The 70,335-nt window shown below is 27.8% G+C and overlaps 2 protein-coding genes across 4 annotated transcripts; both read left to right on the forward strand.

Annotated features, from left to right (window-relative positions):
* Nucleotides 1-3,270: 3,270 nt before the first annotated feature.
* fd59A (forkhead domain 59A) lies at nt 3,271-16,841 on the forward strand. Its single transcript, XM_075310494.1, has 2 exons — nt 3,271-4,290; nt 15,271-16,841. Exons 1-2 carry the CDS (start codon nt 3,854-3,856, stop codon nt 16,409-16,411), a joined length of 1,578 nt encoding a protein of 525 aa, XP_075166609.1. The 5' UTR covers nt 3,271-3,853; the 3' UTR covers nt 16,412-16,841.
* Nucleotides 16,842-30,681: 13,840 nt separating this feature from the next.
* On the forward strand, nt 30,682-60,300 carry LOC142240757 (uncharacterized). 3 transcript variants are annotated; one of them, XM_075312476.1, is made up of 6 exons: nt 30,682-32,175; nt 41,172-41,365; nt 44,866-45,028; nt 45,125-45,233; nt 54,480-54,661; nt 59,868-60,300. In XM_075312476.1, the coding sequence occupies exons 1-6, from the start codon at nt 32,088-32,090 to the stop codon at nt 59,945-59,947; spliced, it is 816 nt and encodes a 271-aa protein (XP_075168591.1). In that variant the 5' UTR covers nt 30,682-32,087; the 3' UTR covers nt 59,948-60,300. The 3 variants fall into 3 exon arrangements, with proteins under 3 accessions (XP_075168591.1, XP_075168592.1, XP_075168590.1); XM_075312477.1 differs by having other exon boundaries at nt 30,683-32,175; nt 54,477-54,671; XM_075312475.1 differs by having other exon boundaries at nt 30,683-32,175; nt 54,477-54,661.
* The last annotated feature ends 10,035 nt before the right edge of the window (nt 60,301-70,335 follow it).

Here is a 70,335-nt window from a genome sequence, read left to right on the forward strand (position 1 = left end):
CCCTGCTGATCCAAGAATCAGAGATCTGTACACAAAATTTTTCTGATTCAATCACGAAATTAATTGATCCAATTAATTTTTTAAGTGAAATGACTTCAATCACGGAAATGATAGTATGAATTAAAAAATTAATTGAAGGTCAATCAAAAAATTAATTGATCCAATAAAAAAATTAATTGATACTATTAATTTTGTGATTAATTTTTGTTTCAATTAAAAAATTTGTTGAATCAATTAAATTTTTAATTAAATATTTTTTAAAACTCAATTAAAATTTTAATTGGACAAATTTTCGTGAAATTTTTTCTGTGTATCAAAAGATTAGTAAGATAATCGACTTGAGGCCCTACCACGGTTGCCACAGTTGATAGAATTCTACCAAAAATGGTAGATTTTTTACTGTTTGGTAGATTGGTAGAATTTATGATGATTTGGTAGATTTTTCCGAATATTCCTCTCAAACTAAGAGGTACTTAACAAATTTTCTTTAGAAATAAAATTTTGACAACATTTTCTATAAAAGTTAATTTTTGACAAAATATTCTATAGAATAGAAATAAAATTTTTACAAAATTTTCTACTGAAATGAAATTTTGACAAATTTTTTTATAGAAATAAAATTTTGACAAAATTTTCTATAAAAATAATATTTTGACAAAATTTTCTAAAAAAATAAAATGTTGACAAATTTTCTATAGAAATAAAATTTTGACAAAATTTTTTATAGAAATAATCTTTGACAAAGAAAAATTTTTTTTGACAAAATATTCTATAAAAATAATATTTTGATAAAATTTTCTATAACAATAAAATGTTGACAATTTTTTTTCTTTGACAAAGAAAAACATATTCTATAGAAATAAAATTTTGAAATTTTTTTCTATAGAAATAAAATTTTGACAAATAAAAAAATTCTATAGAAATAATATTTTGATAAAATTTTCAATAGAAATCCAATTTTGATAAAATTTTCTATAGAAATAAAATCATGGCAAAATTTTCAATAGAGATAAAATTTTGACAAAATTTTCTATAGAAATAAAATTTTGATAAATTTTTCAATAGAAATAAAATTTTGACAAAATATTCTATAGAAATAAAACTTTTGCAAAATATAATTTTTATGTTTGGTAGTTTTTTTGGTAAAATTTTCTCCAAATGATGGTAGAATATTTATGGCTCGAATGGCAACCGTGGGTCCTACTTCTCCCTAACCTTGGTGAGAATTTTCCAGCTGCCAATCATCAACATGGATTCCGTAAAGTGCATAGCACGACAATAGCTTTACATTCGGTTTCAGCATACATATATGGGGAACTCATCCAGTCCAAGCCGTGACACAGAACGGTCCATGTGGCGCTTGACCTATCGAAGGCATTCGATACGGTCCACCATTCAACGGTGAGCTTTTGTCTTCACTTTTTGGATCATTGCGGGCGTTGTTACACCAACCAGCGTTCATGATCCGAAAACTTAATGATTAAGTATTTAAAAAAACCGCTACCGTGGTTCGAACCTGGAGTGTCTGCTCCATACACACAAATATTTTTTTTCTGGTTCAATCACGAAATTAATTGATCCAATTAATTTTTTAATTGAAATGTCTTCAATGACGGAAATGATAGTATCAATTAAAAAATTATTTGATACCATTAATTTTTGTGATTGATTTTTGTTTCAATTAAAAAATTTCTTGAATCAATTAAATTTTTAATTGAATATTTTTTAAAATTCAATTACGACTTTAACCCTCTAATGTCCCAATTTTTTTGCCAACTGATTGCCACAAAAGCAAGAAAACTAAACAAGAAAAATTTATACGGTAAAATTCAGTATAAGCTGTAAAGCCTCTTTAAGAGTTTTAATTAAGTTTCCTTTTTATTTTACCCATTTTTTGTTGTTTTAAGGTGTGTTTTTCTAAAAGCTTCCTGATTTAATGAAGCCCGCCTAAAGGCGAGATTGGGTATTAGAGGGTTAATTGGAAATATTTTTTCTGTATATGCATTGCCATAAGAACGTCTAAGGAATATTTTAAGACTTTTCATGGCCAAAGAACAAACCGAAAGCCTTTCATGAAATTCTTAACGCCCGTGCATGAAATCGTGAACATATGTTATCTCTTTGATTTTTTGTGAATGTTTCCATTTCATTTTGTTAATGTCCGTTTACGATTTTAGAAGGTAATTTTTTTCTATTAGTGCACAAAACACTGTGTGCAAATCTGTTGTATTTAACCGATTTGGGATTACGCCATTTTATGTTGTTGTTTTAAATAAAATGATACATAGGAGGAAGAACAACCAACCATGCCAAATAACAACCTAACCAAACATACTAACACACCCACACAAACGCAGCCATAAGCATATACCATACAATCAAACCCTAACATCCTAGTGCAATCGTTAATACACACAAAAGCAAGAGGAAGAACAGAAAGACAACAAAAACAAACACATCCTTTGTTTGTTTATAAAGCTACAAAACAATCTCAGTAAGGATTCATCCCTTTAGGAAATTAAGCACCCACTTCTCTTCCTATGCGGCGTGATTTAAGTTGAAAAATCCCTCTGACAAGGGAGTAGAACATGACAAACATGAGGCTAGGACATATTGATGATGAGAACCATAGTATTTTCTCTTTCATTCTCCCATATATACCCAGGCATAGATTAAAGGAGAATTGTTTAATATGGTTCTCTGTCTCTCTCTCTCTCTCGCGCTGTTTTCTCTTCTCCCATATAGTAGATGCAAACAAATGAGGAAGTTTATTGTTCTATAGAGACAGAGAAAAGAATTAGGTATATAATGGGAGGCGGGTGTAAACAAAAAATGAGTGAATTTAGTTAACTTGGGTGCCCAAAACGAGTGACAACAGAGTGAGCGAGAAGGGTGGCCGGTTATTCGAAGGCTGCTCTCGCCTCAATGCTCAATGATGTTATTTTGTCATAAAACAACAACATAACAACAGTCAGCCATCCAGTGAGGATTATGCGAGAGCGGCGCTGAGGCGTCTGTAACGACAACGATAACAAAATGCGATGAAAACGACAGCGGTTACGGATAAATAAATGTTTGAGTTGTGAAGAAAAACATTTTTATTTTCCCCCCTCCCGCCCCTCTACCCATAACGGTAGGTAGAGTGAGAAAGAGATTTTCACTAATGCTGGCTGGGAGGCTGACTGGCTGGTTGGTTTCCGTTTCACAGGACTCTGTTGTGTCTACCCAGGCATTGCGCTATTGTGTTGAGTAGCTTTTGATGCTGGTGGATGTTAGGCTGATGCAAACCATCTTCTATTCTATGTCAGGCATTTGTAAAAAGAATTCCGCCGACGCCGGACAAAACGGTGAAAACGCAACACATAAGAAATATTTCAATTTTGGCGCGTTCATAGGAGAGAAAACTGGAATTACCGTTACTTTAAAGCTTAGCGCATAAAGGACAGACATTAAAAACGGAAATTAAAAACGAAAACGGAAACAAAAATGGAAAACTAAATAACCCGTAAACAAAATTATATATAAATTGTGTGCAAAAAAGAAACAAATTAATAATTTTCTTTTCAATAAAAAAACAAAAATGTAAATTTTTAACGAAAATTATTTTATCCAATAAACCTTGACAAAAAAAAAAAATATAAATTTTTAAATTTTACAAAAATAAAACAACCACAAAAAGTTCCTACAATAAAAATAAATAAAAATCTTGGCCATAAAAAGCCTCTAGAAGAAAAAATAATCCAAAGAGAAAAAAGAAAATATTTTGAAAACCAAGTGCATAGAAAAGTAAAACTATCCATGGTTCAAGTGAATAAAATTCAATTCATTTCAATTGTTATATTCTCTTAATACTATGCATACCTCTGCCGATTTAGTTGTTCTCAACTCTTGTCCTCCTACATCACACCTTAGCCATAATAGGCCTCTGTCTCCCGCACCTGTCCAGCATTTAAAACGCCGATCTTCTTCAAATTTAACAACATCATCATCATCAACGAACAATTCTGGAATATCGATGGCCAATTCAAATCAGCATCATCATCATCCTCATCATTCTTCACATCAACATAACCATCATCAACAACAGCCCTCATCAGCTCCTTCCTCGTCATCATCGTCACATGAAGAAAATACTGCGACGGCAAATAACAGTGACACAGATGCGGATAAAATTAATTCACCTTTAGTTAAGCCGCCGTATTCCTATATTGCCTTGATTACCATGGCTATACTACAATCGCCCCAAAAGAAATTAACTTTAAGCGGCATCTGTGATTTTATAATGTCAAGGTAAGTTTCACTCTCAGGGCAATATCGGTTTTCGGAACCACTTGTTGGTGTTAGCACAAATAATTTTTGTTTGGTTTTGTGAAACGAAATTTTAAAAACAGACGTTTTAGACAAACTTTCATGATTATTTTTTTTTGTGGACAAATAATATTAGTTTGATATGTGTTTTTCGTTTGGGCATGAATAAACAAATGTTTCAAGGAAGAAATACAAAAAAATGTTTATTACACTGAAATCTCTCAAATTTACCAACATTCAGAAAAGCGGACAACTCTCAAAAGTGGACAATTGTCGTGAAATATTTGCTAAATTATAACATTAATATTAACCTCTCTTAAGTGAACACCTCCCACATTTGAGAGTTTCTTCTTTCCCCATTAATTTTTTCAAGCCCGTTGACTTGGCTGTGGTTTCACTAGATAGTAGATAGGGACAGTAGGAATCTCGTTAATTATTCGCTGTAATTTGAATATCGTTAATCACTGGATTGTGGGATCGGGCTGGCGTTGTCTGTTCGTCGGTCTCTATATTTAAATCAAGGAATGATGAACATGATCATCTCAAAAGCATAATGTTAATTTTTCACTAAGAACAAAAAACATTTTCTCGGATATTATGTATATGACAATATTTTTGTGACAAAACTGATTCCCATGGTCCCTATGGAAAAGTAACATTCATTCAAATTTTTTTAAAATGTGTTACGGTTTCACATATGGTGTGACACAGCGCTCGAGTGTGGTTCGATGTGGGCTTAGCCCCTCATCCCTACCTCAGACTATTTACTGCAGTGTAGTTTTTTCGTAACAGGCTCTAGCCAGCTTGGATTCGTCTTTTTATTTTTATCTCGTTTGGAAGCAGATTCTTCAAAAATATAAGAAGTACAATATCGATGAGTGAAACGATTCTCCTTCTAGAAAGAAAGAAAGACAAAGTTTAGAAAGAAAGACAAAAATTATTAGTCCGTGATTCGATTCTTGTTTTTGGGACATATGTAAGACATATCGAAAAGCCTTTGGATTCTGCACAGAAAAAAATATTTTTTGGTATAACTCACGAAGTTAAATAATTCAATTGTTATATCCTGCGCCACACTGTGGAACAGGGTATTACAAGTTAGAGAGTAGGTAGACATCCCAGCAAAAAAATTTGGAAGTTCTTTCAAAAGCACAACTTTAAAAGCACTTCCAGAAGATGCACTTCCAATGATGTTCTTTATTTTAACTACCTAGGAAGTTATTTTAATTCAATTTTTTATAATTTTATCTTTTTTGTTTCAAATAGGTTAAAAACAAAGTAAGAATTCATAAAATGGTACAAATCATTTAAATTTTGTCGAAAAAAATCCAATCTGAAAAAATTGTGAATTTTTGAAAATATTTGAGGTCAAACGTTTCCGACAAAGTATAAAAATTATTTATTTGACAAAATATCACAGAATTTCTTAATTTACATCCAAAACATTGAATTCGGATCACACCTAAAGAAGTGATGCAAATTCAGTGCAACGGCTGTTGAAATGGAGGACTTCTGTCCTATAACAAGCTCATGTTAAATTCATCGCTTCTGCGTCAATTTTGCACCACTTCCGGATCCAAAAAGAACATATTCATTACTTTTTTGGCGACGCTTTTTTTGCTGGGATATGGTGCCTTTGGCAATATTGTTCAGGGTGGTTGCCACTCGAGCCAAAAATAATCTACCAAAAAAAAAAAACAAAAAAAAAATATTTTGCAAAATTTTTATTACTATAGAAAGTTTTTTCAAAATTTTATTCATATAAAAAATTTTGTCAAAATTTTATTCATATAGAAAATTTTCTTAAAAATTTATTTCTATAGAAAATTTTGTAAAAATTTTATTCATATAGAAAATTTTGTCAAAATTTTATTCATATAGAAAATTTTGTCAAAATTTTATTCATATAGAAAATTTTATTTCTATAGAAAATTTTGTAAAAATTTATTTCTATACAAACTTTTGTCATTTTTTTTATTCATATAGAAAATTTTGTCAAAATTTTATTTCTATAGAAATTTTTGTGAAAATTTTATTTCTATAAAAAATTTTGTCAAAATTTATTTCTATAGAAAATTTTGTAAAAATTTTATTCGTATAGAAAATTTTATCAAAATTTTATTCATATAGAAACTTTTGTCAACATTTTATTCATTTAGAAAATTTTGTCAACATTTTATTCATTTAGAAAATTTTGTCAAAATTTTATTCATATAGAAAATTTTGTGAAAATTTTATATAGATTTCTATATTTTATTAATATAGAAAATTTTGTGAAAATTTTATTTCTATAGAAAATTTTGTCAAAATTTTATTTCTATAGAAAATTTTGTGAAGATTTTTATTTCTATAGAAAATTTTGTTAAAAATTTATTTCTATAGAAAATTTATTTCTTTAGAAAATTTTGTCAAAATTTTATTTCTATAGAAAATTTTGTGAAGATTTTTATTTCTATAGAAAATTTTGTTAAAAATTATTTCTATAGAAAATTTATTTCTTTAGAAAATTTTGTAAAAATTTTATTCGTATAGAAAATTTTATTCATATAAAAAATTTTGTCAAAATTGTATTTCTATAGAAATTTTTGTCAACATTTTATACATTTAGAAAATTTTGTGAAAATTTTATTTCTATCGAAAATTTTGTCAAAATGTTATTTCTATAGAAAATTTTGTCAAAATTTTATTTCTATAGAAATTTTTGTTGAAAATTTATTTCTATAGAAAAATTTGTCAAGATTTTATTTCTATAGAAAATTTTGTCAAAAATTTATATCTATACAAAATGTTGTTAAAATTTTATTCATATAGAAAGTTTTGTCAAAACTTTATTTCTATAGAAAATTTTGTCAAGATTTTATTTCTATAGAAAATGTTGACAAAAATTTATTTCTATATAAAATTTTGTCAAAATTTTATGTATATAGAAAAGTTTCAAAAATTTCAAAATCAAAATTTTATTTCTATAGAAAATTTTGTAAAAAGTTTATTTCTATAGTAAATTTCTTACATTTTCTTCATATAGAATATTTGGTCAAAAATTTAGTTCTACAGAAAATTTTGTCAAAGTTTTATTCATATAGAAAATTTTGTCAAAAATTTATTTCTATAGAAAATTTTGTCAAGTTTTTATTTCTATAGAAAAATTCGTCAAAAATTTATTTCTGTAGAAAATTTTGTCAAAATTTTATTTCTATAGAAAATTTTGTCAAAATTTTATTTTTATAAAAAATTTTGTCAAAATGTTTTTTTTATAGAAAATTTTGTGAAGATTTTTATTTCTATAGAAAATTTGGTTAAAATTTTATTTCTATAGAAAATTTATTTCTTTAGAAAATGTTATTCATATAAAAAATTTTGTCAAAATTTTATTTCTATAGAAATTTTTGTCAAAATTTTATTCAATAGAAAATTTTGTCAAAATTTTATTTCTATAGAAAATTTTGTCAAAAATTTATTACTATAGAAAATTTTGTCAAAATTTTATTCATATAGAAATTTTTGTCAAAATTTTATTCAATAGAAAATTTTGTCAAAATTTTATATATATAGAAAAATTTGTCAAAAATTTATTCCTATAGAAAATTTTGTCAAAGTTTTATTTCTATAGAAAATTTTGTCAAAAATGCATTTCTTTAGAAAATTTTGTCAAAAATTTTATTTATAAAATTTGTACCTCTTGGTTTGAGAGGAATATTCGACAAAATATACCAAGGCATAATGAATTCTACCAATCTACCAAACAGAAAAAAATCTACCATTTTTGGTAGAATTCTACCAATTGTGGCAATCGTATCCCTAAGCGAATATAGCCATGTCAGTATGTCTGTGAACACAGGCAGACTTCAAATTTGACACAAGTTTCTGTTTTGGAGCAGAATATAACCCTATTGCTTTTTGGAAGAAATCGGTTCAGATTTAGATATTGCTCACATTTATATATATCTCTCGCCCATAGCACTTATATGGTATCAGAAGTCAGTGTTTTAGCCTAATTTACTTGAAATTTTGCACAAGAAGAACATATGATACCATAGTCAAGTATGCCAAATTTGATTGAAATCGGTTGAGATTTAGAAATAGCTCTCATATATATTTTTCGCTCGATTTAGACGAATATGACCACAGACGCCAAAGTTGTACTCTGATTTGCGTGAAATTTGGCACGGGGAGTAAAATTAACATAGAAACTACACTAATAGAAAAAGTTTCTTTATGTTAACGAAATGTGTCGTTAAAAGTCAGCCAATGAAACAAATTCATTAATAGAACGATTTTTTCGTTAATATAATGAATTTTCTGCCAATCAACGTAACGTTTCGTACTATTAACGAATATTTTCATTGTATTAATGAAAATATTTCGTTATATCAACGAAAATTTTTCGTTGGCTGATTTTTAATGAAGTTTTCTTTGTGTGTATGCATGTCAATCGGTTCAGATTTAGTTATAGCTTCCATATATAGCAATTTCCGATTTGGCCAAAAATTGCCAAAATACCCACATTTTCCTTGGAAACTCGCCACTGTCAAGTCGAAAACTTGTAAAAATGACTTAAATTTGCCTATACTTCTAATACATATCTATCGACCGATAAATCATAAATACACTTTTGCGAATTTGCCTCAGAATTTATTCAGATTTAAATGTTTCCCATATTTCTCTTACTAACATTGTGTTCCAACCCAGGGCATTAACTGACTTAAATTTAATGTCTATAAAATTTGTAGAACTCTAACAAATTTTGCCCAGATCGGATCAGATTTAAATATATGTATATGGGGATCAGAGAATGAAGCCGCCGATTTTAGCCACCGCCGATTTTAGCCGCCGACCAGTTTTTGTCTGTAGAAGCCGCCGCCGAATATGTCGACACATATCGACTCAAAATTAGCCGCCAATAAATAAAAAACATTGATTAAAATCAGAAAAAAATGTATTATTGATTGTTGTAGTTTTTGTCAAAATTTTTAACTTCCCACCCAAAATCAAACAGTATCAAGTTACTATAATAATTTTGCAAAAATTTAGTTCAAACAAGTAAGGAAAGTCTAAAGTCGGGCGGGGCCGACTATATTATACCCTGCACCACTTTGTAGATCAAATTTTTCGATACCATATCAAAACCGTCAAATGTGTTGGGAGCTATATATAAAGGTTTGACCCAAATACATACATTTAAATATCACGCGATCTGGACAGAATTTGATAGACTTCTACAAAATCTATAGACTCAAAATTTAAGTCGGCTAATACACTAGGGTGGAACACAATGTTAGTAAAAGAATATGGGAAACATTTAAATCTGAAGCAATTTTAAGGAAACTTCGCAAAAGTTTATTTATGATTTATCGCTCTATATATATATATATATAAAGGGTGATTTGTTAAGAGCTTGATAACTTTTTTTTAAAAAAAAACGCATAAAATTTGCAAAATCTCATCGGTTCTTTATTTGAAACGTTAGATTGGTCCATGACATTTACTTTTTGAAGATAATTTCATTTAAATGTTGACCGCGGCTGCGTCTTAGGTGGTCCATTCGGAAAGTCCAATTTTGGGCAACTTTTTCGAGCATTTCGGCCGGAATAGCCCGAATTTCTTCGGAAATGTTGTCTTCCAAAGCTGGAATAGTTGCTGGCTTATTTCTGTAGACTTTAGACTTGACGTAGCCCCACAAAAAATAGTCTAAAGGCGTCAAATCGCATGATCTTGGTGGCCAACTTACCGGTCCATTTCTTGAGATGAATTGTTCTCCGAAGTTTTCCCTCAAAATGGCCATAGAATCGCGAGCTGTGTGGCATGTAGCGCCATCTTGTTGAAACCACATGTCAACCAAATTCAGTTCTTCCATTTTTGGCAAAAAAAAAGTTTGTTAGCATCGAACGATAGCGATCGCCATTCACCGTAACGTTGCGTCCAACAGCATCTTTGAAAAAATACGGTCCAATGATTCCACCAGCGTACAAACCACACCAAACAGTGCATTTTTCGGGATGCATGGGCAGTTCTTGAACGGCTTCTGGTTGCTCTTCACTCCAAATGCGGCAATTTTGCTTATTTACGTAGCCATTGAACCAGAAATGAGCCTCATCGCTGAACAAAATTTGTCGATAAAAAAGCGGATTTTCTGCCACTGATTTTGGTAATAAAATTCAATGATTTGCAAGCGTTGCTCGTTAGTAAGTCTATTCATGATGAAATGTCAAAGCATACTGAGCATCTTTCTCTTTGACACCATGTCTGAAATCCCACGTGATCTGTCAAATACTAATGCATGAAAATCCTAACCTCAAAAGAATCACCCTTTATATATATATATATATATATATATATATATATATATATATATATATATATATATATATATATATATATATATATATATATATATATATATATATATATATATATATATATATATATATATATATATATATATATATATATATATATATATATATATATATATATATATATATATATATATATATATATATATATATATATATATATATATATATATATTAGAAGTTTAGGAAAATTTGAGTCATTTTTACAACTTTTCGACTAAACAGTGGCGATTTAACAAGGAAAATGTTGGTATTTTGACCATTTTTGTCCCTGTGCAAAATTTCAATTAAATCGGAGTAAAAGATTGGCCTCTGTGGTCATATGAGTGTAAATCGGGCGAAAGCTATATATGGGAGCTATATCTAAATCTGAACCGATTTGGCTGATATTTTGCAAGTTTTTCGAGACTCATAAAATATTCGGATGTACGGATTTGAGGAAGATCGGTTGATATACACGCCAATTATGACCAGATCGGTGAAAAATATATATGGCAGCTATATCTAAATCTGAACCGATTTTTTCCAAAATCAATAGGGATCGTCTTTGAGCCGAAACAGGACCCCATACCAAATTTTAGGACAATCGGACTAAAACTGCGAGCTGTACTTTGCACACAAAAATACATCAACAGACAGACGGACAGACAGACAGACAGACAGACAGACAGACAGACAGACAGACGGACATCGCTAAATCGACTCAGAATTTAATTCTAAGACGATCGGTATACTAAACGATGGGTCTCAGACTTTTCCTTCTTGGCGTTACATACAAATGCACAAACTTATTATACCCTGTACCACAGTAGTGGTGAAGGGTATAAAAATTGGAATGAAATGTAAATTTTATTGTAAGATGGGTTGTACAACTAATCTCATTACCATTCGGATAACTTTATAATGGATAATTCTCCGCCGGCGAATAGACAAATTATTATCGGTTCAGCCGTCTAGCCCGCCACCCCCGGAGCCAATAAATTATTGTCAGCTGCCGCCCCCAAAAATGTTCGTCTTCATTCTCTAGTCCAGATATTGAAACATACAAAGTCAAATTTTGTGAAAAATTGTATAATTAATAATTATAATAAATATAATAAACATGCAAATAAATTAATTAAAAATAAATAAATCGGACTTATTGTAAATCTAAGTTAACGCGGTTGGTATTTTGTATGTCCACACGTTGTAGTTAATCCCGATTTTGCCACAACAATGTTCACAGTTTCAACAATTTGAAAACGCGTTGCATTCAGACGTTTTCAACATACCTGTTTCTCGAGATTGAAAATTGCGAATTGGGTTTGAATAAAAATTTTAAAAAATACACAGCAACAAAAATCTTCGCCAAACAAGTAGTGAAAATTTTCGTTTTGGGTCCGGAAGTGGTGCAAAATTGGCACAGAAGCGAGATGATGAGACGGTTTTCAAAAACAGACAATTTTTAGGGAACTATATAGCTTTAAATATAGGGAATTTAACATGGACTTTTCATATGTACTTCCTGTGTACTTAAACTAAAGAACATCTTTGGAGGGACATTTTTGGAATTGCTTTTAAAATTGTGCCTTTAGAACAGCTTCCAAGTTTTTTGCTGGGTATATTCAACAATTCTAAAATTCTGCAATATGACGTTTTCATCTTAAGGAATTTTAAAAAACAGCTTGAAATAAAATATAATTATTCTGTAAGTATTTTCGACATCTACTACGTGTCCGTTCTATGACAAGCCCATGTAAACCTCATTGGAGATGATCCAAGTTCCGGATCACAAGTTGGGGATCCAAACTACTTTTTTGGAAGCTCTTTTTGTTTTGCTGAGCTTTTAGAAGATTTTTGTAATTAAAATAAGAAGATTGTACTTAGTTTCTTAATCGACTCGGAGCAAAAGCCAGGTCACATGGTGAATGAATTACATTTTCAGAAAAATATGGTCGTATTAAGGACATTGGTATTGATTCCGAGCCAAAGATGAGACTGTTTTCAAAAACAGACAATTTTTAGCGAACTATATAGCTTTAAATCTAGGGAATTTAAATCAGAAATTAAAATTAGTATCCCAGCAAAAAATTTGGGAGTTCTTCCAAAGGCACAACTTTAAAAGCACTTCCAAAAGATGCACTCCCAATAATGTTCTTTAACATATTGTAACTACCCAAGAAGTTCTTTTAATTCAATTTTTTATAACATGTTTTTTTCATATTTTTAATGGGTAATTTTATTTTTTGTTTCAAATAGGTTAAAAACAGAGTAAGAATTCATAAAATGGTACAAATTATTAAAATTTTGACGAAAAAAATGCTAAATCCAATCTGAAAAAATAGTGAATTTTTTAAAATATTTGAGGTCAAACGTTTCAGACAAGCGTTAGAATCCATCAAAAATTATAAAAAATTATTTATTTGACAAAATATCACAGAATTTTTTAATTTAAATACAAAACATTGATTTCGGATCACACCTAAAGAAGTGATGCAAATTCAGTGCAACGGTTGTTGAAATGGAGGACTTCCGTCCTATGATGTTAAATTAACCGCTCTGCGTCAATTTTGCGCCACTTCCGGATCCAATAAAAACATTTTCATTACTTTTTTGGCAACGTTTTTTTTTTTGCTGGGATACAAATCTCATTTATGGATTTTTTCTTCTCTTTTTGTTACAGATACTTCAATGTAAAAACTGTTTTCTTAATTCAAACAAAAAAAATTAAACCAAATTTAGGAATTCCTTAAAATAAGTCTTAGCCTATATTTGAAGTGTTTTTATCTTAAATCTAAAGATTATAAATTTCAATTATTTTAACTCCAAAATGTAAAATTTTGACAAACGTTTATATAGAAATAAATTTTTGACATAATTTTCTATAGGAATAAAATTTTCACAAAATTTTCTATGGAAATAAAATTTTCACAAAATTTCTATAGAAATAAAATTTTGACAAAATTTTGTGTAGAAATAAAATTTGTATAAAACTTTCCATCGAAATAAAATTGTGACAAAATTTTCCATAGAAATAAAATTGTGACAAAATTATGGATAAATAAAAATAAAAATTTTCGATAAAAATAAATTTTGACGAAATTTTCTATAGAGCTATAATTTTGACAAACGTTTATATAGAAATAAATTTTTGACAAAATTTTCTATGGGAATAAAATATTCAGAAAATTTTCTATAGAAATAAAATTTTCACAAACTTTTCCATAGAAATAAAATTTTCACAAAATTTCTATAGAAATAAAATTTTGACAACATTTTCTGTACAAATAAAATTTTCTATAAAAAAAAATTGTTACAAAATTTTCCATAGAATAAAATTTTGACGAAATTTTCTATAGAACTAAAGTATTGAAATAGAAATAATTTTTTACAAAATTTTCTATAAGACTAAAATATTCAAAAATTTTCTATAGAAATAAAATTTTCACGAAATTTTTTATAGAAATAAAATTTTTACAAAAATTTTTAGTAGAAATAAAATTTTCACAAAATTTCTATAGAAATAAAATTTTGACAAAATTTTTTGTAGAAATAAAGTTTTCTATAGAAAAAAAAATTACAAAATTTCCATAGAATAAAATTTTGACAAAATTTTCGATAAAAATAAAATTTTGGCAAAATTTTCGATAAAAATACATCTTGGCAGAATTTTCGATAAAAATAAAATTTTGACGAAATTTTCTATAGAACTAAAATTTTGACAAACGTTTACATAGAATTAAATTTTTCCCAAATTATAAATAAATAAAATAAAAAAATAGAAATAAAATTTTCACAAAATTTCTATAGAAATAAAATTTTCACAAAATTTTCTACAGAAATAAAATTTAAACAAAATTTCTGTAAAAAAAAATTTTGACAAACTTTTCTATAGAAATAAAATCTCACAAAAATTCTATAGAAATAAAATTTTGGCAAAATTTTCAGTAGAAATAAAATTTTTACAAAATTTTCCATAGGAATAAAATTTTAAAAAAAATTTCTGTAGAAATAACATTTTTACAAAATTTTCGATAGAAATAAAATTTTTGACGAAATTTTCGATAAAAATAAAATTTTGACAAAATTTTCTTTAAAAATAAAACATTGATGAAATTTTCTATAGAACTAAAATTTTGACAAAATTTTCGATAGAGCTTAAATTTTAACAAACGTTTATATAAATTTTTGACATAATTTTCTATAGGAATAAAATTTTTCACAAAATCTATAGAAATAAAATTTTGACAAAATTTCTTTAGAAATGCAATGTTAACAAAAATTTTTATAGAAAGAACATTTTGACAATATTTTTTATAGGAATAATATTTTCACAATTTTTTTTTATTAAATACGATTTTTGTTAGGTAGTTTTTTGGACAGATCATTTAGAAATAAGGTCAGTTTCTCAAAGCCGTGTTAGTAGTTGTGGTGTCGATACAATAAAAAATATAAATAAAAAATTTCCAATTGCAGTATGAAAAAACCGCGTTAATTTGTAATCTCAAACAAAAAATGAAACTCCTTCGGAAATCCTGACTAAATCCATATACAGCCTTTTGTCCGCAAAAAAAAATAATATTTATTTTCTTATATATCTCAATTATGTCCTTTTTTACTTTTTTTACAGATTTGCTTATTACAAAGACAAATTCCCCGCCTGGCAAAACTCAATACGACACAATCTCAGTTTGAATGACTGTTTCATAAAGGTTCCTCGAGAGCCCGGCAATCCGGGCAAAGGCAATTTCTGGACTTTAGATCCCTTGGCAGAGGATATGTTTGACAATGGCAGTTTCCTAAGAAGAAGGAAACGCTATAAACGAGCACCGGCCATACAAAGATTTCCATTCACTTCGGTTTTTGGGACATTATCACCATTTTGGATACGTAAACCAGTACCCCTGGTACCGGTACACTTTAATGTACCCAATTTCCCGGGAGCGACACGAGATTGTTTCGATATGTTACATCCGCCAGCGGCATCTGAAGTTTTCGATTCGGTGGCTCTAAGAGGAGTGGATAATAAGAAATTTAATTTTTTCGCCAATGCCGATTTGTCCATGTATCCAAGGAATGCGGCGGCAGATAAATTTGAAGCATTTGCCCGAAATTCCCAAATGATGGCTGGAGATCGTTCCATTGTGGATATGAGTACTGCAACTGGTGACTTGGACAAAATGAAATTATATAGTTTTGGTAACCTGCCGGCAGGAAGTGATGAAAATGGCTTCAGTGCAGCAGCAGCGGCGGCGGCGGCCGGGAATCATCATCTACACCACAGCACAGGACTTTACGACCGCACCCATAGTTCTCAAGATTCAAATGATTCCGATGAAGATCGCATTGATATTGAAAGTCCCGATGAACAGGATTCCCATATATCCGATTCCATAGAAAGTTTAAGTACAAACCGTTTAGATGTCCAAGGGGATTCAGATGATTGTGAAGGTGAAAGTGCGAATGGAGATGTGAAACAACAATTGAAGGATGCCTCTTCATGTATTCTCCTGTTCAACACGAACTATAACCGTCCAGATAAGCAAATCCCAGAGATTTTGCCCAAAACCCACATAACAACCACAACAACACCACCCAGAATGGAAATGGGTCCTGCGACTATAGGAGATTCACAAAATGTCTATAAATCCTCCACACTATTGTCCTACGATTATGAACAAGGACGTACCACAAAACACAATGCAGCAAGAGATTTTCGCATAGAGACTTTAATAGGAAATACCAATGGACCAGAGACACCTTGTGATTGAAGATACTTCCGACTTCAGACCGACTGAGACGACAACGATTTGTAAAATAAGCGATAGAAGCTAGAGCCCATGGGTGATGTCGTAATTTTATTAAGATTTTTTTTTTTGTTTTTTTTTTTTTCATTTATTAAAAAAAGACCAATTTGCCGTAAACGGATGTGTTATCATCGTAACTACTACCATTGTAAATGTGAATCAAATTTTTTCTCCTCTTCTAATTGTCAAATGAATGAGATGCAAATAAAAATAAAAACCAACAAAATTCGAATCGAAAACTTTTAAATAAATATTTTTAGCATAAGCAATAAATGAAAACGTATATACTAAATAAAAAACAACAACAAATATTAAACACACACACACAAATTTTATTGTATGTAAATGTAATTGTATTTATTTCATTGTCTTGACTAGTTTTTAAGGAAATCTATCCTCACCCGCCCCCTTTATGTTATATAAATTTAAAATGAAAATATTGTAAAAAAAATAGAATCAACATAAAATTTAAAATATGCATATATTTATCTTAATTATTCTTAAACAAGTAAGTAAAGTAGAAGTCGGGCGGGGCCGACTATATCATACCCTAAACCACCATTACAGAATTAGTAATCATAAGCATTTGTGAGGTAACATATAGGTCTGGGAGATAAATCGCAGTTGCATATTTAAGAAAATTAAGGGGTACATGTCTATGGGTGCTTTGTGTCAATCTGACTATAGCTCATAGTCAATGTTGCCGGGAAAATGTTCTGTTTACCCTACAAGGACAAAAAAAGTTCCCTACTTTCCCATACATTCCCAAACAATTTTTCCTACTATATTTTTCGTTAAATTTAAAAAAATTTACAAAACAAAAATGGTTCTAAGTACTTTATTATCTTAAAACATCAATATGCAACGTATATAACTTAGAATATAAATTTGTATTACCACCACGGTTGCCACAGTTAGTAGAATTCTAGCCAAATTAGTAATTTTTTTTGTTAAGTCTCTATAAAAATAAAATTTTGGAAAAAGTTTCTATAAACACATTTTTGTGAGAAATTTTTCTATTGAAATAACATTTTGACAATAAATTCTATAGAAATAAATTTTTGAGAAAAAATTCCACAGAAATAAAATTTTGAGAAAAATTTTTACAGAAATAATATTTTGAAAAAAATTTCTATAGAAATACAACTTTGACAAAATGTTCTATAGAATTAAAATATTGACAAAATTTTCTACAGGAATAAAGTTTACCACACATTGTTAAAGATCAAGCCTTGCCGGCTTCTAATTTCCTCCTCTAGAGCCACCAAAATGTAAAAATTATTACAAATTGTGTTGAGTGAAAATGTCCTACATTGTGGCCCTACGTCCCTACAAGACGCTAAATATCAGTAAAACCCTACATATGGAATTTACCCTACTTCTAGCTGTGCTGATATTGCACCAACGGAGTTAGTATGCCACTAATATTTAGCCCATTATTAAAAAAGAGAAAATCGTTAAATTAGTGTGGGTAATAAATACAAATTTGTAAAAATCGAGCAATATTCTTATGTAAGAGCTACAAGTACGTATAAGAACGATCGGCTAGTACATCAAAATTTTAAATTTGAGTAACATTGGTTAATAAATAAGAGTACTATGGCCAAATTTGGGAAAATCGAGCGATGCATATATATGGAAGCTATATCTAAATCTGAAACAATTTGCATAATATTTTGCTGGTTTCATTAATACCACAAAAGGTTACCTTGTGCAAGATTTGAGTAAGATCAGTTAAGAAATGAGGCCTGTATGGTCAAAAATAAGGTTATTAGGGCCGAATTTTTCAAAATCGGGTGATACATATATGGGAGCTATATCTACATCTGAACCGATTCGATGAAATTTTGCACATATAGTTAGTACTATAGATGACTGGATCTAGCCAACTTTTAGTAAGATCGGTTAATAAATAAGGGTTCTATGGCCAAATTTTGGGAAAATCGGGCTATACATATATATGGGAGCTATATCTAAATCTGAACCGATTTCGATGATTTTTTGCACATATAGTTAGTGCTATAGAAGACTATATTTAGCCAAATTTGAGTAAGATCGGTTGATAAATAAGGGTTTTATGGCCAAATTTAGAAAAATCGGGCGATACATATATATGAGAGCTATATCTAAATCTGAACCGATTTCGATGAAATTTTGCAGACTTGAAGGGCGATGGGAAAGATTACCTTTTGCCAAATTTGGCGACGATCCGTTTGAAAAAAAGCGCAACGTGACCCCATTTGTCGAAATCGGGCGATACATATATATGGGAGCTATATCTAAATTTGATCCGATTTCTTCCAAATGCAATAGCGTTCGTCCTTGTGCCCAAAAAACTCCCTGTACCAAATTTCATCAAAATCGGTTAATAATTGCGACCGGAATCCTGTGAACAACAAATACATGGACGGACGGACGGACACCAAGCGCTAAATCGACTCAGGAGGTGATTCTGAGTCGATCGGTATATATTTTATGGGGTCTAAAACCAATATTTCTGGTAGGCACATTTTTTGGCCGATCAAACTTATTATACCCTGACCACTATGTGGTTTAGGGTATAAAAAGGTAAGTAATATATTATTTAATTTTGTTTACAACTCACAAGCACAATGCGGACATCTCTTCTATGTTAGTTTAAATCAGGGATGGAAAATGTTATTTTTAAGAAAGTACAAAAAAGCTATTTTTTGAGCAAAAAAGTACTTTTCAACAAAAATTGCATTGGAATATTATTGTCAAGAACTGCTTTAAACTAAATTTTATTTAGTTTGTTTGTCAACTCCTCAATTTTAAATGTTTTTTGTTTGTTTTATATTTGCTTACAAAGACTACCGTAGTATTGCAAAAAGAAAATTTTGACAAAATTTTCTATAGAAATAAAATTTTGAGAAAAATTTCTATAGAAATAAAACATTGACAAATAGAAATAAAATTTTTACAACATTTTTTATAAAAATAAAATTTTGACAAAAGTTTCTATTGAAGTAAAATTTTAACAAAATTTTCTACAGAGGATTTTCTATTTTTGACAAAATTTTCTATAGAAATAAAATTTTGAGAAAAATTTCTATAGAAATAAAACTTTGAAAAAATTTTCTGTAGAAATAAAATGTTGACAACATGTTTTATAAAAATAAAATTTTGACAAAAGTTTCTATTGAAATAAAATTTTAACAAAATTTTCTACAGAAATAAAATTTTGACAAAATTTTTGAATAAAAATAAAATTTTGAAAAAAATTTTGAATAAAAATAAAATTTTGACAAAATTTTCTATAAAAATAAAATAAAAACAAGTATAAACGGCCGTAAGTTCGGCCAGGCCGAATCTTATGTGCCCTCCACCATGGGTTGTGTAGAAACTTCTACGAATGACTGTTATACACAATCGAATTACTTGGGTTGTGGTATCTTAAATCGTTTTCTATATCGTGAGTTAGTCCACACGTGGTATATATTAGACAAAAATGTATGTAAGTCTACAAATAATTACGAATCGATATGGACTTTTGCACGGTACGTAGGGAGCCAGAATTGAAATATGGGTGTCGCTTATATGGGGGCTATATACAATTATGAACTTGATATGGACCAATTTTTGTGTGATTGGGGATCAATTTATCTGAGGGCTATATATAACTATAGACCGATATGGACCTAGTTAGGCATGGTTGTTAACGGCCATATACCAGCACAATGTACCAAATTTCAACTGACTCGGATGAAATTTGCTCATCCCAGAGGTTCCAAAACCAAATCTCGGGATCGGTTTATATGGGGGCTATATATGATTATGGAGTGATATGTACCAATTCATGCATGGTTGTTGGATACCATATACTAACATCACGAACCAAATGTCAACCGAATCGGATGAATTTTGCTCTTCCAAGAGGCTCCGGAGGTCAAATCTGGGGATCGGTTTAAATGGGGGCTATATATAATTATGGACCGATTTCGACCAATTTTTGCATGGGTGTTAGAGACCATATACTAACACCATGTACCAAATTTCAGCCAGATCGGATGAAATTCTCTTCTCTTAGAGGCTCCGCAAGCCAAATATGGGGATCGGTTTATATGGGGGCTATATATAATTATGGACCGATGGGGATCAATTTCTGCATGATTGTTAGAGACCATATACTAACACCATGTACCAAATTTCAGCCGGATCGGATGAAATTTGCTTCTCTTAGAGGCTCCGCAAGCCAAATCGGGGGATCGGTTTATATGGGGTCTATATATAATTATGGACCGATGTGGACCAATTTTTGCATGGTTGTTAAAGACCATATACTAACATAATGTACCAAATTTCAGCCGGATCGGATGAAAATTGCTTCTCTTAGAGGGGGGCTATACGTAAAAGTGGAGCGATATGGCCCATTTGCAATACCATCCGACCTACGTCAATAACAACTACTTGTGCCAAGTTTCAAGTCGATAGCTTGTTTCGTTCGGAAGTGATTTCAACAGACGGACGGACGGACGGACATGCTCAGATCGACTCAGAATTTCACCACGACCCAGAATATACCCAGCGGCGGAATCGAGAAGGACCTTACAAATTCAGGCATGTTAAATGCCTTAAATTGGAAGGAGTTGTGTTTATAAGATATGCATGTGTACTGATTTTACATTCATCGTAGGCATTCTAAAATCAGACCTGTAATTAAGCATTGCATTTCATTTACTTTTTCATTTTATACACCCGGACATTCTCTTTGCCTTCTTTATAGAAGTTGTATAGCATGGGTGTTAAAATGATGTAGCAAGAGAGTTGTCTTGTGCTCTCGTTTAAAAGAGAGCTTTAAAATTGTTTACATCCCTATTCATTTATAATTAGAATGCATTTGTAATGCCTTTGGAAGTCAAGTGGTTATTTCATATTATGACAGAAAATATTTATGTCAGAAAATATTTTCATTAATTGTCTTTGCATATGTTAATAAACGATAAGAAAAGTGCATAATAATTTTGCGGACGACAATTCACGCCATTCGTTCGTTCAGTTTTGATTTTGTGAAGTACAGACGCGTTCCATGTGTTGTGTTTTTAAATTTGTGAAATTGTGAAAAGTTAAACTTACAGCATGGGTGCTAAAGTTATGCAGAAGGAGCTATTTAATTATAATTACAATACATTTTCAATGCCTTTCTAAGTCAATCGCTCGTTTTATAAAATCCCACTTACAAATATAAGTAGACAAGCATCTAACATAATTGGATTGCCTTCAATTTCCCAAAAAGGGCCATTATTTTTCTATAATTTCTTGAATTTAAATTCTTCCAGATCTCAACAACAAATGTGGCGAAAGAAGTCCTGACTTAAAAATTTCTATATTTTTTTTCTTTAATTTTATATTAATTATCTATTTATTTATCTATCTTTGAACTCGAAACTTCTTATTGTAACAATAAATCTGAATTAAAACAATAACTATGTCTGGTAATGATAAAGTCATTCTTTTGAGAACGTATAGGGAAGACCGCCCTGTACTACAGAACACCTTCTTGACGTAGCGCTGCAACATGCCTGTAATAAGAAGGAGCGAAGGTGTGGTTTTATTTTCAGTAATAATGTAGGAATTCTTATATACACCCCTGTAGAACTCCTTCTGTTTAGAGGGCTGGTGAACGCCCTTTTATGTAAGCTACAAAGAAGGCCTTGCCCTCCAATCTCACCCTATGTTAAATGGAAAGGAAGGTGTAATGTCCTAAGCAGGCCTCTGTAATGCCTAAACAGGCCTGGAAAAAGGCCTTCCAAGCACATGAACTAGGCCGCTGGGTATATACTTTATGGGGTCTTAGATCAATATTTCGATGTGTTACAAACGGAATGACAAAGTTAATATACCCCCCATCCTATGGTGGAGGGTATAAAAATTCTGTAGGAATAAAATTTTAACAAAATTTTCTATAGAAATAATATTTTGAGAAAATTTTCTATAGCAATAAAATTTTGAGAAAATTTTCTAACAAAAAAATTTTGAGAAAATTTTCTAACAAAAAAAATTTGAGAAAAATTTCTAAAGAAATAAAATTTTGAGAAAATTTTCTAAATAAAATAAAATTTTGAGAAAATTTTCTAAAAAAAATAAAATTTTGAGGAAAATTTCTATAGAAATAAAATTTTGAGAAAATTTTCTAAAGAAATAAAATTTTGAGAGGATTTTCTATAGAAATAAAATTTTGACAAAACTTTCTGAAGAAATATTATTTTTTGGTAGTTTTTGGTAAGATTTTCTGCAAACGTTGATAGGCTATTTTTGATAACTTCTTATTTAAAGAGTGTTCGCGTGGAAGCGTAATATAGAATCACATGCTTTTTCCGACCAAACAATTCTTGAAATTCAAGAAAATTCTGTTTTTGGCTCTTGCTTTTACAAAATCGAGATTTTCTTCCCGCATGAACTTGTCTGTCTTACCAAATTTGTAAAAGACCGTTAGGAAATAAGTTTGTTAAAGACTTTCTCAAAATATTAAAATATTTTGTCAAAACTATTGTACCATAAATTTGATATCGACTCATAACTGTATACATCATATAGGGGGTACTACGGTGCCGATCAGGGTGAAAAATTATTGGAAAAAGTACTATGCCTCGTTTAAATCATGCTAAGGGAAATTGCCGTGGCTAATGCTTGGTGGTTGTTTGGCTTTTGTTATGGTTGCATGGGGATAATAGTTTGAAAGCCATTGCAGGAATAGTTGTAAAAAAATTGCCGTTGTTGTTAATCGAGTCTATTTGCCTGGCATGGGGGAACACAGTGACAGTAATTTGAGAGAATATTTACAGCAAGAGAGTGAGTTCAAAAACATTAAGAATAAGAGAATTACAGTAGGTAAAGGGTATATACACATCGTCGATAAAAAAAGCTCATTTATAAGAAAGTTTGGGGAAAGACCAAAGACTTTCTAGTGTATTTTAGATAGATAATTGTTTCGTATAAAAACAAACAAGTTTATTTAAAAAAAAATTAATAAAAATAACACTTTGACTAGCACTCAATGGCAATTCTATTAAAAATACAACTCACACAAATTTTATTTCTAATTCAATCGCGAAATTAATTGATCCAATTAATTTTTTAATTGAAATGTCTTCAATCACGAAAATGATAGTATCAATCACTGTTTTAATTAGGCGTACAAAAGTACTTGATTAAAAAATTAATTGATTTCATTAGCAAATTTCAATTAATTTTTTAATTGATTCAATTAAAAATTTAATTGATGTAGGTTGTAAAACTCAATTTTTGAATTTGTAACGTGGTTTTGTTGTCGACTGAGGTAGACCAGTGGTCGTCCAGGATCAACTTTAAGGACCCACAAACCTTAAATTAAGAACACACAATTTGGTGGTATTTATACAATAATAGTAGTACGAACTTTATTTATTTGACCTTATATACGTATAATGTTTATGTTTGCACGGTATGCTGAGGGGTCGGTGATTTATTACGTAGCCTCTTAGTACTGAAGTCGGCGTTGTTGCGGTGTTCGATGACGATCGGTTGGTGATTCGGTTGATGGTTCGGTTGATGGTTCGGTTGTTGATTCGGTTGATGATTCGATTAATGGTTCGGTAGCGGTGATGGTAGTTGCTGGTCAGCCGTCGGTGGCTGGTTGTGTTGGTTTGGTCGGCTGTCGATGGTTGGCCGATGTTGATGATTCGGGTGATGCGGCGATTCAACGTTGATAGCGATGTTGACAATCCGGGTGATGTGGTGATTCGGTCTTGATTGTTGATTCGTTGTTAGGTTAGTAACAAAACTACAAACTATTTGTCGAAACTACTAGTGGAAGCAAGATAATAGCCGAAGCTATTAGTGCGGAAGCAAGCTAATCGTCGGTGAAACGATTAGTGCGGAAGCAAGCTAATAGCCGAAGCTACTAGTGCGGAAGCAAGCTAATAGCGGAGCAAGCTAATCATCGGTGAACAAATTAATCACTTATTTTTATCATATCGTCATATGCAATTAAAAATGATGGGTTCATTTCTTTTAATGTAGTAATACAAGGTAGATAACACGCAAGTGTTGCCATATTAAGATATATTCTACTTCTGTCAAACTGAAAAAGGCAGTTACTTGACAAGCATCCCACGTGATTAACGTTCGATTTTTTGTTAAAAGACGGCTTATTTGTGGTATAGTTTTCCAGTCAAATACAACTCTACCACAATACTGTGTAGCGTTGTGGGGACGGTTGCCACAGTTGGTAGAACTCTATATTCTATAGAAATATAATTTTCTATAGGAATAAAATTTTAACAACAATTTTCTATAAAAATACAATTTTGATGCAATTTCCTATAAAAATAAAATTTCGACGCAATATCCTATAGAAAAAAAATTTCACAAAATTTTCTATAGAAATAAAAATTTCACAAAATTTTCTATAGAAATAAAATTTTAACAAAAATTTCTATAGAAATAAAATGTTGGAAAAATTTTCTATAGAAATAAAATTTAACCGAAATTTTCTATAGAAATACATTTTTTACAAAATTTTCTATAGGAATAAAATTTTGACAACAATTTTCTATAAAAATACAATTTTGACGCAATTTCCTATAAAAATAAAATTTCGACGCAATTTCCTATAGAAAAAACTTTTGACAAAATTTTCTATAGAAATAAAATTTTAACAAAAATTTCTATAGAAATAAAATGTTGGAAAAATTTTCTATACAAGTAAAATTTAGACAAAATTTTCTTAGAAAAAAAATTTTGACAAAATTTTCTATAGAAATAAAATGTTGACAAAATTTTCTTAGAAATAAAATTTTGTATAGAAATAAAATTTTAACAAAATTTTCTATAGAAATAAAATTTTGACAAAATTTTCTATAGAAATAAAATTTTGTCAAAATTTTATTTTTATAGAAAATAGAAATAAAATGTTAGCAAAATTTTCTATACAAATAAAATTTTCTATAGAAATAAAATTTGGACAACATTTTCGATCAAAATAAAATTTTTACAAAATTTTTTATAGAACTAAAATTTTGACAAAATTTTCTAGAGAAATAAAACTTTCACAAAATTTTCTATAGAAAAAAATATTGACAAAATTTGCTATAGAAAAAAATGTTTACAATATTTTCTATAGGAATAAAATTTTGAAAACAATTTTCTATAAAAATAAAATTGTGACAAAATTTTCTATGGAAACATTTTGCCAACATTTTATTTCTATAGAAAATGTTGTCAAAATGTTCTATAGAAATGAAATTTAACCGAAATTTTCTATAGAAATACATTTTTTACAAAATTTTCTATAGGAATAAAATTTTGACAAAAATTTTCTATAAAAATACAATTTTGACGCAATTTCCTATAAAAATAAAATTTCGACGCAATTTCCTATAGAAAAAAATTTTGACAAAATTTTCTATAGAAATAAAATTTTAACAAAAATTTCTATAGAAATAAAATGTTGGAAAAATTTTCTATACTTTAGGCAAAATTTTCTTAGAAATAAAATGTTGACAAAATTTTCTTAGAAATAAAATTTTGACAAAATTTTCTATAGAAATAACATTTTGAGAAAATTTTCTATAGAAATAAAATTTTGTCAAAATTTTATTTTTATAGAAAATAGAAATAAAATGTTAGCAAAATTTTCTATAGAAATAAAATTTTCTATAGAAATAAAATTTTTACAAAATTTTCTATAGAAATAAAATTTTGACAAAATTTTCTAGAGAAATAAAACTTTGACACAATTTTCTATAGAAAAAAATTTTGACAAAATTTGCTATAGAAAAAAATGTTTACAATATTTTCTATAGAAATAAAATTTTGAAAACAATTTTCTATAGAAATAAAATGTTGACAAAATTTTCTATAGAAATAAAATTTTGACAAAATTTTCTATAGAAGTAAAATTTTCTACAGAAATAAAATTTTCTATAGAAATGCAATTTAGACAAAAATTTCTATAGAAATAAAATTTTTACAAAACTTTCTATAGAAATAAAATGTTGGCAATATTTTCTGTATAAATAACATTTTCTATAGAAATTAAAATTTTGACAAAATTTTTTATACTCGTAGATATGACATTTTGACAAAATTTTCTATACACCGAAAAAAAAGTTTACTATTTTTTATGAAAAATGAACTAACCCATAGTAAGAATGACCATGATTTGGCGCCAAAGATTTTTTTCATCTAGATAAGTTCATGATTTTCTTATAAATTAGTTCATGTATTACATCGTATTTTAGTTCATTATTACTATGCTGTGGGAAGAATATAGTTAAACTCATTCAAAATATTCCTGCTATCCGGAAAAATTAACAATTTTTTGGGAAACCTGTATTAAGAAATTGGTTTGAAATAAACTGTTTGTCGCTATAATTTTCAAAAAAGTAGAGAAATTGAGGAATCAAAGGTACAACAAGCCTGTATACAACTAAGAAATTTTTCGTACAAAACAAGTCAATTTTCTATAACCACCAGTATTTTATTTCAAAAAATTATTATTATATTACACAAAACTAGGGCTTATGATATACAATAAAGGAAATATTTTTATTAGTACTTTGGACGCATTTACTTGTCGGTAGTTAGTAATTGCTTCTTCAAAAGAGTAATATTCTATGTTATTAGGACTAAACTAATTAATTTAAATTTCCATGTTTTCTATCCATATGAAAGATATATGTGGCATAAGTTGCTATATTCAATTGAATTGTCCAATTTCATCGATTTTGGCTAACTTTTGTTGGGCGGATTTGGCTTATAAGCATCTGAAATTGCAAAGTTATACAAAATATAAGAAAAATATTATTAATTAATTAATTCTATCATTCATATTGATCTTTAACTTACGGTTTTCAAGAGTATTTCCTAGAGCCAATAAGGATATCAGCTTAATTACTATTAAACAGTAAGAATATTCAAAAAATTACCATTACGAGACCTGTCTACCTGCAAGTGAAAAAAAATAATTTTTAATAAATTGAAATTTTGGTTTTATTAAAAACGGACAAAATACCGTTCATAGAAAAACCACATTGAAAAATCCATCCAGTAGGTACATTATTGGAATCATATCCATGGACAAATGGGACGTTATTGAAATTATTCTCAGAATATATTTGAAATAAAAAATATTGTAAAATTAGACATAATTTCCACTTGTCAGTATAGCATTTAGTATTTAAGGTGGATATTAAGTTCGAGTTTAGCGGCTAAAATTGCAATTTCCATGATAAGTTTTCTTTAATAATCCATTATAAAAAATAATCATTATAAAAAACTTGATTTGGGCTATTCTCCATCAAGTTATATATAAATTTGTATCGAAGACGTATAATTTTATACTTTACTTAGTGATATATTTTTGATTTTAGCGGCTAAACTCGAACTTAGTAATCACCTGTAGGAATTGCTGTAACATAAAAAATATAGATTCAAAAAAATGGTTGCTTCTCAACCTGTGATCCAGATGTAGAATAAATATAAATCATCCTATTACCACTCATGTTGTATATTTTTTATGTAAATCAATTTAAAATCCGCACTAATCTTAAACTAACATATTAACAGAAATATACAATTCCTTAATCTGTTATTTGTTTTTTATCAATAAAAAGCGTTTTTGATTCCTCTAACATCACATCATTCACGTCTCAGTTTCTAAAATGTTTCGAAATAAATGTATTTTCATTAATAAACACCAATACCGCACGTACAATTTTGCAAAATTAAATCCACGTGTGCACTTCATAAATGCATCAACATAACTGAATGCAACAATAAAACTCAAAGACACAAATAGTCATAAGGGATACATACCTGCCGTAAAGAAAAACAACTCCACACACACACACGATCCCTTTCTGATCTTGCTATTGCAAAAAAACAACTCTCACCACAAAAGATACCAACAACACACAAGGAACATTCCATTGTCTCTAGAATCAAAACAACCAACAACAGCATAAATGACGCAATAACAAACACAAAAAATCATACGAGATATACACAAAATGTCTCTAAAATCTCCCTCGCATGATGCACTCACATTTTCCAGTAGCACGTTTATTGATTAGTTGGAATTCTATCTATAAGTTAAGGTAAAATATATACCAAATCTATGAGGAATCTATAAAAATTATATACACCTGTCAAGGATTATATTACCTAATTTTTATTCTATTTTAACTAAAATGTTCAATGTTAGTAAAACCACTCCAACATATAATAAAAAGGGAAATAATCTGTAGGTAGTCATCGTACGAATCGGTAATGTCGTTAAGTTAATTTTTACTACAAAAATTTTTTTCCATACAAAATTTTTTCTTAGTAAATTGTCCACATTTCGTAGTAAGATTTTTATATTGCCCATGTATTTTTATAATAGAATCAACGATGCATTAACTACTGTGTTGGAAATTTATTTAAGGAAAAATCCTTCCCATTTCGTAGTTAGTGAACTAAAAAACATTTACTGAATTTTTATAAGTTTTGCTTTAGCTAAGTTAATTTTCGTTGTGGTTACGAAAAATGAACTATATTACAGTAAATTTGTTGAACTATGTGGAAGTCAAAATGGTCCTTAAATTTACAAGACACTTTTTTTTCTGTGTAGAAATAAAATTGTTTATAGAAATGCAATTTGTACAAAATTTTGTATAGAAATAAAATTTAGACAAACTTTGCTATAGAAATAAAATTTTGACAAAAATTTCTATAGAAATAACATTTTAACAAAATGTCGCTATAGAAATAAAAATTTAACAAAATTTTCTATAGAAATAAAATTTTGACAAAATTTTCTATAGAAATAAATTTTTGACAACATTTTCTGCAGAACTAAATTTTTGACAAATTTTTGCAAAACTAAAATTTTGACAAAACTTTCTATAGAAATAAAATATTAACGCAATTTCCTATAGAAAAAATTTTTGACAAAATTTTCTATAGAAATAAAATTTTGACAAAATGTTCTATAGAAATCAAATTTCGATGCAATTTCCTATAGAAATAAAATTTTGACAAAACTTTCTATAGAAATAAAATGTTGGGAAAATTTTCTATACAAATAAAATTTTGACAACAATTTTCTATAGATATAACATTTTGACAACAATTTTCTATAAAAATAAAATTTTGACGCAATTTCCTATAAAAATAAAATTTCGACGCAATTTCCTACAGATAAAATTTTGACAAAATTTCTATAGAAATAAAATTTTGACAAAATTTTCTATAGAAATCAAATTTCGACGCAATTTCCTATAGAAATAAAATTTGGAAAGAATTTTCGCTAGAAATAAAATGTTGACAAAACTTTCAATAAAAATAAAATGTTAACAAAATTTTTTATATAGATGAAATTTTGACAAAGTTTCCTATAGAAATAAAATTTAGACAAAATTTTCTGTAGAAATGACATTTTTACAAAATTTTCTATTGAAATGAAATTTTGACGCTATTCCTATAAAAAATAAAATTTTGAAGCAATTTCCTATAGAAAAAAATGTTTGACAAAATTTTCTGTAGAAAAAAATGTTTGACAAAATTTTCTGTAGAAATAAAATTTGACAAAATTTTCTATAGAAATAAAATTTTGACGCAATTTCCTATAAAAATAAAATTTCGACGCAATTTCCTATAGAATAAAATGTTGACGCAGTTTCCTATAGAAATAAAATTTCACAAAATTTTCTTTAGAAATAAAATTTCACAAAATTTTCTATAGAAATAAAATTTTGACAAAATTTTCTATAGAAATCAAATTTTGACAAAATTGTCTATAGAACCATGGTTTTGGTACCATTTGAAGGATACTACAACGATTAGGTGAATTATGTGCGACGTGACACACTTTCACGGCTTTATTATAAATAATTTTTTTGAAGTCTCAAGTTATAATTGCATGTTATAAATTTTTAGTTTTTGTTTTAAATTTAAAATAACGGTCTCAGGACATATAACAATCGACTTGATATACCAAAACGCATCTCAAAGACATGCGCTTTATTTATATCGATAACAAAAAGCTTCGATACAACACAGGAAGAATCATAAATTACAAGTTTTTCACTTTTTTCGGGCTTAAAGCTTTTATCAAAAAAACCCTAAGCTTTTATTAGGGATTATGCGCATTGCCATATCCTGCCACATTCCAAAGCCACAGGAAAGAGACAAAGCGAACAACAATGCTAGTCAGGTGAAAGATGTCAACTCTATTAGCAAACAAACACATTCCAAAACTTCATCTTCACAGGACACAACCAACACACGGTATAGCAAACACACACGGTATTGTCCCCCTCCATCTGTGTATTACGGTCGGTGGTGGTGGTCGTCGTCGTTGTCGCGAGAGCATAGACAGAAGAAGAAGGCAAACGACAAGATTTTTCACATTAGAGAGTCACAAAATCATACACAAAAAATCAAAAGAAATCAACGGAAACGGAAGTGAAAAATTAAAACGAAATTATTTTTTAATTTGCAAAATCGACAAACAAAAACCCAAAGTGCTTCAATGTAAAAGGCCATAAACGAGAGATAAATAAATGATGAATCCACATCCAATAACCATATAAGTGAAAAGTGAAAAAAAACGGCCTCAAAATGAGTTAAAGTCAGCAAAAAATAAAACACACACACACACGCTGTGTAAGATAGCCAGGACGAAGGAGGAAAAAACTGGCGAGGAAGCAGAAAAAAACAATAGGTACACATAGCGGAATAATACATTTTCGGCCAGGCTCGAGAAGAAGAAGAAGCAGAAGAAGAGGAAGAAAAGAAGGAGGCAGGGGCAGAGCAGAGCAGAGAAATACGTTTAAGGATACGGAACAGGACCTTTTTGGGGGGGTAATAGGAAGAAGCGACCGTGTACATTAACGTCCAGCAGAGGTGGTTGCAGCGCAGTAAATACTCGTAACACACTGAAAAATCCACAGGAATCCTTTTTTGTTTGCCAAAAAAAATACGAAATACGAAATTCATAGAAAGGAACAAAAAAACATCACTACCACGTCAAAGAAGTTCGTTGTATAGTTTCGTTTTTTTTGGTCTAAAAATAGTCAATTAAACGACGAGTTTTATTTTATATTTCAAAATTATTTTGAAAGAAAAAAATACATCCCTCCCTCTTCCTTCCTTCCTTAGAATGTCGCAATTTCTAGCTTCCCCCCGTTACACTTACACACACACATGCAAAATGATTCAACGATGTTGGCATTCTTAAGCTAAAAACTAAACGAGAAGGGTAACCAAAAAACAGCAACGAAAGCAAAAAAAGAAAGCCCTCCTTCCCTCCGGAAAAAGAATCGCCATGCAGCTCTTGCTACTTAAATTAAGAATGGATGATAGCAGGAAGACAACGGTAACCTAAGTCGCCTAACCTAAGAAGTAAAAGGAACCAGTAAAAGCCAAACATAAAAAATCCAGCCAGTCAAGTCAGCCTGCCTTTCAAGCTTTGAGTGGCCCAATCCTCAAGGCTTGGAAAAGCATCGATACAGCGATTAAGACAAACGAAATCCAGCAACAGCGATAGCAGCTATTCCCACCATTCACCCATATTCTTCCCGAACACCATACAACCCAATTTTGATCCAAAGTTTAACTTTGGATTAAGAAAAAAAATAGGAAAAATAAACAACAAATGAATGCAACACTGCGTTTATATCCAATGGCGCTAAGACGATATCTAGTATGTTTTAGCATACTAACATGGCTGTCTTTACTAACAAGTAAGTTTCCCAAACAAAAAGCTAAAACGCTCACTAAATACACTTTAAAAAAGAATTATTAACAAGTTAGTCAATTTTTTTTTAAACTATGACATATTTTCCTTATCCTTTATAATTTAGAAAAATTACCCGAACTTGAGAGTACTTTAGCTGGAATTAGTGATTTGTATTCTATCCAGGGAAATTTCTTCTACGTCTTTTGTATCTTCTTTTTCAATCACAATAGTTTATTATTGTGAATTATTATTAGGCAGTTTTGGTCACTTAAATAGTTAGCCTCAAATAGTGTGCCCAAATAACCGATTTTAACAAGTATATACGGCCGTAAGTTCGGCCAGGCCGAATCTTATGTACCCTCCACCATGGATTGCGTAGAAACTTCTACGAAAGACTGTCATCCACAAATTTCAACTCACTCGGATGAAGCTCCAAAACCAAATCTCGGGATCGGTTTATATGGGGGCTATAAATGATTAAGGACTGATATGGACCACTTTTGGCATGGTTGTTAAATATCATATACTTCATCATATACTTCAACCAGATCGAATGAATTTTGCTTCTCCAAAAGGTACCAGAGGTCAAATCTGCCGATCGATTTATATGGGAGCTATATATAATTATGGACTGATAGGAACCAATTCCTGCATGGTTGTTGGATACCATATACTACTTTTGCTATTCCAAGGTGCTCCGGAGGTCAAATCTGGGGATCGGTTTATATGGGGCCTATATATAATTATGGACCGATATCGACCAATTCTTGCATGGGTTTTTGAGGCCATATATTAACATCACGTACCAAATTTCAGCCGGATCGGATGAAACCGGTAAAAATCGAAAACGTCAGTGAATATGTGTTCGCAAAAATTGCAAAGAGGTTAGATGGTCATATTGCAAATTATTTTCTGGTTTATGTTTTATGAAATTTGGCGTGAAATTACTCGTTTAAGATAAATGTCGGACTAAAACTCATCAGGGCATTCTATGAGACACACATTTTTCTGTGTGCTTTTTTTAATGTTTATCAAAGAACGTGAAATCCTCGCAAAAAAACCGGTTAACCTACGTTTAGAACCCGATTTTCGAATTAACCGAAAATGTACATTTTTCCGATACCCCGTTTCGGTTTTTGTAATGAAGTCGGGTTAATCGATGAACCGATATCGGTATAGGACACCCTAGCCTCAAAGCCTTATACTGACGAATTTTCAGCTTGGACCTTAAATGTTCGAAAAAGATTTTGCATCAACAATTACGGTGTATGGATTGCGAAGTGGTGATTACAATTGATCAACGAGATCTTGTGAGATTTAAAACAAAAATCTTTTTCAAAAAAATGTTTTTTTTTTACCAAAATAACTCCCCTTAATGCAATCAATTTTATCGTGTACAATAACGATAGAGTTATTTTCCCCTTGCTAATATGGTAGCTATGCGCCCAACCAATATTTTAGAGAATTTCATTCACTATTTGATTTATGTTCGGACTGAGAATAGTCTTCTAGTCACAGTTGTCAAATGTGTCAAATTTCAAGCACAATAGCATGCTATTGTGAATTATGAAGAGCTCGAAAAAGAGTTTGCATAAACAATTACGGTGTATGGATTGCGAAGTGGTGATTATAATTGATCACCGAGATCTTGTGAGATTTAAAACAAAAATCTTTTTGAAAAAAATGATTTTTCAAAAAACCAAAATAACTCCCCTTAATGCAATTAATTTTATCGTGTACGATAACGATAGAGTTATTTTTCCCTTGCTAAACTGGTAGCTATGTGCCCAACCAATATTTTAGAGAATTTCATTCATTTACTTGGTTTATGTTCAGACTGAAAAAAGTTTTTCTTCTAGCCACAGTTGTCAAATGTGCTATAATTTCAAGCACAATAATATGTTATTGTGAATTATGAAGACCCTATGTGTAATATTAGGTTAGGTGATGCGTTCTGGCTATAGCAATTTCCATTTTTCACCGATAAACCTGCCTTATTATAATTGAACGATTAGGTCTAAATTTCGGGAAAGTACTATAATATATTTGTGGTGTGTAAAATATTCAGTCTCAACGTTTTATACCGGCGACATTTCGGCCAGATCAGGGATGGAAAATGCAGTACTATAGTACTTTTTTCAATACCTTTTCACCCTGGTCAGTACCGTAGTACCCCCGCGAATGATTTAGTACCTTTTGTGAAGACATTTTTAAGCCTATATCAAATTTTTTAATAGCTTTGATAAAAAAAATTTATATTTTGAGAAAGTCTTTAATAAATCTGGCAAAACAGACAAGTTCATGCGAGAAGAAAATCTCGATTTTGCAAAAGCCATAGTCAAAAACACGATTTTGTTGAATTTCTAGAATGTTTTATTCGAAAAAAAACATGTGTTTCTATGTTACGCTTCCACACGAACACTTTCTAGATAAGAAGTTATCGATCGCATACTAAAATAATGCGAACCATTACAGTCACGGTCGAAATTTGAGACAAAAATAATCTACCAACATTTGGAGAAAATCTAACCAAAAAATATTATTGTGCAAAAATTTATTTCTTCCGAAAGTTTGGTCAACATTTTATTTCATCACTAAATTTTGTAATTTTTTTTTTTTTTTGGAAAATTTTGTAAAAAATTTATTTTTGGTCAACATTGTATTTCTATAGAAATTTTTGTCAAAATTTTATTCCTAAAGAAAATTTTGTCAAAATTTTAATTCTATAGAAAATTTTGTCAAAATTTTATTCCTATAGAAAATTTTGTCAAAATTTTATTTCTATAGAAAATTTTATCAATATTTTATTTTTATAGAAAATTTTGTCAAAATTTTATTTCTAAAGAAAGGAGTTTGACTCCGAAGTCTTGCCCTTGGTTCAACGACGATATACGAATGGCGATCGAGGAAAGGTATCTGGCTTACGCCAGGTGGAGACGATTCAAGACCTCTGCTTTGAAAGAGGGATTTCGGGCCGCCAGAAGAAACGCGAACTCTAAGATTAGATCAGCTATTGTTGTTTATTTTGCAAATCGGTTTAGTTCTGCTATTGAGACGAAGGCGACATGGAAAGTGATACGGGACATAGGAATCGGAAAATCCACCATTAAATCTGAGTCTTCCACTGATGTTAACGTTTTGAATAAGTCTTTTGTTAACATTCCTACGGGTGATGTCAATTATGATTTTTATAACAATGTGGGGGTCCGGTTTTGGGTTTCGGTCCATTGGAGGAGTTCGAGTTCCATTGCATTGAGAATCTAGATGTTGTTCTGACTTTTTCAGAAGTGAAGTCGAATTCTATTGGAGCTGATTGTATGGGTCCCAGGCTACTTAGAATACTTCTTCCATGCATTGTTCCGTATGTAACGCATATTTTTAATACGATACTGACAACATCTGAATTTCCTAGTGCATGGAAGCATGCAAAGATAATTCCACTTCCCAAAACGGGCACGGAATATCGACCTATCGCGATTTTACCTTTTCTTTCTAAGGTCTTTGAGAAGGTGATGTACAAACAGATGTCAAGGTATTTATCTGATTTTTCCTTGATTTCGAAGAGACAATCGGGGTTTCGTCCAGGTCATGGTTGCATCACTGCTTTAACTGACATTTGTGAAGATTTAAGAAGAGAACTAGACGATGGGAAACTTAGTTTTTTTGGTACTCTTGGATCATTCAAAGGCGTTTGATCACTCACTTTTGTGCTACAAACTAGGGAATATTTATGGCTTTTCTTCTAAAGGGTGATTCTTTTGAGGTTAGGATTTTCATGCATTAGTATTTGACAGATCACGTGGGATTTCAGACATGGTGTCAAAGAGAAAGATGCTCAGTATGCTTTGACATTTCATCATGAATAGACTTACTAACGAGCCACAACGTCGAATTTTCAGTGAATGGGCCCTAGAAAAGTTGGCAGAAAATCCGCTTTTTTATCGACAAATTTTGTTCAGCGATGAGGCTCATTTCTGGTTGAATGGCTACGTAAATAAGCAAAATTGCCGCATTTGGAGTGAAGAGCAACCAGAAGCCGTTCAAGAACTGCCCATGCATCCCGAAAAATGCACTGTTTGGTGTGGTTTGTACGCTGGTGGAATCATTGGACCGTATTTTTTCAAAGATGCTGTTGGACGCAACGTTACGGTGAATGGCGATCGCTATCGTTCGATGCTAACAAACTTTTTGTTGCCAAAAATGGAAGAACTGAACTTGGTTGACATGTGGTTTCAACAAGATGGCGCTACATGCCACACAGCTCGCGATTCTATGGCCATTTTGAGGGAAAACTTCGGAGAACAATTCATCTCAAGAAATGGACCGGTAAGTTGGCCACCAAGATCATGCGATTTGACGCCTTTAGACTATTTTTTGTGGGGCTACGTTAAGTCTAAAGTCTACAGAAATAAGCCAGCAACTATTCCAGCTTTGGAAGACAACATTTCCGAAGAAATTCGGGCTATTCCGGCCGAAATGCTCGAAAAAGTTGCCCAAAATTGGACTTTCCGAATGGACCACCTAAGACGCAGCCGCGGTCAACATTTAAATGAAATTATCTTCAAAAAGTAAATGTCATGGACCAATCTAACGTTTCAAATAAAGAACCGATGAGATTTTGCAAATTTTATGCGTTTTTTTTTTTTAAAGTTATCAAGCTCTTAACAAATCACCCTTTAGTTCTGTCCGCCTATTGCTCTCGTATCTAAATGGTCGGACACAGTATGTTCATAGTGGTGCAAGTATCTCCAATGTACTTCGTTGCTGCAAGGGAGTGCCGCAAGGATCCGTTCTTGGTCCATTGCTGTTTTCATTATACATAAATGATCTTCCTCGTTTTCTACCTGAATGTAATATCCACATGTATGCAGACGATGTCCAAATTTACCTAAGTAGTGATTTGAGGACACTTAAGGAGAATTTGGAGAGACTCAATAATAATTTGGCCATCATCCAGGGTTCCTACATAGGATTATATATACGCGACAACCACCATATCTTTATGAGAGACTGAGATTTGTAAGATCTAATCGAGGGAATAGATTGGTACCGATGCGACACTCTCTACTGGCTTCTGAGTAGCACTTCTTTATTAATTCAGTGCGTCTCTGGAATGCTCTTCCCCATGATTTACAAATAATAAGCAACGCAGAGAATTTTAAGAGCAGACTTTTTGATTTCTACCGCACATTATAAATAACAGAACATAACGTAACTTCTTTATATTTTCCATTTGTTTTATTTCTAAATATTAAATTTGTTTATAATCAAATTTTATTTATTTATTTATTCATTTTTTTTTTTTAATTTTTTAATTTCCATTATAAATTCAAATTTGTTTATTTAATCACTTTGGTTTTCACTACTTGTTTTATTCATATAATTTTGTAAACCTATGTCTAATGTATCCATAATTGTTTAATTATTTATAATATAATTAGGATTTGTATCTTGTATTATATAAATCTTGTACTGTAAATATAAGACCTAAGAATTGTTGTACAAGACCAATAAATGTTAAACAAACAAACAAAAATTTTGTCAAAATTGTATTTCTATAGAAAATTTTGTCAAAAATTTATTTCTATAGAAAATTTTGTTAAAATTTTATTTCTATAGAAAATTTTGTCAAAATTTTATTTCTATAGAAAATTTTGTCAAAATTTTATTTCTATAGAAAATTTTGTCAAAATTTTATTTCTATAGAAAATTTTGTCAAAATTTTATTTCTATAGAAAATTTTGTCAAAATTTTATTTCTATAGGAAATTATGTCAAAATTTTATATCTATAAAAAATTTTGTCAAAATTTTATTTCTATAGGAAATTTTGTCAAAATTTTATTTCTATAGAAAATTTTGTCAAAATTTTATTTCTATAGAAAATTTTGTCAAAATTTTATTTCTATAGAAAATTTTGTCAAAATTTTATTTCTATAAAAAAATTTGTCAAAAATTTATATTTTATTTATCTACAGCAATGTATGAAGTTCCATGAATTCTACCAAACAGTAAAATTCTACCAAATGTGACAACAGTGATTAAAGACTGTAATCACGTAAGCTAATATACAACAACAAAAATATTTAAAATTAAAAAATACAACAAAAAAAATATTCAAAATATTCAAAATTTTTTTTTCTTTAAAATTCAATGTAAAGGAGCTCTTGACAATAATATTCCAATGGAATTTTCTTTGAAATTTAATGAAAAGTACTTTTTCGTTCAAAAAATACCATTTTTGTAATCTCTTAAAAATTGCATTTTCCATCCCTGGGCCAGATCCACTGATTTTTATGATGTTACTGTGTGGGAATGTATTTTATAGTATTTCATTCATTATTTTATTTATAAAAACAAACAAGAAACATGTTTGTTCTAGTCACAATTGCTTTCCTCTCAATCACAATATCAAATTATTGTGAATTATGAAAATCATATGGGTGAGTTTAGATTATGGGGGTCGTGGCAGATTTCGATATGTAATTCATTTTGATACCACATTAGCAAAATTACCACATTAACCTATTATCTGCAACCATTCCAGTTTTGACCGATGAGCCCGTTTATTATGCTGGTCTTGTGAACTAACTTGGTTTTTTTGAATATCGGGATTTGGTTCGGTCGAAAATAAGATTCCGATTGCCCTGTCTAATGGCGGCTGACAACACAATGACAAAGGTTAGGTTAGGTTAGATGGCAGCCCGATGTATCAGGCTCACTTAGACTATTCAGTCCATTGTAATATCACATTGGTGAACTACTCTCTTATAACTGAGTGCTGCCCGATTCCATGTTAAGCTCAATGACAAGGGACCTCCTTTTTATAGCCGAGTCCGAACGGCGTTCCACATTGCAGTGAAACCACTTAGAGAAGGTTGTATTCCAATCATCTCAAAACACCGCCTACATGCACCATCGTCAGAGGCTCCTTCCTATCCGGCCCAGATATGCTCTCAAATTCAGGTGCCCGGTTATTATTCCCATGGCCCTCATATCTGTCGTCCTACTCTCCTTGAGCATTTCTCGAGTCTTATTTATGTCTGGGTTACCCCATTGTAGTTCCGTCGCCATTCCGACATGGTTGCCACAATTGGTAGAATTCTACCAAAAATGGTAGATTTTTTTTTATTTGGTTGGTTATATTCGTAGAATACTTGATATTATGGTAGATTTTGCAAATGGGCACTTCATAAATTTTCTATAGAAATAAAATTTTGACAAAATTTTCTAAAAAAACAAAATTTTGGTAAAATTTTCTATAGAAATACAATTTTGAAAAACTTTTCTTTAGAAATAAAATTTTAATAAAATTTTCTAAAGAAATACAATTTGACAAATCATTCTAAAGAAATACAATTTGACAAATCATTCTAAAGAAATACAATTTTGACAAAATTTTCTAAAGAAATAAAATTTTGACAAAATATTTTATAGAAATAAAATTTTGACAAAATATTTTATGGAAATAAAATTTTGACAAAATATTTTATAGAAATAAAATTTTGACAAAATTTTCTATATAAATAAAATTTTGACAAAATTATCTATAGAAATACAATTTTGAAAAAATTTTCTTTAGAAATAAAATTTTGACAAAATTTTTTATAGAAATAAAATTTTGACAAAATGTTATAAATTCAATGTTTTTAAAATAAAACATTTCTTTCGAAGAAAAAACATTTTTTTTTTTGATCAAACATCTCAAAGTTTGATTTTTTTATTTGATAGATTTTTGGTAAAATGCTCTTAAAATTTTGGTAGTGGCAAAATTTTAAGAGCTAAAGAAATATAATTTGACAAAACTTTCTGAAGAAATAAAATTTTGACAAAATTTTCTATAGAAATAAAAGTTTAACAAATTTTTCTACAGAAAAAAAAAATTGGCAAAATTATCTATAGAAATAAAATTTTGACAAAATTTTCTGTAGAAATAAAATTTTGACAAAATTTGTATAGAAATAAAATTTTGACAAAATTTTCTATAGAAATAAAATTTTGACAAAAAATTTTTATAGAAATAAAATTTTGGCAAAATTTTATACATTCAATGTTTTTAAAATAAAACATTTCTTTCGAAGAAAAAACATTTTTTTGATCAAACATCTCAAAATTTGATTTTTTTATTTGATAGATTTTTGGTAAAATGCTCTTAAAATTTTGGTAGTGGAAACCGTGGTTAGAATTCATTAAAAAAATAAAAAATTATATATTTGGCAAAATATCATAAAAATGTTTTAATTCCCAAACCCAAAACACTGAATTCGAATCACACCTTAAGAAGTGATGCAAATTCAATGCAACGGCTTTTGAAATGGTGGACATTCGTCCTATGACAAGTCCATGTTAAATTCATCGCTTCTGCGCCAATTTTACACCACTTCCGGTTCCAAAAAGAATATTTTCACTACTTTTTTGGTGACACATTTTTTGCTGGGTAGGTTAGGTTACCCAAGGCTAAATCGCCTTCATTAGCCCGTCATAGAATTTCATCCTTGTTAAGAATATTTATACTTCATATGGTCATAATTGTTACCACCCTCTATAAATGGAGTAGCTGGGAAAAAATCCTTTTTGCACCAACACCTATACCCTATGGTGAAGAAGACAATTAATAAATGTGTACATTAATTTCACATTTCATTTTTGTTTTAATTATGTGAATTTTTTTTTTCAGTGCTTTCCCCCCTTTTTCGTCCTCACTAGCCATTCAATTCACCTTTTTTAATTTCATTATTAACAATTCCTTCACATTCTCAGACATTCATTTGTTTCATTCACATTAGCCACGGGCTACGGTCCACATTGTAACCTAATACATTTCCGGTCTTGACTTTTGGTTAAGAGCTTAGCTTGGCTAATTGGTTGCATTGTTGTACTTTATTTACGTACTACACACACTCACACCCACACTTGTATTCGCTTTCTTGTTGTTCTAATATTTCTTGTTCTTCTTCTTCTTCTTGGTATTTTTGGTTTCTTGTGTCAACGTCTCTAATTAGTTACCCAGTCAGTTAAAATAACAAACCTTAAGGTGCCTCATACCTACACATTGGAACGTCACACAGAGCCGGAACCTTTGGTACTGGACTGTGAATACGAATTGGGGCCACGTGAGAAGGGGTTTGTACTCAAATGGCTGTTCAATAATCATTCGATATATCAGTGGATACCCTCTGTAAAAGGATTTGCAATGGTAAGTAAGATGAACAAAAACAACATAATTCAATACAGTGAAATCTCTCAAACTTGGACACTCTGAACAGTGAACACCTCTCAAAAGTGAACAATTGCCGTAAGACATTTGCTACGTTAACACATTAAAATTAATCTCTAACAACTAGACACCTCCCAAATGTGGACAAAATTTAGGTTTTGGTGTTCACTTCAGAGAGGTTTCACTGTATTTATTAAGTAGAAATTTAAAGCACTTAAAAACACAACATTCCTCTATTGGAAATTTTGCCAAAATTTCATTTCTATAGAAAAATTTTGTCAAAATTTCATTTCTATAGGAAATTTTGTCAAAATTTCATTTCTTTAGGAAATTTTGTCAATATTTCATTACTATAGGAAATTTAGTCAATATTTCATTTCTATAGGAAATTTGGTCAAGATTTCATTTCTATAGGAAATTTGGTCAAGATTTCATTTCTATAGGAAATTTTGTCAAAATTTAATTTTTATAGGAAAATTTTGTCAAAATTTAATTTCTATAGGAAATTCTGCCAAATTTCATTTCTATAGGAGATTTCGTCAAAATTATATTTCTATAGGAAATTTTGTTAAAATGTTATTTCTATATGAACTTTAGTCAAAATTTCATTTCTATAGAAAATTTAGTCAAAATTTCATTTTTATAGGAAATTTAGTCAAAATTTCATTTCTATAGGAAATTTTTCAAAATTTCATTTTGATTGGAAATTTTTTAAAATTTTATTTCTATAGGAAATTTTGTCAAAATTTCATTACTATTTCTATATAAAATTTCGTCAAAATTGTTTTTCTATATAAAATTTTGTCAAAATTTAATTTCTATAATAAATTTTGTCAAAATTTAATTTCTATAATAAATTTTGTCAAAATTTCATTTCTATAGGAAATTTTGTCAAAATTTTATTTCTATAAGGAATTTGAAATTTTTTAATAGGAAATTTTGCTCATTTCTATATTATATTCTACAAAATTTCAATTCTAAAGGAAATTTTGCCAAAACTACATTTCTAAAGGAAATTTTTTAAAAATGTAATTTCTATAGGAAATTTTGTGAAAATTTTTTTTCTATATAAAATTTTGTCAAAATTGTATTTCTATAAGAAATTTTGTAAAAATGTAATACCTATAAAAAACATTTTGTCAAAATTGCATTTCTATAGGAAATTCTGTCAAATTTCATATCTAAGAAAATTTTGTCAAATTTCATTTCTAAAAAAAATTTGCCAAAATTTCATTTCTATAGGAAAATTTTTAAAAATTTCATTTCTAACATATAGAAAATTTTGTCAAAATTTTATTTCTATAGAAAATTTAGTCAAAATTTCATTTCTATAGGTAATTTTGTCAAAAATTTATTTCTATAGAAAATTTTGTCAAAATTTCATTTCTATAGGAAATTTTGTCAAATTTCATTTCTATAGGAAATGTTGTAGAAATTTTATTTCTGTAGAAATTTTGTCAAAATTTCTCGTCTATACGAAATTTTGTCAAAATTTCACGTCTATTGGAAATTTGGTCAAAATTTCACGTCTATAGGAAATTTTGTAAAAATTTCATTTCGATAGGAAATTTTGTCAAAATTTCATTTCGATAGGAAATTTTGTCAAAATTTCATTTCGATAGGAAATTTTGTCAAAATTTCATTTCGATAGGAAATTTTGTCAAAATTTCATTTCCATAGGAAATTTTGTCAAAATTTCACGTCTATAGGAAATTTTGTCAAAATTTCATTTCTACAGGAAATTTCGTCAAAATTTCATTTCTATAGGAAATTTTGTCAAATTTTCATTTCTGTAGGAAATTTTGTCAAATTTTCATTTTTAGGAAATTTTGTCAAAATTTCATTTCTATAGGAAATATTCTCAAAATTTCATTCCTATAGAAAATTTTGTCAAAATTTCATTTCTATAGAAAATTTAGTCAAAATTTCATTTCTATAGAAAATTTTGTCAAAATTTTATTTCTACAGAAAATTTAGAAAAAATTTCATTTCTATAGAAAATTTTGTCAAAATTTAATTTCTATATGAAATTTTGTCAAAATTTCATTTCTATAGGAAATTTTGACAAAATTTCATTTCTATAGAAATTTTGTCAAAATTTAATTTCTATAGGAAATTTTGCCAAATTTCATTTCTATAGGAGATTTCGTCAAAATTATATTTCTATAGGAAATTTTGTTAAAATGTTATTTCTATATGAACTTTAGTCAAAATTTCACTTCTATAGAAAATTTAGTCAAAATTTCATTTTTATAGGAAATTTAGTCAAAATTTCATTTCTATAGGAAATTTTTCAAAATTTCATTTTTATTGGAAATATTTCAAAATTTCATTTTTATAGGAAATTAAGTCAAAATTTCATTTCTATAGGAAATTTTTTAAAAATTTCATTTCTATAGAAAATTTTGTCAAAATTTTATTTCTATAGAAAATTTTGTCAAAATTTCATTTCTATAGGAAATTTTGTCAAAATTTCATTTCTATAGAAAATTTGGCAAAATTTCATTTCTATAGGAAATTTTGTCAAATTTCATTTCTATCGGAAATTTCGTCAAAATTTCATTACTATAGGAAATTTTGACAAATTTCATATCTAAAAAAACTTTGCCAAAATTTCACGACTATACGAAATTTTGTCAAAATTTCATTTCTATAGAAAATTTTGTCAAAAATTCATTTTTATAGGAAATTTTGTCAAAATTCATTTCTATAAGAAATTTTGTCAAATTTCATATCTAAAAAAAATTTGCCAAAATTTCATTTCTATAAGAAATTTTTTAAAATTTCATTTCTATAGGTTAGGTTAGGTTAGGTTATGTGGCAGCCCGATGTATCAGGCTCACTTAGACTATTCAGTCCATTGTGATACCACAGTGGTGAACTTCTCTCTTATCACTGAGTGTTGCCCGATTCCATGTTAAGCTCAATGACAAGGAACCTACTTTCTATAGCCGAGTCCGAACGGCGTTCCACATTCCAGTGAAACCACTTAGAGAAGCTTTGAAACCCTCAGATATGTTACCAGCATTACTGAGGTGGGATAATCCACCGCTGAAAAACCTTTTGGTGTTCGGTCGTAGCAGGAATCGAACCCACGACCTTGTGTATGCAAGGCGGGCATGCTAACCATTGCACCACGGTGGCTCATGCTAACCATTGCACCACGGTTCATTTCGATAGGAAAATTTTTAAAAACTTCATTTCTATAAAAAATTTTGTCAAAATTTCATTTCTATAGGAAATTTCGTCAAAATTCCATTTCTATAGGAAATTTCGTCAAAATTTCATTTCTATAGGAAATTTAGTAAAAATTTCATTTCTATAGGAAATTTTGTAAAAATTTAATTTCTATAGGAAATTTTGTCAAAATTTAATTTATATTGCAATTTTTTATATAAACATATTTTACTCTAAGTTAGCTTGCAATTTACAATGTACACCATAAAATATCACATTGTTTCTTATTATCTTTTTTCCAGGGCATAATGAAATCGAAGATCAATACAGAAATATTCACACTCGAAGGTAGTCCCGGTGTGATATCAATACGTAGGCCAGATTGGAATATGACGGGAGAATACACATGTTTTGTACAAACATTTGAATCAACAGATAAACGAAGTAGTCGTCTACAAATAATTGGTGAATATACCCACATACATATGCTAAATATTTTTTCTAAAAAATTCTAATGAAAATTAAAAATAATTTGGAATTTTCAAAAAAAATGTATTTCAGTTCCTGAATCGGACTTTTTGCTAGAAACTAAAATGGATGGTTCAAGAGAAAATGTCGAAGTTATGTGTGCGGTTCAAAATGTTTTTCCACAACCGGTGCTATCTGTAAAGTAAGTTATCAATGGATCTTATTTATTTATTGATTAAAAAATTTAAAACCATAATAAATTATAATATTAAATGGGGGAGGTATTAACAACAAAAGTTTTCGATCTAAGAGATCTTATTCTCATTAAATTGTGAGAAAATTTTGTTGTATTTTTGGAATATTTTTTTTATTAGTGTATATGTGCATATATCCAATATCAGTAGACAAATTTTATTGGATATTAACAAATATTTGTCCAGAATTATCGTACAAAAATTTAATCATTATATTTGGAACATATCGAAATATAGATATCGAATTACGAAAGCCGATAAACCATTTATCTCACAGAGATTCAAAGCCTATCGAACAATGTAGGTCTGTCAGCTCACCATATATAATATGTGGCGATATTCTGATGTGAAACGAATATGACTTTGTTCATATTATGCAAATGCATTTTTCATAATTTTTGGAGAAAAAAAATTAAAAAATTCGTTTTTGTTTTTTTTTTAGGTTTTGACTTTGTAATGAGTTGTAAACATTAAAAGACACATTCCTTTTGTAATTCAAAGGCGATAATGGCAAACATAAAAAATTGACCATTGAATTGATTTTTCAAAAAACTACAAAAGCCAACTATTCGAATTTGAAGATTGCAATTGGTCAATTTTTGCTTATTTTTTTTTTTTTTTTTTTTGACAAAAAGTTGATTTTTCGATTTTTGTATCGATACCACTTAGAAGAAGAAGAGTAAAACTAGCACAAGGCTGCTCTATTATGAACGCTGAAAAAAGTTATATTTCTCCAGGTTTATAGCCCACTAAAAAGACCCGAATAACGTACATCATTTGTCTCGAATTTGATTGTTGGTGCTTTTTTTATGATCGGAGTTAGATGGTATTGATCAAACTAAAATTATCTGAACGGCTACGAGATTAGTTGTACAATTGCAATCAAGTTTTTGTTCATATCTGTGGGGCAGAGAATGAAGCCACCGCCAGCGATGTTTAGCCAGTCGACGCCGCCGCCGCCGATTAACTCGGCTCATCTCAACTAAAACGTAGCCGTCAATCGATCGATATAAATTCCTTAAGAGCTGAGAAAATCTCCGACGCAAATATGTATACACTAAATCATATATTGTCGTTTTTGATTTCTATAGAAATTTTTGTCAAAATTTTATTTCAATAGAAAATTTTGTAAAAATTTTTTTCTATAGATTTTTTTTCAAATTTTTTTCAAAAATTGTTTATATAGAAAATTTTGTTAGCATGTTTTTTCTAGAGAAAAATTTGTCAAAATGTTATTCATATAGAAAATTTTGTCAAAATGTTATTGCTATAAAAAATTTAGTCAAAATATTATTCATAGAAAATTTTGTCAAACTTTTATGTCTATAGAAAATTATGTCAAAATTTTATTCCTACACCCATAGAAAAAATCATGAACGGCGTTGTCATTTCAAAACGTTTCGTTCATGAAAGTGAATCAACACACATGTGTTGTCAAACTGAGGACAGACGGGGTCAATCTGACAACGTTAAAATGACACCATCCGTTACCAAAACAACAACGAGCGTTCATAATCTGAAAACGTAATGGTTACGAATTTATAAACAAAATTAAAAAAAAATTTCCGCTACCGTGACTCGAACCTGTGTTGTGTGCACCAAACGCGTTAACAGTCGCTTTAGCTCATTGCACCACCGGCGGAGTTGCCATAACAACGTCTAACGATTATTTTAAGAATTTTCATGGAAAAAGAAAAACGAATGCCGTTCATGAAATCGTGAACGCCCGTGTACAAAATCGTGAACATTCCGTTGTGATTTTTTGTGAACGTTTCCGTTTCATTTTGTCACCGTCCGTTCACGATTGTGAAACGCAATTTTTCTATTAGTGTACAAAAAAAATTCTGATTCAATCACGAAATTAATTGATCCAATTAATTTTTTAGTTGAAATGTCTTCAATCAGAGAAATGACAGTATCAATTAAAAAATTAACTGATAGTCAATTAAAAAATTAATTGATCCAATTAAAAAATTAATTGATTTTATTAATTTGTGTGATTGATTTTTGTTTCTATTAAAAAATTTGTTGAATCAATCACATTTTTAATTGAATATTTTTAAAAAATTCAGTTAAGATTTTAATTGGAAAAAATTTTCGTGAAATTTTTTTTTCTGTGTATAGACAACTTTGTCAAAATTTTATTCCCATAGGACATTTTATCAACATTTTATTCCTAAAGAAAATTTTGGCAAATTGTATTCCTATAGAAAATTTTGTCAAAATTTTATTCCTATAGAAAATTTTGTCAACAATTTTATTTATATGGAAAATGTTGTCAACAATTTTATTTCTATAGAAAATTTTGTAAATATTTTATTTCTATAGAAAAATTTGTATGTATTTATTAAATTTGTATTTATTTTATTAAAGAATTTAAATACATTTTTGAAAATGTTATTCCTATAGAAAATTTTGTCAAAATGTTATTTCTATACAAAATTTTGTCAATATTTTATTTCTATAGAAAATTTTCTGAAAATGTTATTTCTATAGAAAATTTTGTCAACAATTTATTTTTATAGGAAATTTTGTCAAAATTTTATACCTATAGGAAATTTTGTCAAAACTTTATTTCAATAGAAAATTTTGTAAACAGTTTTATTTCTATAGAAAATCTTGTCAATATTTTATTTCTATAGAACAATTTGTATTTATTTATTAAAGAATTTAAATAAATTTTTGAAAATGTTATTCCTATAGAAAATTTTGTCAAAATGTTATTTCTATACAAAATTTTGTCAAAATTTTATTTCTATAGAAAATTTTTTGCAAATGTTATTTCTATAGAAAATTTTGTCAAAAATTTATTTTTTTTAGAAAATTTTGTCAAAATTTTATTTCCATGGAAAATTTGGCGAAATTTTATTTCCACAGAAAATTTTGTCAATATTTTATTTCTATAAAAAATTTTGTCAAACATTTATTTCTATAGAAAATTTTTTGAAAATTTTATTTCTATAGGAAATTTTGTCAACATTTTATTTCCATAGAAAATTTTGTCAAAATTGTATTCCTATAGAAAATTTTTGTTAAAATTTTATTCCTATAGAAAATTTTTGTTAAAATTTTATTCCTATAGAAAATTTGTGAAGTACCACTTAGGTGGAAGGAAATATTTTGCAAAATCTACCAAAACATCAAGAATTCCACCAATCTACTAAACAGTAAAAACAAGTAAGGAAAGTGTAAAGTCGGGAGGGGCCGACTATATTATACCCTGCACCACTTTGTAGATCTAAATTTTCGATACCATATCACATCCGTCAAATGTGTTGGGTGCTATATATAAAGGTTTGTCCCAAATACATACATTTAAATATCACTCCATTTGGACAGAATTTGATAGACTTTTACAAAATCTATAGACTCAAAATTTAAGTTGGCTCATGCACTAGGGTGGAACACAATGCTAGTAAAAAAATATGGGAAACATTTAAATCTGAAGCAATTTTAAGGAAACTTCGCAAAAGTTTATTTATGATTTATCGCTCGATATATATGTTTAGAAGTTTAGGAAAATTAGAGTCATGTTTACAACTTTTCGAGTAAGCAGTGGCGATTTAACAGGGAAAATGTTGGTATTTTGACCATTTTTGTCGAAATCAGAAAAACATATATATGGGAGCTAAATCTAAATCTGAACCAATGTCAACCAAATTTGGCACGCATAGCTACAATGCTAATTATACTCCCTGTGCAAAATTTCATCTAAATCGGAGCAAAAAATTGGCCTCTGTGGTCATTTGAGTGTAAATCGGGCGAAAGCTATATATGGGAGCTATATCTAAATCTGAACCGATTTGGATGATATTTTGCAAGTTTTTCGAGACTCATAAAATATTCGGATGTACGGAATTTTAGGAAGATCGGTTGATATACACGCCAATTATGACCAGATCGGTGAAAAATATATATGGCAGCTATATCTAAATCTGAACCGATTTTTTCCAAAATCAATAGGGATCGTCTTTGAGCCGAAACAGGACCCTATACCAAATTTTAGGACAATCGGACTAAAACTGCGAGCTGTACTTTGCACACAAAAATACATCAACAGACAGACAGACGGACAGACAGACAGACAGACGGACATCGCTAAATCGACTCAGAATTTAATTCTATGACGATCGGTATACTAAACGATGGGTCTCAGACTTTTCCTTCTTGGCGTTACATACAAATGCACAAACTTATTATACACTGTACCACAGTAGTGGTGAAGGGTATAAAAATATGGGAAACATTTAAATCTGAAGCAATTTTAAGGAAACTTCGCAAAAGATTATTTATGATTTATCGCTCGATATATATGTACTAGAAGTTTAGGAAAATTAGAGTCATTTTTACAACTTTTCGACTAAGCAGTGGCGATTTAACAAGGAAAATGTTTATATTTTGACCATTTTTGTCGAAATCAGAAAAACAGATATATGGGAGCTATATCTAAATCTCAACCGATTTCAATCAAATTTGGCACACATGACTATATTACTAATTGTACTCCTAGTGCAAAATTTCAACCAAATTGTGCCAAAACTCTGGCTTCTGGGTGTATATAAGTGCATATCGGGCGAAAACTATATATGGAAGCTATATCTAAATCTGAACCGATTTCAACCAAATTTGACACGCATAGCTACTATGCTAATTCTAATCTCTGTGCAAAATTTCAATTAAATCGGAGTAAAAGATTGGCCTCTGTGGTCATATGAGTGTAAATCGGGCGAAAGCTATATATGGGAGCTATATCTAAATCTGAACCGATTTCAACCAAATTTGGCACACATAGCTACAATGCTAATTCTACTACCTGTGCAAAATGTCAACTAAATCGGAGCAAAAAATTGGCCTCTGTGGTCATTTGAGTGTAAATCGGGCGAAAGCTATATATGGGAGCTATATCTAAATCTGAACCGATTTCCACCAAATATGACACGCATAACTATAATGCTAATTCTACTCCCTGTGCAAAATTTCAACTAAATCGGAGCAAAAAATTGGCCTCTGTGGTCATTTGAGTGTAAATCGGGCGAAAGCTATATATGGGAGCTATATCTAAATCTGAACCGATTTGGATGATATTTTGCAAGTTTTTCGAGACTCATAAAATATTCGGATGTACGTAATTTGAGGAAGATCGGTTGATATACACGCCAATTATGACCAGATCGGTGAAAAATATATATGCACCCTCAAAAAAAATCGCTTCTTTAACATATGTTCCAAACATATTTTGCAGGAAGCACATATATTATTGCATACTGCCGAAACATTAATATGTTTGTTTTATGTGAACATATTATATGCTTGGAAGCATTTTGAGCCAAAAATGGAAGAATGGAAGAATTTTTCCCAAACACGATTGTGCTCATTCCCTAACATACTCGTAATTTTCACTTCCACGAAATTGTTTAGTTATTGGCACCTTTCTCTGTAATACAAATAATGTTGAAGAAATTAATCACTTTTATAAATTTTTTAAATTTTACCTTTCGCCTGCACGGAGAATCGAACCGAGGACCATACAGTTTGTAAGCCAACACACTATCCACTGGGCTACGTAGCTGTTATAGTCACCAGTAGATAATTATCGTTTTAAGTTACATTTATATAGCATAGTTTGCAGCGCCCACGAGCCCATGCAAACATAACATTATTTAACAGAAACATACATTTGTTTGCCACGTGGAGCAGTGGTTAGCATGTCTGCCTTGCATGCAAAGGGTCGTGGGTTCAATCCCTGCTCCGACCGAACATTTTTTTTTTGTTTTTTTTTTAATTTACACATTTATATTTATACTATATTAATTTTTTTAAATGAAACATCGAAATGTGCGTTATTAAAGATTTATAGTCAGTAACAATGCTTGATATAAACGAAATTGAATGATTTTTGGATAAAATATTATTTTTTATTGCAAAAATAACAATCTTGTAATAAAAAACTGTTTTTGTACAAAACTTTAAAATTTGGAAGGAATTCAAAAACTAACAAAAGAAGAACGTGGAGTCGAGTATAAACATACATACATAATTTTATAATATAAACATAAATTTATTTAGGAGTGAACAGTTTTTTGCTAGCATTTAACACCATCGCTCTAAAATTCCTTTTATTTTTCTTTAATAATTCATTTTAAAGAAAATAAACTTTTTAAATTGTTTTAGCTGTAAAAGTCGAACTTAATGCCCGCTTTTATATTTGATGGTGTCCGTCAACTCCTCGTGGACTACTTTTTAATAAAGAGAAACTAAACTTTGTTTTTTTTACATTTTACTGTGTAATTTTTCACTATTTCCTCCTTATTTCATTTTACCGTCCCAACTCTAAAAAGAGTATAGTGTCCTTTCGTTATTTTTATGAAGACCCCTGATTTCTTTTAACGAACCAAGAAAAAAATAATGCCAAAATGATAAACAAAACACATGTCCACACATACATAAAATGCTGCTCTCAAGGCGAAAACATAAGCTGTTTGTTTTTCAAATGTCTATTCTCTTGGTTCAGAATGTATATTCTCTTTATTCAAATTAAATAATATTTAGACTTAAACATATCAAATTTTTGGCCTTATCATAAAACAGTTTTCCGAAACAACATACAAGCGGTTTCACATAAATTGTTCTCTTTTGACTCTTTTGCTGTGTTATATTGATATCTTTCGTCAACTCTCCCGGTTTCCATCTCTATTTCTCTCTATACTCTCTCTGTCGCTTTGAATAAAATATCACAACATATGTATGTTTAGTTGAAATTTGTAAATTTATATATGTTTGTATTCACACATATGATTTTTATGAAACATTCATGCCCCAAACATAATATATTCTAACATATTAACATAGATGTCCCAAACATTTAGTGTTAGTTTAGGAAAATTACATGTTCGCACTTAAATATATTGTGGTTTAAAATCGTGCCCGAAACACATTTTGTTTATATCGGAACATATGAAAAACATATTTTTCTAACAGTGTGGCAGCTATATCTAAATCTGAACCGATTTTTTCCAAAATCAATAGGGATTGTCTTTGAGCCGAAACAGGACCCTATACCAAATTTTAGGACAATCGGACTAAACCTGCGAGCTGTACTTTGCACACAAAAATACATCAACAGACAGACAGACGGACAGACAGACAGACAGACGGACATCGCTAAATCGACTCAGAATTTAATTCTATGACGATCGGTATACTAAACGATGGGTCTCAGACTTTTCCTTCTTGGCGTTACATACAAATGCACAAACTTATTATACCCTGTACCAAGTAGTGGCGAAGGGTATAAAAAACAAAAATTTTTGGAAAAAATACGACAGTTATAAATACATTTTTCTGATTTTAATCGATATTTTTGATTAGTTGACGGTTAAATTTGAGTCGAGATGAGTCGTCATATTCGGCGGTGGCATCGACTGGACTGGAATGGTCGGCGGCGACTAAAATCGATGGCTTCGTTCTCCGTTCAGGAAACCATTTCGTAATAGTTCCAATGGATAGATGTCCGCCGCCTGATATATATTTCTACACGCAAAGAAAAAAAAAAAACATTTGGAAAACGTGTACCGAAAACGTTTTTCTTTTGTTAGAGTTTTTTGAATTGCTTCGAAAATTTTAAACTTTTATCACCAAAATAAATTCGTTTGTTACAAAATTTTTATTTTTTTCAATAAAAAAAAAGTTATTTTTGAAACAACAACACAGTCCATTTCGTGTATATCAAACACTGTTCTTTTCTGATTTTAGGTCTTTAATAAGACACATTTTACAGTTCAAAATTTAATATAGTATAATGTAATGTTGAACATTTTTTTCGGAATCTTCCGAACATATCTGGAATATATGTAAAAACAAAAACAAAAAAACTTTGGTCGAAGCAGGGATTGAACCCACGACCCTTGGCATGCAAGTCGGACGTAGCAACCACTGCTCCACGGTGCCAAACTACATGTTTGTTTCTGCTAAATAAACTTTGTTTATTCGGTTCGTGGGCGCCGCAAGCTATGCTATATAAATACAACTTATATGGATAATTATCTATTGATGACCATAACAGATACATAGCTCAGTGGTTAGTGTGTTGGCTTACAAAGTGCATGGTCCGCGGTTCGAATAAACGTTTATCACAAAAAGTATATACTTTTCTTCCAAATACACTTCCTTACCGCGAAAAGCAAATGAGAAACGAACTTTGTTTGTCTAAAATTTCGTTTGGGAAGAAAGAATTATTTTTTTGCGTTTATATACTTTGTAATATATTTCTTACGAAACTATAACTTTTTATAGATACTTAAAATGAGAAACAACTTATTACTTACAACACGTTTTCACTAAGTAGCACAGAATAATAATTTACGACACCACTCTCTGTACGACGATTTCACATTCTTCAATAAAATTATGTGTCTTGCAACCAAAGGAAATATTTTCCACTGGAACGAAATTTTACTCAAACGAAATTCCGCTTTGTTGTAAAGCCTCTTCTTTAAGAGCAAATTAACCCATTTTGACAAATCGTTGTTACAAAGAGAGCACCTGAATGGCGTTCAATTTTTTTATTACTCTGGAAGTTTATTTTAAATTGGTCATTTTATTACAATGAACTGTTAATTCATTGTTTTTCATGTTTTTTTTTTTAGAATGAATTGGGCGTTTAAAAGATATTTTCACTAATTTTTAGTTTTTCGGTTTTAACCGGGTAACCGGTTTTGAGTAAAATAAAAAAACCGAAAACCGGTTTTTAAGAAATTGAAATTTTTGGTTAAAACAAACACCCTATTATTTGGACACCCTAATTAAGAACTTATATATTTTCAGTGCATATACTCCATTCTTTCAATTTGATTTCTTGACCATCTAAAAGATAAAATTTTGTTTTTCAATTTTCATGATTTAATGCCTAAAGGAATATGCTGAGGGTGGTTAATATATTCCTTGAAATGATTCCTGGCCGGCATTTTATACGATTATCTTGAAATTATCATTGGGAGCTCACCCACTTTTACTTCTTGAATATATTTCTGTTTGATTTGTGTAACGTATTCGACCTTTTCCTCATTTGTGAAAGTTTTTAAGCAAATTGTTTTGTATGACAAATAATAATAACTAAAAAATTTTTAAGATTTTTTCCTTACCGACTTTAACTAACTTTCCACTTTATTTTGTTTCACACTTTTCATAATTAGCAGATTTGATACGAAAATATTGGATTCGGTCTTAACGCAAATGGATCAGAATGCAAGTGGCCTATATAGTATGACAGTTAGAACGCGTATACCTAGAGATAAATTTGAATCACCCACACCGATAACATGTGCATTTTACCTGCTTGGTACCAATTATACTAAAAGACGGGAAACTATTTTCTATGGTAAGTAGAGGTAAGACTTGATCATAAAACACACAAAACTAGAAAGAAACAACAATTTAATAAAAAACATAAAAAATTTAATTTAATTTAAAAAAGTTAAATAAATGAAAAATAAATATTAAAAAAACCGGTTTTAGTGAAACAATTAAATCTAGATCCCTATAAAGGTATATACCCACAAAAAACATATTTTTTGTCTACAATCACGAAATTAATTGATTCAAAATATTTTTTAATTGAAATGTCTGCAATCACAGAAAAACTTAATTGGAAGTCAATTAAAAAATTAATTTATACTATTAATTTTTGTTTCAATTAAAAAAATTTTTTGAATCAATTAAATTTTTAATTGAATATTTTGAAAACTCAATTAAGACAAAAATTGGAAAATTTTTCGTGAAATTTTTTTCTGAGTGCAAGACCTTTCAAATGAGGGGTTTGAACCATTTTTTACAAAACAAACAATACTGAGTAACCATGTCGTAAATTGTAGTCAACATTTCTGCCTATCCGTGAAACTTAAATTTGTGCCCATGTCTATGCTAGAACCGGATATATTCATTGATGAATTTCATTGTACCCATAAAAAGTGAAATTTGAAGAGTAAATAATTCTATTAAATTTTATGTGAAAGTGGTTTTCGAGGGAGTATTAAAAACTAAAAATTATAAGTCGGCTGCGACACCGTAGGCAACCGTTATAGCGTGATACTTCAAAAACAAAATAATAATTTTTCTTTTTAAACCTATGTCAATCGCGCGATTTTTTAACCAGTTTTAAATCGGCCACAACGCTGCAGGCAACCATTATAGCGGTATACTTTTGAAAAAAGCTTTTCTTTTTAACCCGGTTATTATCTCCCGTTCCAAGGAGAATCTAGCGTATACTAATGATCGTGTGATATTTTTGAAAAAAAAAATTTTTTTTCCATTTCAACCGGTTATTATCTGCGGTTCTAGGTAATATAAAAAGCGAAAATGTTGGTTAGTACCTCGGAATCTGGTAGGCATATGCAACCATGATCGTGCCATATTTTTGAAAAAATTAAATGTTTATATTTAACCCGAGTATGGATACAAACCTGATAATATCTCCAATTGTAAGGAGAATTTAGATGTTAATCGGATGATTTTTGTTACCGGTTTTTAAACCGGCCGCAACGCTGCAGGCAATTATAATCGCGCAATATTAAAAAAAAAGTATTTTTTATTTTGACAAAATTTTCTATAGAAATGAAGTTTCGACAAAATTTTCTATAGAAATAAAATGTTAACAAAATTTTCTATAGAATTAAATTTCGATAAAATTTTCTATAGAAATAAAATTTTGGCAAAATTTTTTATAGAAATGAAATTTTGACAAAATTTTCTATAGAAATAAAATTTCGACAAAATTTTCTACAGCAATAAAATCTTGACAAAATATTCTATAGAAATGAAATGTTCACAAAATTTTCTATAGAAATAAAATTTTTGAGAATTTTTAATAGAAATGAAATTTTCACGAAATTTCCTAGAGAAATGAAATTTTGACAAAATTTCCTATAGAAATGAAATGTTAACAAAATTTTCTATAGAATTAAATTTCGATAAAATTTTCTATAGAAATAAAATTTTGGCAAAATTTTTTATAGAAATGAAATTTTGACAAAATTTTCTATAGAAATAAAATTTCGACAAAATTTTCTACAGAAATAAAATCTTGACAAAATATTCTATAGAAATGAAATGTTCACAAAATTTTCTATAGAAATAAAATTTTTGAGAATTTTTAGTAGAAATGAAATTTTCACGAAATTTCCTAGAGAAATGAAATTTTGACAAAATTTCCTATAGAAATGAAATTTTGCCCAAATTTTCTATAGAAATAAAATTTTGGCTATAAATTTGGGCTATATTTCTTCTTGTATAGAAAATTTTCTATAGAATTAAATTTCGATAAAATTTTCTATAGAAATAAAATTTTGACAAAATTTTCTATAGAAATAAAATTTCGAAAAAATGTTCTACAGAAATAAAATCTTGACAAAATATTCTATAGAGATGAAATGTTCACAAAATTTTCTATAGAAATGAAAGTTTTACGAAATTTTCTATAGAAATAAAATTTTGACCAAATTTTCCATAGAAATAAAATTTTGACAAATTTTTCTATAGAAATAAAAGTTTGACAAAATTTTCTATAGAAATAAAAGTTTGAAAAAACTTTCTATAGAAATAAAATGTTGACAAATATTTCAATGGAAATAAAATTTTGACAAAATTTTCTATAGATATAAAATTTTCACAAAATTTTCTATAGAAATAAAAGTTTTACGAAATTTTCTAAAGAAATAAAAATTTGACAAAATTTTCTATAGAAATGAAATGTTCACAAAATTTTCTATAGAAATAAAATTTTGGCAAAAATTATTATAGAAATGAAATTTCACGAAATTTCCTAGAGAAATGAAATTTTGACAAAATTTTCTATAGAAATAAATTTTTGACCACATTTTCTCAAAAATAAAAAATGTTAACCAAATTTTCTATAGAAATAACATTTTATCAAAATAAAATTTTAAAAAATAAAATTTTGACAAAATTTTCTATAGAAATAAAATGTTGACAAAATTTTCTAAGAAATGAAATTTTTGACAAAATTGTCTATAAAAAAAAATAAAAGTTTTATGAAAAAATAGAAATATAAAAAATAATTATAGCAATAAAATTTTGTCAAAATTTTCTATAGAAATAAAATTTTGCCAACATAGTTTTTCTATAAACAAAAAATTTTACAAAATTTTCTATAGAATTAAATTTCGATAAAATTTTCTATAGAAATAAAATTTTGACAAAATTTTCTATAGAAATAAAATTTCGAAAAAATGTTCTACAGAAATAAAATCTTGACAAAATATTCTATAGAGATGAAATGTTCACAAAATTTTCTATAGAAATGAAAATTTTACGAAATTTTCTATAGAAATAAAATTTTGACCAAATTTTCCATAGAAATAAAATTTTGACAAATTTTTCTATAGAAATAAAAGTTTGACAAAATTTTCTATAGAAATAAAAGTTTGAAAAAACTTTCTATAGAAATAAAATGTTGACAAATATTTCAATGGAAATAAAATTTTGACAAAATTTTCTATAGATATAAAATTTTCACAAAATTTTCTATAGAAATAAAAGTTTTACGAAATTTTCTAAAGAAATAAAATTTTGACAAAATTTTCTATAGAAATGAAATGTTCACAAAATTTTCTATAGAAATAAAATTTTGGCAAAAATTATTATAGAAATGAAATTTCACGAAATTTCCTAGAGAAATTAAATTTTGACAAAATTTTCTATAGAAATAAATTTTTGACCACATTTTCTCAAAAATAAAAAATTTTAACCAAATTTTCTATAGAAATAACATTTTAGCAAAATAAAATTTTAAAAAATAAAATTTTGACAAAATTTTCTATAGAAATAAAATGTTGACAAAATTTTCTAAGAAATGAAATTTTTGACAAAATTGTCTATAAAAAAAAAAATAAAAGTTTTATGAAAAAATAGAAATATAAAAAATAATTATAGCAATAAAATTTTGTCAAAATTTTCTATAGAAATAAAATTTTGCCAACATATTCTATAGAAATATAATTTTGAAAAAATTTTCTATAGAAATAAAATGTCGACAAAATTTTCTAATGAAAATATAGAAATAAAATTTTGTCAAAATTTTCTATAGAAATAAAATTTTGACAAAATATTCTACATAAATAAAATTTTGACAAAATATTCTATAGAAATAAAATTTGACAAAATATTCTACAGAAATAAAATTTTGACAAAATATTCTATAGAAATGAAATTTTCACGAAATTTGCTGTAAAAATGAAAATTTTGACAAAATATTCTACATAAATAAAATTTTGACAAAATATTCAATAGAAATATAATTTTGACAAAATTTTCTATAGAAATAAAATTTTGACAAAATATTCCATAGAAATAAAATTTTGACAAAATATTCTATAGAAATGAAATTTTCACGAAATTTGCTGTAGAAATGAAAGTTTTACGAAATTTTCTAAAGAAATAAAATTTTGACAAAATGTTCTATAAAAATAAAATTTTGACAAAATTTTCTATGGAAATAAACTTTTTACAAAATTTTCTATAAAAAAAAAATTGACAAAATTTTCTATGGAAATAACATTTTTACAAAATTTTCTATAAAAAAAAATTGACAAAATTTTCTATGGAAATAAAATGTTGACAAAATTTTCTATAGAAATAAAATTTTGACAAAATCTAGCCATAGGAATAAAATTTTGACAAAATTTTCTATAAAAATAAAAGTTTGACGAAATTTTCTATAGAAATAAAATGTTGACAAAATTTTCTAAAGAAATAAAATTTTGACAAAATTTTCTATAGAAATAAAATTTTATCAAAATTTTCTATAAAAATAAAATTTAAACAAAATAAGATTTTTTGTTTGGTAAAATTTCTAGCTGTGTTTCCAGCCCAATGTGTTCGTACTGTTTTTTAAAATTTTTTATACAGTCATAAAAATTCCTTTCAATTCAAAATAGAAATCAATTGGGTTGAGTAGATAATACGATAATTATCTATAATTTTCTTTAAAGGAAATAATTAAATATGTCTATTGAATTGGAATTGATTTGAAGCAACCTAATTAGCTCGTATCTTTATATTCCACCTATACCCATACTTGTTATCCTTGCTTGATTAGCCTTTAAATATTAAATCATGTCTCTATTTTTTTTTTCAAAAACAACGACAACAAGAATTTCAAACGAAACGTATCCACCCATAGTTACATAGAAAAGCTATTAAGGCCAAACGAATAGGACACTTAAAATCGCAGCCGAAGGGTAATGGACCCAACAAACTTAAGACAAATACAAAAGTGGACAAGTTAATTGATGTCCTTAACAAACTGTCTGACTAACTTACTGACGACATATGTGACCAAACTGCAGGCCGTAACTAAAAAAAGACATCACCCAAAATATAAAGCAAAATAACAACAATAATAGTAACAAAAAAATACCACCATATTGGCCATTGTTTATTTTTAAATCTCCATAACAACCGTTTCGTTTTTTTTTTTGAATTTCAAATTAACTTGTATTTTATTCTTCTTCTTGTGTTTTTTGGTCGTCTTTTTTAACTATGGTTCCTATTTCCTTTCATTTTGACAGATAAAGCAACAAATATACAACGTAAATGGACAACAGTCGCTGTAGTGATGTCGATCGCGTCTTTAGCTTTAAGCAGTTAGTTTGGATAGTTGTAATAAAACAAAAAAAAAAAATAAAATAATATTTAATACAAAACAAAAAAAACACAACTGATACAAATGAAAAACAAAAAACTGAATTAAATGAAAAGAAAAAAACCAACCCAAAAAACCAAAAAACGTATATTTGTGTTCGTATAGGATATTTCTATTTAGAATTTTAAATGAAAGAAACAAAACCACACAACAACCCAAGACAAAACCCCCAGAAAAAACGTAAAATAAATTTTGCGGTATTTTTAACGAAAAAGTGCTTATTTTGTAAATGCATGTAAATGTAAGAAATAAAAAAAAGAAAAACAACAAATACAAAAACAAAACTATACTAAAAAAAATATTGAGTATTTTTTTAATAAGGGGTTTCAATTTTTTGGATAGCCGAAGTAAAGGAATTTCCATAATTTCCCAAGTGGATGGTAAGTACACTGAAAAAAAAAATATTGGTGTGAGGCCAAAGATTTCTTGTCCTTAAAATACGTATGTGATTTTTTTCTTAGCATAAAACACGCATTTTTCTGATGTTTAACTTATTCCTGGATGGAAAATTTTCTATAGAAATAAAATTTTAACTAAAATGTTTTATAGAAATAAAATTTTGACAAAATTTTCTATGGAAATGAAATTTTAACAAAATTTTGTATAGAAATAAAATTTTGAAAAAATTTTATAGAGAAATAAAATTTTGACAAACCTTTCAATAGAAATAAAATTTTGACAAAATTTTATATAGAAATAAAATTTTGACAAAATTTTATATAGAAATAAAATTTTGATAAAATTTTCTATAGAAATAAAATTTCGACAAAATTTTCTATCGAAATAAAATGTTGACAACTTTTTCTATAAAAATTAAATTTTGGCAAATTTTTCTATAGAAATAAAATTTTGATAAAATTTTCTATAGAAATAAAATTTTAACAAAATTTTCTATAGAAATAAAATTTTGAAAAAATTTTTTATAGAAATATATTTTTAACAAAAATTTCTATAGAAATAAAATTTTGACAAATTTTTCTATAGAAATAAAATTTTGACAAAATTTTCTATAGAAATAAAATTTTGATAAAAATTTTCTATAGAAATAAAATTTCGACAAAATTTTCTATAGAAATAAAATTTCATCTATAAAATAAAATTTTGACAAAATTTTCTATAGAAATAAAATTTTTATTGTTGTTTTTGATCTCAGCTTAAAGCCATGCATTGACTAAACTACAAGTGTAGCTTAACCAACAGAGGAAAAGTATGCTTGTCAAATTTATTTGGGCAAAGCCCTATAGACTGCAAGACGGTTGGATGTACAGCTGTTTCGGAATTACCACACTCCTCATCAGCATCCTCTACTTACAGCAAAACTATCAACCAATTATCAGAATAAATTCGGGTAATTCACTCAACCCAATGTGAAATACACTTGAACCTTCCGAAAAAGGGTTTAATAGTCGGCTACTGCCTAAACAAATTTGCAAGCATATATCTTTCCTTTGCCAAACTCAAATCATCGATTTGTATTTAGTTGGCTGGGTTTGCTTTTGAGCGTGCTTCCTCTATCTTCATTCGTTTTGTTTGTTATTGTTGGCTTCTCTTCAATCGTTATTGTTGTTTTTGATCTCAGCTTAAAGCCATGCATTGACTAAACTACAAGTGTAGCTTAACCAACAGAGGAAACGTATGCTTGTCAAATAAATTTTGACAAAATTTTCAATAAAAATAAAATTTTTACAAAATTTTCTATAGAAATAAAATGTTTAAAAAATTTTCTATAGAAATAACATTTTACCAAAATTTTCTATAGAAATAAAATTTTGACAAAATTTTCTATGAAATAAAATTTTGATAAAATTGTATCTACAGAAATAAAATTTTGACAAAATTTTCTAAAGAAATAAAATTTGGACAAAATTTTCTATAGAAATAAAATTTTGACAAAATTTTCTATAGAAATAAAATTTTGACAAAATTTTCTAAAGAAATAAAATTTTGACAAAATTTTCTATAGAAATAAAATTTCATCTATAGAAATAAAATTTTGGCAAAATTTTCTATAGAAATAAAATTTCATCTATAGAAATAAAATTTCATCTACAGAAATAAAAATTTTGTATAGAAATAAAATTTTGAAAAAATTTTCTATAGAAATAAAATTTTGAAAAAATTTTCTATAGAAATAAAATTTTGAACAAATTTTCTATAGAAATAAAGTTTTGACAAAATTTTCTAAAGAAATAAATTTTAAAAAAAAAATTCTAAAGAAATAAATTTTTAAAAAAAATTTCTAAAGAAATAAATTTTTAACAAAAATTTCTATAGAATTAAAATTTTGACAAATTTTTCTATAGAATAAAAATTTTACCAAAATTTTCTATAGAAATAAAATTTTGAAAAAATTTTCTAAAGAAATAAAATTTTGAAACAATTTTCTATAGAAATAAAATTTTGAAACAATTTTCTATAGAAATAAAATTTTGACAAAATTTTCTAAAGAAATAAAATTTTGACAAAATTTTCTATAGAATTAAAATTTTGACAAAATTTTCTATAGAAATAAAATTTTGACAATATTTTCTATAGAAATAAAATTTTGACAAAATTTTCTAAAGAAATAAAATTTTGACAAAATTTTCTATACAAATAAAATTTTGACAAAATTTTCTATAGAATTAAAATTTTGACAAAATTTTCTATACAAATAAAATTTTGACAAAATTTTCTATAGAATTAAAACTTTGACAAAATTTTCTATAGAAATAAAATTTTATCTATAGAAATAAAATGTTGACAAAATTTTGTATAGAAATAAAATTTTGAAAAAAATTTTCTATAGAAATAAAATTTTGAACAAATTTTCTATAGAAATAAAGTTTTGACAAAATTTTCTATAGAATTAAAATTTTGACAAAATTTTCTAAAGAAATAAATTTTAAAAAAAAAATCTAAAGAAATAAATTTTTAACAAAAATTTCTATAGAATTAAAATTTTGACAAATTTTTCTATAGAATAAAAATTTTACCAAAATTTTCTATAGAAATAAAATTTTGAAAAAATTTTCTAAAGAAATAAAATTTTGAAACAATTTTCTATAGAAATAAAATTTTGACAAAATTTTCTAAAGAAATAAAATTTTGACAAAATTTTCTATAGAATTAAAATTTTGACAAAATTTTCTGTACAAATAAAATTTTGACAAAATTTTCTATAGAATTAAAACTTTGACAAAATTTTCTATAGAAATAAAATTTTGACAAAATTTTCTATAGAAATAAAATTTTTACAAAATTTGCTATAGAAATAAAATTTTACCAAAATTTTCTATAGAAATAAAATTTTGACAAATTTTATTGAGTATTTTTTTAATAAGGGGTTTCAATTTTTTGGATAGCCGAAGTAAAGGAATTTCCATAATTTCCCTAGTGGATGGTAAGTACACTGAAAAAAAAAATATTGGTGTGAGGCCAAAGATTTCTTGTCCTTAAAATACGTATGTGATTTTTTTCTTAGCATAAAACACGCATTTTTCTGATGTTTAACTTATTCCTGGATGGAAAATTTTCTATAGAAATAAAATTTTAACTAAAATGTTTTATAGAAATAAAATTTTGACAAAATTTTCTATAGAAATGAAATTTTAACAAAATTTTGTATAGAAATAAAATTTTGAAAAAATTTTATAGAGAAATAAAATTTTGACAAATTTTTCAATAGAAATAAAATTTTGACAAAATTTTCTATAGAAATAAAATTTTGATAAAATTTTCTATAGAAATAAAATTTCGACAAAATTTTCGATAGAAATAAAATGTTGACAACTTTTTCTATAAAAATTAAATTTTGGCAAATTTTTCTATAGAAATAAAATTTTGATAAAATTTTCTATAGAAATAAAATTTTAACAAAATTTTCTATAGAAATAAAATTTTGATAAAATTTTCTATAGAAATATATTTTTAACAAAAATTTCTATAGAAATAAAATTTTGACAAATTTTGCTATAGAAATAAAATTTTGACAAAATTTTCTATAGAAATAAAATTTTGATAAAAATTTTCTATAGAAATAAAATTTCGACAAAATTTTCTATAGAAATAAAATTTCATCTATAAAATAAAATTTTGACAAAATTTTCTATAGAAATAAAATTTTTATTGTTGTTTTTGATCTCAGCTTAAAGCCATGCATTGACTAAACTACAAGTGTAGCTTAACCAACAGAGGAAAAGTATGCTTGTCAAATTTATTTGGGTAAAGCCCTATAGACTGCAAGACGGTTGGATGTACAGCTGTTTCGGAATTACCACACTCCTCATCAGCATCCTCTACTTACAGCAAAACTATCAACCAATTATCAGAATAAATTCGGGTAATTCACTCAACCCAATGTGAAATACACTTGAACCTTCCGAAAAAGGGTTTAATAGTCGGCTACTGCCTAAAACAAATTTGCAAGCATATCTCTTTTCCTTTGCCAAACTCAAATCATCGATTTGAATGTAAATGACTGGGTTTGTTTTTGAGCGTGCTTCCTCTATCTTCATTCGTTTTGTTTGTTATTGTTGGCTTCTCTTCAATCGTTATTGTTGTTTTTGATCTCAGCTTAAAGCCATGCATTGACTAAACTACAAGTGTAGCTTAACCAACAGAGGAAAAGTATGCTTGTCAAATAAATTTTTGACAAAATTTTCAATAGAAATAAAATTTTGACAAAATTTTCTATAGAAATAAAATTTTTACAAAATTTTCTATAGAAATAAAATTTTACCAAAATTTTCTATAGAAATAAAATTTTGACAAATTTTTCTATGAAATAAAATTTTGATAAAATTGTATCTACAGAAATAAAAATTTGACAAAATTTTCTATAGAAATAAAATTTCATCTATAGAAATAAAATTTTGGCAAAATTTTCTATAGAAATAAAATTTTGACAAAATTTTCTATAGAAATAAAATTTTGACAAAATTTCTATAGAAATAAAATTTCATCTATAGAAATAAAATTTTGGAAAAATTTTCTATAAAAATAAAATTTCATCTATAGAAATAAAATTTCATCTATAGAAATAAAATGTTGAAAAAATTTTCTATAGAAATAAAATTTTGAACAAATTTTCTATAGAAATAAAGTTTTGACAAAATTTTCTATAGAATTAAAATTTTGACAAAATTTTCTAAAGAAATAAATTTAAAAAAAAAAATTCTAAAGAAATAAATTTTTAACAAAAATTTCTATAGAATTAAAATTTTGACAAATTTTTCTATAGAATAAAAATTTTACCAAAATTTTCTATAGAAATAAAATTTTGAAAAAATTTTCTATAGAAATACAATTTTGAAACAATTTTCTATAGAAATAAAATTTTGACAAAATTTTCTAAAGAAATAAAATTTTGACAAAATTTTCTATAGAATTAAAATTTTGACAAAATTTTCTATAGAAATAAAATTTTGACAATATTTTCTATAGAAATAAAATTTTGACAAAATTTTCTAAAGAAATAAAATTTTGACAAAATTTTCTATACAAATAAAATTTTGACAAAATTTTCTATAGAATTAAAATTTTGACAAAATTTTCTATACAAATAAAATTTTGACAAAATTTTCTATAGAATTAAAACTTTGACAAAATTTTCTATAGAAATAAAATTTTATCTATAGAAATAAAATGTTGACAAAATTTTGTATAGAAATAAAATTTTGAAAAAAATTTTCTATAGAAATAAAATTTTGAACAAATTTTCTATAGAAATAAAGTTTTGACAAAATTTTCTATAGAATTAAAATTTTGACAAAATTTTCTAAAGAAATAAATTTTTAAAAAAAATTCTAAAGAAATAAATTTTTAACAAAAATTTCTATAGAATTAAAATTTTGACAAATTTTTCTATAGAATAAAAATTTTACCAAAATTTTCTATAGAAATAAAATTTTGAAAAAATTTTCTAAAGAAATAAAATTTTGAAACAATTTTCTATAGAAATAAAATTTTGACAAAATTTTCTAAAGAAATAAAATTTTGACAAAATTTTCTATAGAATTAAAATTTTGACAAAATTTTCTATACAAATAAAATTTTGACAAAATTTTCTATAGAATTAAAACTTTGACAAAATTTTCTATAGAAATAAAATTTTGACAAAATTTTCTATAGAAATAAAATTTTTACAAAATTTTCTATAGAAATAAAATTTTACCAAAATTTTCTATAGAAATAAAATTTTGACAAATTTTTCTATGAAATAAAATTTTGATAAAATTGTATCTACAGAAATAAAATTTTGACAAAATTTTCTAAAGAAATAAAATTTTGACAAAATTTTCTATAGAAATAAAATTTCATCTATAGAAATAAAATTTTGGCAAAATTTTCTATAGAAATAAAATTTTGACAAAATTTTCTATAGAAATAAAATTTTGACAAATTTTTCTATGAAATAAAATTTTGATAAAATTGTATCTACAGAAATAAAATTTTGACAAAATTTTCTAAAGAAATAAAATTTTGACAAAATTTTCTATAGAAATAAAATTTCATCTATAGAAATAAAATTTTGGCAAAATTTTCTATAGAAATAAAATTTTGACAAAATTTTCTATAGAAATAAAATTTTGACAAAATTTTCTAAAGAAATAAAATTTTGACAAAATTTTCTATAGAAATAAAATTTCATCTAAAGAAATAAAATTTTGGCAAAATTTTCTATAGAAATAAAATTTCATCTATAGAAATAAAATTTCATCTATAGAAATAAAATGTTGACAAAATTTTGTATAGAAATAAAATTTTGAAAAAAATTTTCTATAGAAATAAAATTTTGAACAAATTTTCTATAGAAATAAAGTTTTGACAAAATTTTCTATAGAATTAAAATTTTGACAAAATTTTCTAAAGAAATAAATTTTTAAAAAAAATTTCTAAAGAAATAAATTTTTAACAAAAATTTCTATAGAATTAAAATTTTGACAAATTTTTCTATAGAATAAAAATTTTACCAAAATTTTCTATAGAAATAAAATTTTGAAAAAATTTTCTAAAGAAATAAAATTTTGAAAAAATTTTCTATAGAAATAAAATTTTGAAACAATTTTCTATAGAAATAAAATTTTGACAAAATTTTCTAAAGAAATAAAATTTTGACAAAATTTTCTATAGAATTAAAATTTTGACAAAATTTTCTATAGAAATAAAATTTTGACAATATTTTCTATAGAAATAAAATTTTGACAAAATTTTCTAAAGAAATAAAATTTTGACAAAATTTTCTATACAAATAAAATTTTGACAAAATTTTCTATAGAATTAAAATTTTGACAAAATTTTCTATACAAATAAAATTTTGACAAAATTTTCTATAGAATTAAAACTTTGACAAAATTTTCTATAGAAATAAAATTTCATCTATAGAAATAAAATGTTGACAAAATTTTGTATAGAAATAAAATTTTGAAAAAAATTTTCTATAGAAATAAAATTTTGAACAAATTTTCTATAGAAATAAAGTTTTGACAAAATTTTCTATAGAATTAAAATTTTGACAAAATTTTCTAAAGAAATAAATTTTTAAAAAAAAATTCTAAAGAAATAAATTTTTAACAAAAATTTCTATAGAATTAAAATTTTGACAAATTTTTCTATGGAATAAAAATTTTACCAAAATTTTCTATAGAAATAAAATTTTGAAAAAATTTTCTAAAGAAATAAAATTTTGAAACAATTTTCTATAGAAATAAAATTTTGACAAAATTTTCTAAAGAAATAAAATTTTGACAAAATTTTCTATAGAATTAAAATTTTGACAAAATTTTCTATACAAATAAAATTTTGACAAAATTTTCTATAGAATTAAAACTTTGACAAAATTTTCTATAGAAATAAAATTTCATCTATAGAAATAAAATTTTGACAAAATTTTCTATAGAAATAAAATTTTGACAAAATTTTCTATAGTAATAAAATTTTGACAAAATTTTCTATAGAAATAAAATTTTGACAAAATTTTCTATAGAAATAAAATTTTACCAAAATTTTCTATAGAAATAAAATTTTACCCAAATTTTCTATAGAAATAAAATTTTGACAAAATTTTGACACCGTTTCTTTGGCTCGTAATCAAAATCATTAAGGTAAAGACAAAATCATTGGAACCGGGTATGCTAGTTGTTTCAGTGTAGAGAAAGACGAAAATTATAATTAAAAAATCGTAATGCATTAACATTATGAATAAACAATAAATTTTTCTACACTAAAAAGAGATGACTTGGATCCCACGATTTTGACCTTAATGATTTCGGTATTGGCGAAACAATGAGAACTTATTTTCGTATGGTGATTGAGGGGCCAAATTTCATGCGGATGAAATTTATTCCTTCATGACACTAAAATCTTGAGATCGGTTTATATGGGGTCTATATATAATTATGAACTGATATTGGTAAATTTTTTACAACTGTTTAAAATCATACACTAATATAAGGTATCAATTTTCGATCGGAGCAGATTAAATTAGCTTCGCTAAATGGCTGCAAATCAAAAAAAAAATCAAGACTACACACAAAAAATTTTTTTCTTATTCAATCACGAAATTAATTGATCCAATTAATTGTTTAATTGAAATATCTTCAATCACAGAAATGATAGTATCAATTAAAAAATTAATTGATCCAATTAAAAAATTAATTGATTCTATTAATTGTTGTGATTGATTTTTGTTTCAATTAAAAAATTTGTTGATTCAATTAAATTTTTAATTGAATATTTTTTCAAACTCAATTAAAATTTTAATTGGAAAATTATTTGTGAATTTTTTTTCTGTGTACTCAAAGTATCGACCAATTTTCGCATGGTTATTGAGGGCCAGATTTCTACAGAATCGGATGAAATTTGTTCCTCCATGAAGCTCACATCTAGGAAGTCGGTTTATATGGGGGCTATATATAATTATGAACTGATATTGGTCAATATTTGCCGTACAGAATTTCAATCGAATTCTATGAAATTTTCTCTTTCAAGAGGCTCTGGAAGTCAAATATGGGGATGGGTTTATATGAACGGACGGTACGAAAATGAAAGGGGAACGTTCACAAAAAATCAAAACGGAATATTAACGATATCGTTTTTATTGGCCCATGAAAAGTTTTAAAATAATCGTTTGACGTTGTTATAGCAACTCCGCCGGTTTCACAACACAATCACGGTAGCGGAAATCATTTCATGGTATCATTTAATCGTTGCCAGATTGACACCGCCTGTTCTCCGTTTGACACCACATATGTGTTGATTCACTTTCATGAACGGATCGTTTTGAAATGAGCACGCCGTTCATGAGTTTTTCTATGGGTGTATGGACCAAATTTCGTATGTATGCTACAGGACGTCGACTAACATCATGCACCGAATTTCAATCGGATTGGATGAAATTTGCTCTGCCAAGGCGTTCCGTTGTCGAATCGGGGGATTGGGGGCTATACATAGTTATGAACCGATATGGATGAACTATTGAATATATATTAGAGAACATATACTTACATTACGTACCAAATAACAATCGGCTCGGGTGAAAAGTGGTCCAGCATTGTCCATTTGCAATACCATCATACCTACACCCACAGAATGAAGCCGACCAATTTTTGTCGGCGGCGGCTGGCAAAAATTGCCTTCGTCGTCGTCGGCGGCTTGACGGCTAAACCGATATAAAATTGTTTATTCGGCGGCATACAATTTTCCATTATAAAATCAATTTGAAGTTTTCCGAATTGTAATTTCTATAGAAATAAAATTTTGACAAAATTTTCTAAAGAAATAAAATTTGGACAAAATTTTCTATAGAAATAAAATTTTGACAAAATTTTGTATAGGAATAAAATTTTGACAACATTTTCTATAGAAATAAAATTTTTCTATGGGTGTATGGACCAATTGTCGTATGTATGTTACAGGACGTCGACTAACATCATGTACCAAATTTCAATCGGATTGGATGAAATTTGCTCTGCCAAGGCTTTCCGTAGTCGAATCGGGGGATTGGGGGCTATACATAGTTATGGACCGATATGGATGAACTATTGAATAGAACATATATTTACATTACGTACCAAATAACAATCGGCTCGGATGAAAAGTGGTCCGGCATTGTCCATTTGCAATACCATCATACCTACACCCACAGAATGAAGCCGACCAATTTTTGTCGGCGGCGGCTGGCAAAAAATTGCCTTCGTCGTCGTCGGCGGCGGCTTGACGGCTAAACCGATATAAAATTGTTTATTCGGCGGCATACAATTTTCCATTATAAAATCAATTTGAAGTTTTCCGAATTGTAATTTCTATAGAAATAAAATTTTGACAAAATTTTCTAAAGAAATAAAATTTGGACA

Source organism: Haematobia irritans, chromosome 5, assembly GCF_050003625.1.
Source record: "Haematobia irritans isolate KBUSLIRL chromosome 5, ASM5000362v1, whole genome shotgun sequence".
NCBI classification, from domain to species: domain Eukaryota; kingdom Metazoa; phylum Arthropoda; class Insecta; order Diptera; family Muscidae; genus Haematobia; species Haematobia irritans.

Bases quoted from the DNA above. Each gene is read 5' to 3' on its own strand.
- fd59A (XM_075310494.1), top strand. From the start codon at position 3,854: ATGCATACCTCTGCCGATTTAGTTGTTCTCAACTCTTGTCCTCCTACA. The intron at 4,291-15,270 runs GTAAGTTTCACT...CTTTTTTTACAG, and splicing joins TGTGATTTTATAATGTCAAG to ATTTGCTTATTACAAAGACA.
- LOC142240757 (XM_075312475.1), top strand. From the start codon at position 32,088: ATGAATGCAACACTGCGTTTATATCCAATGGCGCTAAGACGATATCTA. The intron at 32,176-41,171 runs GTAAGTTTCCCA...GTCTCTAATTAG, and splicing joins ATGGCTGTCTTTACTAACAA to TTACCCAGTCAGTTAAAATA. The intron at 54,662-59,867 runs GTAAGTAGAGGT...TCATTTTGACAG, and splicing joins ACGGGAAACTATTTTCTATG to ATAAAGCAACAAATATACAA.